A 72,089-nucleotide genomic window follows, 5' to 3' on the forward strand; every position below is an offset into this window, starting at 1 on the left:
GTTATAGGCTTACAACAGAGCCAAGGAGAGATGACAAGTACTATCCCCTAATATTTCCAATTGGCATAGTTACTATTGTGTTTGGTGCAGTCTACATTATCATTGGTCTAGCCATAATTGCAGATTTATCACTATCTCTAACAGTGAAGTTAATGCTGAGACGCAGGAAAGGATCCATAGTTCATGAAGACAACACAACAGAGACAAAAATTTCCGTTTGAAAACTATTATGACCCGTTACATAGGTGTCCGTAGTTATGTTTTTCCTGATTAGTATGAGATCTTAACTCTATCTAAGGCTGTTCTGAGCAAAAAAGAAAATAATAAACCATTTGTACCACTTATTCTAAGATTTCTTCATCCCTTTGTCAGACATCTAAGACTCATACTTCTATTAACGAATTGTTCTCCTTTGAGGAACAAGTACTTATAAGCATAATATGAATCAGAAAATCACTAACATCCTGCAGAATTGGTATAAAATTAATCAAAAGCCGGACAAAGACAGTTATGAACTAGGGTCACTAACTAAAGGGGCTAAACACTACCATAATTAGTTAAATTATGCACACAATAAATGATAAGAGTTTGCAAACCTATAAGGATTTGTTCTTCTACACTTTAAGCCTGAAATTGTACTTAGTACTTATGAAACAATATCATGGTAATATACAGGGCTCTAATGAGCAAAAGCAATGAAAGCTCTCCTATTCTTCATCTACTCAGCTCATCAACATTCCCCCTATTATTACACTAAGTTGTACAAATTTCTTATATGTATCTAACATATAATTAGAAGAAGAAGAAGATCATAACACTATGTACTCATTCAAATTAGAATGCAGCAATGATAACATTATTTACTTCTTCATTTTCTCTTTCAATACTCAAAAATGAAGCTCACAATGTCAATTCAAAATTGTGAATGCCAACATGGGATTTTCACCAATAAATACTTTCTTAAATCTGAATTTCTTATAAGTATTGAGCTTATTCATTAGCTTCTAAGAGCCCCAAATAACATAAAACAGAATTCAAAGACTCCCAATAAAAAGAAAAGAAAGTAGATGAAGTTCAAGTACTCAAAATGTCAAAAAGAAACAATTTTTCTGAGATTATTTGATTGTTTATCCTACATTTCGATTGTAAGCAAACACACAGAGCATCATCATAACATATCCAAATGCTGAACCAAAACCCTAGTTGATACACAAACAAAATCACAGGGCTTTTACTCATAATAATTCAACTTCAAAAATGTACACATTTTCAACCCACAAAAACCCTAGAAACTTCAAGCAAATAAAGTTGAGCTATAACCTAACAAAGAGAAAGAGAAAGAAAGAGGCAAAGAGATTTCTAGATAAGCTTGAAAGGGAGAGGCCAAGGAGTGGACCTGGGGACCTCAACCTTGTCTTTGATGCGCTCGATCTTCTTCTCCTTCTTTGGTCTGGAGTTTCCGTACGATCCCTTGAACCTCTTTCCCTTCTTCGTCTTCTTGTCCCCTCGTCCGCACAAGATCGGAACCCGTATCTCGCCGGCCGGCCCACCTGAGGTTGCCGAGAAAGACATTGATGATGATGATGATGATGACGCCATGAACGGAGGTCGTCGAAGCTCCGTCATCACTATTCGTCTGGCTATGGCGCCGCACCACTGTACCATCGCCATAGTTTTTTTCTTCTCTTTAGTTTGGTTTTTGGACTTTGCTTTGCGGCACTTGAAAATGGGAGAAAGCTACTTAAATGTCAAAAATACCCCCACACTCTTCATTTTTAGAGCTATTTTGCATTAAAATTGTCTCTTCTTTTTACCTTGGGATATTGAATTTTATGAATTTTTTAAAGAAAAAAAATATATATTTCTTGAAGTGAAATGATAAAAAAAAAATTGTGTCTCAATTGAGTGTCTAATTTATTATAAATTGGCATTTGTAACACAAACTTAATGCATTATGATCGAGTTGGTTGAATGTCTAATTTATGGCTCTCAAACTCGATATGAGTAAAGCTTATGATTAAGTTGATTGGATGTTCTTAGAGACTATGCTGATTCGTATGGGATTTAGCCGCCATTTTGTGTCACTTGTTATGAACAGTTGTTATGAACAGTGTAACTACTGTCACTTATAATGTGACTTATGAGGGGAGAGTTATGGGGCCTATTCATCTTGGTAGAGAAATAAGGTAGGGGATCCTCTATCCCCATATTTGTTTTTTGTTTGTGCTGAGGGGCTTTCATCTTTGTTGCGGCATTATGAGAATAAAAAATGGTTGACGGGCTATCAAGTTGCAAGAGGTGCACCTCGAGTATCACACATGTTATTTGCGGACGATAGTTATGTGTACTGCAAGACTAATGAGAATGAAGCTATAAGAGTGCTACAGCTCCTACAAGTGTATCAAAGAGCCTCGGGACAGCAAGTTAACAATGCGAAATCATCAATTTTTTCAGCAAGAATACGAATGATGATACTCAGCATAAGATGTGCGAGTTGTTGGGAATGGAGGAAGCTATGGAGAATAGCTTGTATTTGGGGCTGTCATGTACTATGGGAAGAAACAAGAATGCTATTCTTGGATTCCTTAAGGATAAAATGCAAAAGAAAATCTTTTCTTGGGAAAGCCATTTCTTGTCAAAAGCGGGAAAAGAAATGTTGATAAAGTCAGTTGCCCAAGCGTTTCCTAGCTATGATATGAGTGTTTTCCTCCTTACAAAAGAGATTTATTCGAGTCTTGAAGGAAGGATGTCCAAGTTTTGGTAGAAATCTCAGTCGAATTCATCTTCTAAAGGAGTGAGTTGGATGAGATTTTGTAGACACAAACATGAAGGTGGAATTGGCTTTCAAGATCTTCGGGACTACAACTTGGCTTTCTTTGGTAAACAAGGATGGAGACTCTTAACTAATGAAAACTCTTTGGCAAGCAAGATTTATAAGGCAAGGTATTATCCTACAGGTAGCTTTCTTACAGCTACTTTGGGACAAAACCCCAGCTTTATTTGGAGGAGCATTTTTGAAGCCCAAGATTTGGTGAAGTCTGGTGCAAGGAGATCTATTGGTTGTGGGAATTCGGTCAGTATTTTATTGGATCCTTGGTTGCCTGATCTGTAATACCCGTACGTTAGCTCTAATCATCCGTCATTAGAGGGGCAATCCGTGTCAAGTCTGTTATCGGTGGGGATGAAACAATGGGATGCTGAAGTGGTGAATGACCTTTTTAGTGATAGAGATAAAGAACTCATCTTCTCTATCCAGCTGAGTGATAGTGTGGTTAGGGATTCATGGTATTGGAACAAGTCTTCATCAGGTTTTTATTTGGTTAAGACTGCTTACAAAGCATTGCAACAGTCTAACAGCACCCTGAACCTTGAAGTTGACAGAGAAGGATTTTAGAGGCTATGGCAACTTGATATTCCTCCTAAGGTGCGTCACTTTTTATGGTGTGCTATTTTGGGGTGTCTTCCAACAAAGGTTCAGTTGAACATGAAGCATGTTAATGTTGAGATTATGTGCCCTTTGTGTAACTTAGTTGAGGAAACTATTTTTCATATCCTTCTTGGTTGCGGATTTAGTAGAGCTTGCTGGAATTATCTTGTGTCAACACTACTGCTATAAGTGGTAATGATTTCAGCTTGTGGTTCTTTAGTTTGCTTGATTCGCAGTCCAATGATGTCATCCGAGAAGCTGCAATGGTGAGTTGGAAAATCTGGGCTGTAAGAAATGATATTGTGTGGAATGGTAAAACTTCTTCTACATTAGAAGTGGTGCGATCAGCTAGAATAACTCTTGACCAATAGATTAGTGCTCAATCACAAAAAATGGGGGCATTGTTAGTAGATGATAGTAACAATGCTAGAGAGCACTGGAGGAAACGAATGATACATATGGTTAATGTCAATGTCGATGGCGCTATCTTTCAACCGGAGAACAAGTTGGTTATGGTTGTGTGGCCCGAGATTCACATGGTCATCTTATCGAAGCTATTTCGAGGAGTCGTATCGGTTTGGTGCAACCTGAAGTAGCGAAGATAATTGGTATCAATGAGGCATTAGCCTGGATAAAAAGCAAGCAATGGCTGAATGTGGTGATTGAAACTGATTCCTTGATTGTTGTTCAAGCTATTAAAAGTTCAATTGAAATGCCTTCGCAGTTTGGATTACTTGTTCGTGATTGTCAAGGTTTATTATCTTCATTAAGCAATATTTCTATAATTTTTGTTAAACGATCTACTAACAAGGCTGCTCATTGTGTTGCTAGAGGGTCTTGTTTAAAGTCAGATTGTACTTTCAGTGAGCATGATGCTCCTTATGATTTAAACACTATTATTTTTGCTGAAAGTTATTAAATAAAATCATCTTTGATTCAAAAAAAAAATGTATTTATTTTTTTTCGAGCATTGTTATTGGGTGTGCCTAGCACCTTTTAGAGGTAGTACTCCGTGATTGGTTAGCGATATTTCTTAAAATCTATTATATTAAATTATATAGGACCCGATACTTAATTTTACCTATAGTGATACGACAAGGAAAGAAAGTATTGTTCTCCAATTCATTGAGATGAAACCGAGGAAAAAAAAGTATCTAGGTTCAGAAGCAGTTCAGAAGACCAATGATGTTATTGAAAAGATTAGAGCTCGAATGATTGCTTCTAAAAGCAGGCAAAATAGTTATGCAGATTCAAAGTGCAAAAATATAAAATTTTAGGTAGGAGATCATGTATTTCTACGGGTTTCACATATGAAGGGTGTAAAACACTTCAGTAAGAAAGACAAGTTGAGCCTTAGGCTTACAGGACCATTTGAAATACTCGAAAGGGTTGGTCAAGTAGCATATGAGAAACAGTAAGGTAGAAGAAGCCACTTGGAAGTTAGAGTCCGATATGAGGACACAATATTCAGATTTATTCAGGTTAAATTTTGAGGATGAAACCCTTTTAATGGAGTAATAATTGTAATGATCGCATGATTAGATTTGGAAATTAGTAGATTATTAGTAATAAATTAATTAATTATGTATACATGTGTATTATTAGAAAATAAGTCCTATTATTAGAAACTAGGAATATTTGATATAATTTCTCAATTTTGAAGATTTTATTGAATTCTAGGTGTGTTAAATATGTTATACATGAAATTTGATATTTTTCATGTTTTTATGATCGACAACAGTGAAAATTCGATGGATTGGCCAGTAATATCACAATAGTATGAACTAGTATTTTTAAGGTACCAAGTAGGGATGCACATTTCCCTCATTGAGATGGGGTCCTGTGGGGACCTGCCCCTAATGGGTGAGAATTCCCTGTCTAAATGGGGAACGGAGCGGGGACGTGGATTACCTTTTGTCACAAAATGTTAAATGGGGCGGGGACGGGGATCACACTTTCTGCCCCGACAGGAACTCGTTCAGTATTTTATTTTATATTTTAATAATATTTTATAATTTATAATGTATGTTTGTATTTTTTTTTTAGTATATTAGTATTATTTTTATGAATTTTAAGTTATATTTTAGATAATAATTAGTTTATTAAATAATAGTTAATGTGTAATATTTTAATTTTTATGCAATTTAATATTTTAAAATATTTCAATTTTTCTTGTAAACTTTATTTTTTTATTAGGGGATTCCCCGCCCTCATTAGGAGATTCCTTGCCCTATCCCCAATAGAGAATAAAAGAGGATGAGGATTAAAAAATTTAACGGAGATGGGGACGGGGGAGCACTCCCCGCCAATTTTCCGCCCCGTGTGCATCCTTAGTATTAAGAGTATTCATGGATAGTTTGTAATTATGAGGTTATTTTACCCATAGTTAGACTTTGAAGCTATACAGGTAGTGAGGGAATTTCGGTAATTTTTCCATGATTAGTTTGATAAATATGTTTCATTAGTTTCTTTATAATAAGTAAATGAATCATTTATTTCTAGTTGTGAATTTTATATGTATATGCTAAGTACACAAACCAACAAGTAATAATAGTGGTTAAGAGATCAATATCATCCCACAAAAATTAAAAGTAATTAAAGAAATTAATTATAGTGAATATTAAAGCTTAATTTTATCTAAAAAATTGATTTCAAATGATATTAGAAAATTAAAAGAGAATAGGAAGAACGCGAATAACAAATTAAAGATAAGAATAATCAGATGAAATAATTGTAAGGTTTCGATTTCACCCTAATATAACTATGATTTTTATCATTAATGTGACTAGCTTATTATAATATTTTCAAGAATCTAGAGTAATATTATATCTCTATACCCTCTCTCGAGTGTCGCATAAAGAATGTGTAAGTGAATAATAGCCTATATCTCTATACTACCATTATAACTTACCTTCATTAAGTCTCACTCTAGAAACATTCTTAAATATTCTACCTCCCTATTTCACAACTTAGAACCATTTCGGTTGCCTAGTTGAATGTTTATCTCTTAATCTCACACTATCTAAGTTGATCTACCTAATGCTTTGTAATTTAATAGTTCCCCTCTCGAGTAATAAATCTCCCAATCTAGATAATAGCCTTAACTATAATCACATAAAGTAAAATTATACATAAATCATAATCATGACAACAATTAAACAATTTACTGAATTTAGAATAACATGAAGTATATTGGACTAAACTAAACTTTGCATTAAACTATAAAATCAAAGTCATAATTAGAGATCCATCTAACCCTAACAACTAAGAAAACTAACAACGCATAGTATGATTTATCATCTCAAAATATTGTTTAGAATCTGAATAATAACTGAGAAATTAAGAAGAAAGAAGAAGAACAATAGATGAAAACTCTTGAATGCAGCTTCAGGTTTCTTCCTTGATCTCTTAGACTTGTTTTTCTCTTTAAAGTTGTGTATTCTCTTTCTCCCGTCGTGGAACCGAAGTTATAATGTTCTTTTTATATGCCACAAAAAATGACGTTGAAAAAAGATAAGAATTTGAATTTGTGTACGGACGACACTATGACACCAAGTGAGATTCTCTAAATTAACAAACTTGCAAAAATCATCCTTTTTCTATCTTTGTTTTTTTTTTTTTATTTCCTTTCAGGACGACACTATAGCACCTAACTAATCATGGCACTATGGCGCCACAAGCTATTTTTTGTCACTTTGTTTATTTCTCAATTCGTTCGCTTTCCAATTTCAGTACTTTATCCAAATATGTACAGTTTACTCCCAATTTGTCATGATTTATTGCGCACTGAAGAAAACATTTTAAATTTATACAAGCCTTTAAGAATTAAACAATAATTCATCTAAATAATACCAAAAAATGAGTGTACAAATGTTCACTCATCATTTATTTAAGGCTAATTAGGATTTTTGCCCCCTGAACTTTGACATGTACCAAATCATGCCCCCTGAACTTTTAAGGTCGTTAAAAATGCCCCCTGAACTATTGAGATTGTTGGATTTAAGGACTTTTTTCCAATTTTAGTAAAAATATCTCACATGGATGAAAGTCCAAGGACCATGATTTAGTACATGTCAAAGTTCGATGGGCATGATTTGGTAGATATCAAAGTCCGGGGAACACAGTTTAGTATACAAACAATCACTGAAATAGTAAAATTGAATGAAATTAGACAAAAGTTCTTAAATCCAACAATCTCAATAGTTCAGGGGGCATTTTTGTTGGAATTTATTTTACCAGGATCTTAGATCTACTCACAAGTATGTTGATTAACACCTTAAATATGAACTTTCTAAAACGATGAAATAAACACGTATAAAGTTAAAGAAACCTTACATTGGGTGCAGCGGAATAATATGACTCCTTCCGTTCAGATATCTAGCCCTTGATTCCTTTCTGTAGCAGAGCATTATCAATATCTGAACCTGGATCTCTTTCTCTGAATCTTTGATGCTGAAACCTCCTTCTTGCTGAAAGTCTTTCTTCACGATCTTCCTCACTATGATTGAGGTATCACTTGCTGTGTGTGGGCACTACTCATACACTAAGAATTTCGAAATTGAAGAGGGAAGGAGAAAGAGAAGGGTCGGCCAAAGATAGGGAGAGAGAAGACTCAGTTTTTTCTGAATCAGAAGTGTCAGAAGAAAAGTGTAATTTTCCTGAAGCCTTCACTATCTATTTATAACATTCCACTAGGGTTAGGTTTGAATTATTTGGCATTAAAATAATGAAAATATCAGTTTAAAAATTCAAACCAAGTGGTCGGCCATGTACAGTAATGGGCCTTACTTGGATTTTGCAGTTTTCTCAATTCTGCATCTGATTTTCTCAAAAACGCCAATTTTCAAATTCAACCATTTAAATGTCAATTCTAACTATTTAATAACTATAAATAATTATGAAATAATATTTTCATTTATCATATTTATTAATTGAACCATACAAAGTATCATAATTAACAAATATGCCCCTATAAACTCTTTCTTTACAATTTCGCCCTTACTTAGTGAAAATTTCACAAATAGTCATAGTCTAATTTGAGAATTATAATTGATTAATCAAAACCAATTACATGAGTCTTACAAGCAATATTATCTCAACTAGTGCGGGGACCATGGGTCTATATAACAGAGCTTCCAATAAGTAGATCAAGAATTTATTACTAAAATTCACTAACTTATTAATTCTTCGTTGAATCCACGCATAGAACTTAGAATTGCACTCTCAGTATAATAGAATGCTCTATATGTTCCACCATATAGACGCATCATCAGTTATCCATTGTTATAATCCTAATGTGATCATTGATCCTCTATATGAATGATCTACACTGTAAAGGGATTAAATTACCGTTACACCCTACAATGTATTTATTCCTTAAAACACTTGACCCTGTATAAATGATATTTCAGCTTATGTGAAATGAGTACTCCACCATTTATGTTCGTTTGGTCAAGCTCGAAGGAGATCATCCTTTGCTTACTATTCGCTAGATAGAAGCTATAGATTCCATGTTTATGTTAGCGCTCCCACTCAATTGCACTACCGTGTTCCCAAAATGTATGTATCACCCTGGCCTAAAAATAGGCTTAACTAACAAATCAAAGAACACGAATAGCCTTTCAAGATTGAGCCTAATCATAACAGGATTAAGAACATTTGATCTAGGATCAACTAGGCGATATTGACTTGAATAGATATTACGGTAAGTTTAATAAATCTAAGTCAAAGTACAATATCGGTCCCTTCCGATGCATACTCCATGCATCCAACCTGAGCTTTACTTTAACCAATGCTCTGGAAAGAACATAACACTTCTCCAAATGCAAGTAAACTCTGTTGTAGATTATCATATCAGTAAAACCCTATGTCTGATAAATCTAGGAAACTTTATTCACATAGTCATGTTTACTTTCCAATGTGTTGACGGCACAATAAACAGGATCAAGTATGTGAAAAGGGTTTCAGATGTATTTATACATTATGTACATATAATCATGAAATAAATCATGTGAACCATGCAACATTAAATGTTATTTCTGATCTATATTAATAAGTAAATCTGATTATATTGAAATGAGTTTTATTTAGGGCATAAAACCCAACAATTTTTAACGACCTTAAAAGTTCAGGGAGCATGTTTTGGTACATGTCAAAGTTCAGGGGGCAAAATCCCAATTAGCCTTAAATAAATGATGAGTGAACATTTGTACACTCATTTTTTGGTATTAGTTAGATGAATTATTGTTGCTTACCAGGAGCAACAATCGTGGTTGTCTTTTTTCTTTTTAAAACAAATAATAAACAATAAAAGTGATAATGTGAACTCAAATAGCAGTAAAAAAATTTAAAATTTATCCATTATTAATTTAAAAATAATTCAATTAATAATTAAATAAATTAATTAATTTATCTTCTATAAATATTCAACTCAAAGGAAGTTGAGCACTTTTGTCGGGTCTTTCTTTGGGGTTCCACAGGAAATAGATCTAATTTCTATCTAGCTAGTTGGGATAAGGTGTGCCTTCCTAAAGCTTTTAGAGGTATTGGGTTCAGGAATAAATCTGATTGGAATAAGGCTAATCTTGCTAGATACTTATGGGCTATCACTAGTAAGCAAGATGTGTTGTGGGTTAAATGGGTTAATGTGATCTACTTGAAAGATACAGATTTATGGGACGATCAATTAAAGTAGGACTCGAGCTGGTATTGGAAAAAACTTTACAACTTGAGAAGGGTTTTCGAAAAGGAGACATTATGATTGTAGGTACCCATGGTAAGTTCAATTCCAATAGACTTTATAACAACTTACTAGCTTGTGAGAAAGTCTTGAACTATCAAAATATATGGCACAAGCTCAGCCTTCCTAAGCATAGATTTATTCTATGGTAGTCAGTGAACTCAAATTTGTTAACCCGAGACCTATTAGCTCGGATCAATTTGAATATCTCTTCATTATTTTGTCTTGTGTGTGAGCTGGTCCAAGAGTCACATGAGCATTTGTTTTGTGATTGCTCTCTTTCTCAAATGGTTACTATCAGATGCTTTAATTTGTTAGGTTTCACAGCTTGGCCAACTAAGTTCTCAAGTTGGCTGCATTGGTTAGATGTGAAGAAGACAAGCTAGATTGAGGCCATCTTGGTTGATACTGATGCAACAGTTAGGTGAACAAAAACACTTGTGTTTTTGAAGGAAAATGTCAGCTGACCAGGTGTATAGTTGATAAAATTAAAAATGTTATCCAACTTAGATTGCTGAATGTAACTAAGAAAAAAGAAGTGCTCAAAATGCTCTTTTATTGAAGAGGATCATGGTGAATTAGCTTTTGTTTAGCTGGTTTTGAGTAGCCTGTTGCTCTTGGGTGTTTGTTAATGTATATTTTGTTAGGGGTGTTCATCCGATCCAATCCCCACTTTTTTGGTCAAACAACATCCAATCCGCACTAAGTGCGGATTTCATATTTTGGATCCAATCCGATCCGCATAAGAGTTTAAATCCAATCCAATCCAATCCGCAATAGTGCGGATTGGATCGGTTATTTTAGATCGGTTATTTTTTTAATAATAAATTATTTAATATTTCATAGAAAAAAAAAATTAAAAAAAGACTATTGTTTCTTAATCTCCAATAATAATCTATTTCTATCTCTATTTATATACAAATTAAACCAATATACATATATATATATATATATCAATATATATATATACTTATCGTTAGATTTACACTAAAATATATATGTATCTAATTACTAAAATAAATAAGCTAGTATATATATATTTAAACTTTATGTGTATGTGTCTATGTGAATAAGAATTATTTTTCTTGTATTTTTTATTACAAAATAAATACAATGCACTAACTCAATATATTACTAAAAAAGATTAAGAAATTGAAAGTTTGTGTCTTTTTTTAATTAATATGTATTACATATTATAATTTTTTTAAAATATATATAATTAAGTGCGGATTGGATTGGATCGGTTACTTTTTGAGGTCAAACAACATCCAATCCGCACAAGTGCAGATTTTAGATTTTTCAATCCAATCCAATCCGCACAAGTGCGGATATCCGCATTTTGCGGATTGGATTGGATTGGATCGTGCGGATTGGATTGGATCGGATACTTTGTGAACACCCCTATATTTTGCTTGTGATTGTTGAGAATCATGGGGTTCCATCTCAAAACCAATTAGTTATGAGTGGAGTAGCCCATGTTCTTATATATGACTCAATACTTTTACATTTAATCCATGTGAGACAATATCGTCCAATATTCCCCCTCAAGATGGTGGCTATTTTTGCTCACCAATCTTGAATCATCTTATCATAAGTAGTGTCATTTGCTCACTTATTTTTGTTTGTTTTGCGGCCGGGAGTTCCATTTGCTCGCTTATTCTTGTTCGCGACTGGGAGTACCATTTTGCTCGCTTGCGGCTGGCTAACTCTTTGATAGGTGTGGATCGAAAGCCCGCTAGGGATATGGCTCTGATACCATGTTGAGAATCATGGGGTTCCATCTCAAAACCAATTGGTAATAAGTGGAGTAGCTCATGTTCTTATATATGACTCAATACTTTTACATTTAATCCACGTGGGACAATATCGTCCAATAGTGATTAATGAAGTTATTTTGTTCTTGATAAAAAAAAAATCTATTCATTATTTTTTATTCTTCTTCCATACCATTTCCTACAATTTCTTACAAAATCTATTATCACAAATTTTCTCCTTTTTTTTTTCTTCTCACAAATTTCCTTCATTTTCTAAATTACTTTTTCACATTCTCCTACATTCATTAATGGATTCCAAAATTTTCCACATACTAATTCCTATAATTCAAGCATTCAATCTTCTCAATCTAACCAAATTACCAAAATTCTCCACATACCAACCCTCAAAATTCAAATTTGTAATATTCTCAAATTAACCAAAAAATTTCATATATCAACCTTCAAAATGCAAATTTTTCAATTTTTTCAATTTAACCATAAACCTCCATTTACTAACCCCCAAAATTCTAATTTCTAATATTCTCAATTTAACCAATATTATCCAATCTCTTTTTTCCCTTACTAAAACTTTAGTTCTTTTGAGACTCCTAAAATACTCCATTTTTTACACGAAAAAATTTACTTCCACATTCAAGCATTCATAAGCAAAGTATTAATTTTATTGTTGAATCGTCAACACAATCTGTCTCTAAAACTCATCAACACATGGTATTGAAGAGATAGCAAAAGTAGTTCTACATAGTGAAGAGGAACTAAGCCAAAAAAAATAAAATAAATAACTTAGATGGAGCACGGAAGAAAATATAGTTTTGATAAGTGTATCACTTAATACATCTAAGAATGTTGTTGTGAGAACTTACTAAATTTTTACAAATTTTTAGGCTCAGATCTAGGTTTGTTCATATAATCTGCAATTTGTGAATTCAAACCCTAACTAATTCGAACTAAACCATTTGAGATCGGACCAGGCTCAGATCTAAGTTTGTTCATATAATTTGCAATTTGTGAATTCAAACCCTAACCAATTCGGACTAAACCATTTGAGATCGGACCAAATGAATCTGGTATTAATAGTTTTGTCAATCCAAACTGTTTATAATTCTTTAATTCGGTCACGATTTTAAAATTCTTTGACGTGGTTCTAATCAAACCAAACTGTTTAATTCTTGATATATACTTAATATGATTTTTTTATTGAATATTGATATTTAAGAACAATTTTAGGCATAACATTGATGATTACTTTAATATTGTGCTAAGAATATTTAATTTTATTGTTATTTATGTATTAGAAGCTTTAAATATAAAAATAATTTAGTAAAAAAAATATTAAAATATTAATGAATTACAAATCACAGTTTCAAACCTGATTTGATTTAGTTAGAGCAGTTAATTAGTTTAATTCAATTTTAAATTTTAAAAACCAACATTTAATTTGGTTAAAAAAAAAAAAGAAAATCCAAACCAAACTAAAGTATGAACACATTTGGGATAGCAAAAATAAAAAATGTATTTCACATTTATAATTTTTGTGGCTCAATTAATAATAGGAAAAAGAAAGAGACAAGTAGGCATAAAAGCATTGAAGAGAGTAAAAAAGAGAAAAAGAGAAAGAGAGTGAGAGACAACAGTTGGCACGTGTGACCACCACAACGTGTCGATTAATGATTGGGTAAAATGAGTTAGAGAAGCAGCTGAGAGATTTGCAGATCAAAATACTCAAAATCCATCATCCTCTTCAGATACGAGAGAGTGGCAATAACAAAACCAATACCAATCCGAAATAGTTATTTACGACTTTTAATCGAGTTTAATTTTTGGTTGTTTAATTAAAGGATTTTCTAATTTTTACACTTTAAAATAGTTTTTTTTTTTTTTTTTTAATTTTTACGGAATTCTATATAGAAACTTCTATTACAACTAGAAGTATATTAAATTGTAACAACTAATAGTATATGAAATAGTATATGAAACCACTTTAAAAATCGTACAACTTAAATTGTAACAAAAAATCGTACAGAAATCCTTATTGCAACTAGCGCTGCAACCACTTTAAAAATCCAAACTGTAAATTTGAAAAAAAAGTTAAAAAAAATAGTATATGAAGTAATTCCCTTTAATTAATTATCAAATTTGGGTCACATGTATAATTTTATTTTTAAAAAATTATTAAATTAAAAATTAAGATTAAAAAAGTTACGTTTAATTTTTGTTTACATTAATTATACACATGGCGTTAACATGACATTATATAACAACTAAGTATTTATATCATCATTTTGTTTATCACGTGTGACAAAACTTAACAGAATACCAATCAATCACAATAATATAAAATTGTATTGTATACCTGTTTTATTTTAAAATATGCTCACTTTTATTGATGATGTAAAATATATAATAGACTTAAGTAGAGAGTGAAAGTATATTGAAAAATTTATTAAAAAAAAATAAATATATTTTAATGAAATATAATATAAGAATATTTTTAATTAATGAATAAAAAAGAATTATTTCTCAAATTATCGCATAAACATAATTTTTTTTTGACAAAGTGATTAAAATCACTCATGAATTTACGACTCTCACGTCCGCCACCGGCGCTGGAACCTCCTCGAACCAGGATAGCTCATCGTCTAACCGCAGAGCATGCTTTGCCAACCATAGGCCGCTAAAATCTAAGAGCGAGCCCCATGGGACAAAACTGCCCCCGGAAATTTAGACAATAAAGCTATAACATCTTCTAACAACGCTCCCAACTCAATATAATACTGAAGTTCCACCTGAAAAAAATATCAAAAAACAGAATAAAACTTTAATTAGAAAACTATTCAAACTGAATAGATTCAACCAACCACCAAGACTAAGCAACTAGATCTCCCTATAAAATACTAGAACTAGCCAAAGGGAGTAACAACTAAATTATAGCAATATACTTCATAACATTCATAGGATCCCTATTCCTTACCTTTACCCTTTTAAAAACAAACATAAATAAAATTTTCCTTTTAATACCCATTATTCCTTAAATATTCAAAATATTATATACTAATTATTTCATTTTATCTCTTAAAAGTATTACTTATTTTTAGACTAAAACATGTCAAAATTCTTAATAAGTCAAATTATTTATTATTTTATTTATAGCGTAAAACATGGTATCTATAATCTTTATTCAGCCTAAATTAAATCAAAATTGTATTAATATCCTTAAAATTTAAGATTGCACTCTTCCCATAAACATAATTTGGTGGACAAAAATGCTAAATCGTCCTCCAAAATCCAAACCAAACAAAAAAGGGAGTGCCCCAATCAAAACCCAAAACCAGAAACATAAAGACAAGTGTCGACGTTTTAAAGCGCGTTCACATCAAATCCCAAAGACTCCATTTTTATTTTCTTCTTCTTCCCAAATTCATCTTCATCTTCTCGAGAGAGAGAAAAAAAAAAACAAGACTCTCTGTCTGTATCTGAATTTGTGTCTATCCACGATTCTCTCTCCTCTGTCTCATATATTCAACATCGTCACAAACATTTATTGTTTCGTCGGTCGTTTTCCACTTCTTCATATCTACACAATAATCAATCGGGGCTTCCTTTGTTTTTTGTTATGTGAAAATGGTTGCAGAAGTAGAAGAAGAATGAGAGAGTTAAGATTAGAAACAAAGAAGAATGCGAACCCTTTGTGACGTTTGTGAGAAAGCCGCCGCGATCCTCTTCTGCGCCGCCGACGAGGCTGCTCTATGCAGTTCCTGTGATGACAAGGTCTTTCACTAATTTAAGCTTTTAATAATTTTTAATTTAATTTACTAACTTCAAATCATTGGTGTGAAGTTATTTCAACTCAAATATTATTTATATGAATTGGGTTTTGTATTTTGTTATCTGCTGGAATTTTCATTGTTTAGCATTATTGCTGATTTCTTTTTTGTTTTTAATTCCAATTTGCAATAAAGGTTACTTTTTTTTTTTTAATTTTATTTTTGGGGGTGGAATCTTTGAGAATGTGTAACTCTTATCTCTTTGGATTGCTTTTTGGGTATGGGGATTTTGTTGCTTTACACTATGGATGGTAAAGAATGATGGGCATTATGGCTTGCTTTGTATAAAAATATGATATAGTTAAGTGACTAAATCTGTTGTTGTATTCTTTTTTGTACACTTTGAAATGTTTTTGAAAGCAAGATTGGCCTACTACATAATTGGTGAACTCTGTATGTTGATTTAAGCTGACAGTGACCCCAGATATGACCCATTTTGGTACTGAAAATGTTTGGTGGAAGTGAGATGCAAGTGGGAAAATGTACTTATTTGGAATAAGTGCTTAGAAAGAGTGTATTGGGGTACCAACTTTCTGGATGTTTGTGTATAGAATCACTTATTATCTTGTTGCACAGAGATTCTAAGACCCTTTTTTGCTTGGTATCTTTTCTACTCAATTATGGCAAGAACGTTTATCTTTGTTTCTGGTGCTTGAGTTGCAGGTTCACAAGTGTAACAAACTTGCCAGTAGGCATGTGAGGGTTGGACTAGCTGACCCCAGTGATGTTCCCCGATGTGATATTTGTGAAAGTGGACCTGGTATAGTAGTTTTTGACATTCTTAAAAATGTTTTTTTTTCTGAGGACGTGCGTGTACATTAAAACATGTATTAAGAACTTGCTGTTTTTTTTAAAACATTTTCTGAATCATTTTTGTAAGAATTTGAATCCTTTTCCTTCCCCTTGGACAATGTATGCAGCCTTTTTTTACTGTGAGATAGATGGTAGCTCTCTCTGCCTACAATGTGATATGATTGTTCATGTTGGAGGTAAAAGAACACATAGAAGATATTTGCTTTTGAGGCAGAGAATCAAGGTTTGTTTCCCTGAACTGGAGAGTGTTAATTCTGGTTTTGTTTTCGTTTTGGGGCATTTTGGATTTCAACCTCTCTGCTATGTTGTTATGTGCATTCTTTTGTAGTTTCCAGGTGATAAGTCTGGTAATTTAGAGGAGTTACGGCTACCACCTCCCCTTGATCCCGATGAAGCAAGAAGGGAACAAAGCCAACCACCGAGGCTTAATCAGCAGAATCACAGAGCTACTCCTGTTGCTGATCTGAATAATGATAATAATAATAATGATGGTGGCGCAAAAATGGATAACAAACTGATTGATCTCAACAGCCAACCCCATAGGATACATGGTCAACCTTCAACTAACCGGGTATTTTTTATATTGTCTATGAAGTCTCTCTGGTATTTGAAATCATTTTTATATTTCACTTATACTCTAACATTAAGAACTGTAGATTTTGATGTTCTAGTTATATGAGATTATAGGCATTTCACCATATGAACATATTTGGAACAGGGTATCGATGCCCTTCGTGGCACTAATCATGAATCCACAAGTGTAGTCCCAGTGGTGTCCTTTGAACGAGAGCCTGAAAAATGACTAAGGTACATTCAAAACTTTTTATCATTGTTTGTATTACTATCTTCTCTGATTTTTCTTTTGGAAAAGGTAAAATTCAATGTTTACTGATGAAATCCTTTAGCTATCATTGGATTTAGTCTGTACACAAATGTCCTGTGCAGTTGAGAAATATGAGTACAATTGTAGTTTAATCTTGCTATAAATTTGTGCATCTAGAACATTAAATGAGGAATGCAAAGATGTCCACTATAGTTTTGTTATCATGGCTCAACTAAGATTACTTTAGCCAGTAAAAGGAAGCAAAGAAAAATACCAACTGGGAAATGACAAACGTTACAATCTCGCCTATAGGTTGTGAAAAAAACACTAAAGCTGCCTTAAGTTTCAAAAAAATAGAACCCGAACAAAAGTTGCTTAAACTGAGTTACAATTCTATATGTATTGCTTTGTCTTATGTAATATGTAAGTGTTGTTCAACTTATGTTTTGATTAAACAAGTCATTACCATGTTAAATATCACCTTCATAGGCTCATTGTCTATTAAATTTATGAAATACCCTTGTGACTGCAGATTTTCTGGGCAATTCACTCCTGTGTCTATCCGGATAACAAAACAAAGGGCTCCGTTCTTACTCCTGTTTACACATGTCTTTCCATTTTCGCTGTCTGTTATATTTCTTGTGCAGAGTTGGTTTAGATAAAATCATCCACCAAAATAAGAAAATAGTTAACTAGATGGATAGTCACTACTTCTGTATTGAAAACATTGTTTGTTTCGTATAAATTTGATGCAAGTTGTTATCTTCTGTAAGTCTGGAACCGAAATTGAACAAAAACTATGCTCGATTACCGTTCTGGGTTTTTAATTCGTCTAACCGGAAGAAAGAGGATGTGAAAACTTAGTTGTGCTCCTCTGTTTTTCATGCTATTACTATAGGATAAGATACTATAAGAGATGGTAAAATGTGAAAGTTCCCATTATCTTGGTATTCAATCTTAGAAGATTATATTATAGTTCTTTTCTATTTCTATTATTAGTTTATTAATACCACCTTAGGTGCTGTTATGTTCCTGCAATTTTATGAAAGTCTTAGCATTATTTCATTATGGTGAAATTGAAATAAAGAAAACAAGAGAGGAAAATATTGTATTTTAATGAAGAAAGTGTCAAGATAACTTAAGAACTGAAAGTATTATTTTTATGTTGCTTGTGAGAAAAGTGGTCAAAAGGATTTAAGAAACAAAAGAAGTTATGAAATGATTGATAATGTTTGTTTCATATTACCATCAGAAAAAATTGTATTACACCTAAAAAAGACCTGTTTTTGTGCACAATTATCTGTTTCGATATTTAGGAAAGTGTTTGTCATATTTTTTCTTACAGTGACGGTCATATTTGAATAGTTTACTTTGACAAAATAAAAATTTAAATACTTGCTTACTACCGTGTATAAAAATAATAGGGGAATTACTCTATATACTATTTTTTTAGTTTTTTTTTTTTTTTCAAATTTATGGTTTAGATTTTTAAAGTGGTTGCTGTTAGGCTAAAATTAGTCTAAGATTCGGGTCATATTTCGGTTAGTTTTCACTCGTTGTTTCTAGTTTTAGGGCTATATTACGCTTGATTCTCTTGTTTCAGGTCCTCGGGCATTAAAAGAAAGTATGTACAAGAATTGAGGCGAAATGGCGAAAGAATCGAGAAGAAAATCCAAATTTTGTGTTCTTTGCCCGGTCCGATCGCGACTAGGAATTTGCCAGGCGCGACGGGACTTGGCAGAGACATCTCCAAGAATTCGACCGCACCCCGCCGCGATCGGGCTTTGCCGCCGCGACTGGAACAGGCAGAGAGAATTTTGAGACTAAACTGCTTAACCCAGTCGCGACTGGGGCTTTGCCAGTCGCGACGGGCACCCAGTGACGGGATTTTTGGGCAGTTTCGTAATTTCACGAATTTTAAAGATGAGAATTGGTTTAAATAGCAAGGTTTCGTGAAAATTAGGGATTATTCAGAATTGGAACCCTAGAAACAAAGGAGGCTAGAAGAGCGGCTTGTGGCGACCCGGATCAATTGCTTCAACTAGTTCTTTCTTTTCTCTTTAATTTTTCTATGTTCTTTTCTATTGCAATGTTAATTATGGATTTGATTATGGATGTTTTGAACTAAACTCCTATTTAGGGAGAATGATGAATGTTGTTTAAGTTTTTCCTAGTTAATGATTAATTGCCATTCCTCCATCTTGATTGTGAATACTATTCATATTTGTGTTTAATTTCCATGTGCAAGATTGATCACCTTTTACATGTTTTATGATCTCAATTTGAAATCTGAAAAGTGAGAATTGAGAATGCTAAAATTGGATAGTCTAGGTTTTGATGTGAAACGAAAGTATTTACATAGCCTTTGTGACATTTAGATTATTGCTTAATGCTGATTTCATGTTGGTTTAATTAAGAGATTAATTAGAGAGCATGAGATTTAGAACCTAGAAGATCTGAAAAGAGCTAGGTTAATTCATAATCTGTCATTCACTTCAAGAGAAGGATAGCATTTAAACATTAACATTGGTAACTTAACAACAGGATTCGTCTCCCTATTTTCTTATCTTGATTAATCTTCCTTTTGTTAGTTTTAATTTTCTGCATTGTTTTATTTAATTCATAAAAAGTATTCTTTTACCAGATAGAATTAATAGTATAATTTAGTAGTAATTAGTCCAATTCCCTGTGGTTCGACCTCACCTGTGTGAGTTTACTACTTGATTGCGTATACTTGCGTAGTGATTATAAATTTCGCAACAAGTTTTTGGCGCCGTTGCCGGGGAATTGTATAAAGATTAATATTACCCAAAATTATACTAACTTCTACTTTGGTTTATTTTTCTTGCTAATTACTAATCTTTTTCTTGCAATATTTTCTTAATCTATTTCAGAAATCCTAGTGTATGCGCCGTCAAGGACAAGCAGTCATATTACCAGTTGATCCTGAAATCGAGAAAACTTGTAGGAGAAACCGAAAGAACAAGAGGCAAGAAAGAGTTTCAGCAATTGCTGAAACAACAGAAATCATGGCTGCTAATCAGGCCCGGCCCTGGGCATAGGCGGGCTAGGCCTGTGCCTAGGGCCCACCCAGCCCAGGGGCCCAAAATTTTTTTTTTCCTTTTTTAAAATTATACATTTTTTTTACCGATTTTGAAAAATACCACATTTTTTCTAACATAAGGGCCCAAAAAATTTTTTTTTCCCTATGGCCCACTTTGTTTCAAGGCCGGCCCTGCTGCTAATGTGAATGCGAATGTTGTAAATAACGACAATAATGGTGGTGCCGTGGAAGACCAAGCTAATGGCCGTAGCTTGAGAGATTACATTCTCCCTACTCTGACGGGAGTGCAGTCATGTATCAGGCCACCGGCAGTGGATGCGAATAACTTTGAGATCAAACCTGCCATACTTCAAATGGTGCAGTCTTCAGTTCAGTTTGGTGGCCTCCCTTCTGAAGATCCTAATCTGCATCTCTCGAACTTCATGGAACTTTGTGAGACTTTTAAAGTCAATGGAGTTAGTGATGATGCCATTCATTTGAGACTGTTTCCATTCTCACTTAGAGAAAGAGCCAAGAGTTGGTTAATCTCCTTGCCACCAAATTCCATAGCAACATGGACAGACTTAGCAACTAAATTTCTGTCTAAGTTCTTTCCCCCAAAGAAAGTCTCGCTAAGCTGCGAGGAGAGATCAACAATTTCTGTCAACAAGAGAATGAGTCTCTCTATGAGTCTTGGGAGAGGTTCAAGGACTTAATCAGAAAGTGTCCTCATCATGGTATTGAGAAGTGGATGCTGGTTCATAATTTCTATAACGGGTTGGTTGGTAACACTAGAACTCTAATAGATGCAGCAGCTGGCGGAGCCTTTATGAGAAAGAGTGCTAATGAGGCGTATGATCTATTGGAGGAGATGGCTCTAAACAACCAGCAGTGGCCAACTGAAAGGAGTCAATCTAAGAAGGTAGCTGGTGTGTTAGAGGTTGATGTCATTACAAAGCTGACAGCTCAGGTTGAGGCCCTAACAAAGCTGATCGCAGTGCAAGCCAAACAAGCTCAAGTGGTTTGTGAGATATGTGGAGGTCCCCATCACTTTTCTGAGTGTCAGGCAGATGTGGATGATTTGCCAATGGATCAAGCAAAAGTCATTGGAAACTATTCCCAAAACAATAATTATGGGCACAACCAACAGGGGTTCTACCGGCGGAGAAACCGGCCCCAACAAAACCAACAACAAATTTGCAACAACAAAGTTCTAGTGGAGGCTCCACTATCCAAGCTGATTTATTGCTCCAATTCATGATGGAAACTAGAGCCTCTATTAAAACTCTAGAAACTAAAATGGAACAATTGGCTACTCAAGTGGAAAAACAAGCTCAAGGAAATTCGCCTAGCACTAATGATGCAAAAGGAAGAGAACAATGAAAAGCAATTTCCTTAAGGAGTGGAAAGAAATATGATGGGCCTAAGATGATACAACCAGTGGATGAAGAGATTAAAGATCAAACAGCACCAACTCAAGCATCATCAGATAAGAAGATTACTGATAGTCCAGCACCACCACAACAGTCTCAACCAATCAATATTGATCATCATGTGAAAATACCCTATCCTCAAAGACTCCGAAAGACCAATCTAGACAAGCGAATTCACAAAATTTCTAGAGGTCTTCAAAAGATTACACATCAACATTCCTTTTGCCGAAGCCTTGGAACAAATGCCCCGTTATGTGAAGTTCATGAAGGAGATATTGTCTAAGAAGAGAAAATTGGAGGACTATGAAACAGTGGCATTAACTGAGGAGTGTAGCGCCATTTTGCAAAAGAAACTACCGCCCAAGCTTAAAGATCCGGGTAGTTTCAATATTCCATGCTCTATAGGGGGTTCGGTGGAAACTAAAGCTCTATGTGATCTGGGAGCAAGCATTAATCTAATGCCCTTGTCTGTCTTCAAAAGGCTAGGATTGGGAAAAGCAAAGCCCACAACAGTGACTTTACAACTAGCGGATCGTTCTTTGACTCATCCTCGTGGGATAATTGAAGATGTCATGGTGAAGGTTGGTAAGTTTATCTTCCCTACTGATTTCCTAATTCTTGATATGGAGGAAGATTCAACTATTCCCATTATTCTGGGAAGACCATTCTTAGCCACGGGCCGAGCATTAATAGATGTTCAAAAGGGGGAGTTAAAGTTGAGAGTGCAAGATGAAGAGGTCAATTTTAATGTTTTTGCCCCAACCGACATTCCTACCTGTTGCAAGATTGAGATGGTGAAGGGTTATTCTGTCAAAGATGATCAGAAGAGAGCAAAGCCTAAAGAGCGACTTCGAACGATTCGGCGTCATTGGAAAAGATTGATGTGTGGTAGTTCTGAAGGTGAGCTTACTCTTGTGCGAAACTCTGAAATCAACACGATTGGTGGTAAATTTTCTTCATTTAGTACGAGGGCTCTTTTGGATGAAAAGGGTCCGCCCAACCCCTTCTGATGGGGGTTCAGGTAAGTCCTTCTCACCTTGAGTATAATAGCACATTGGGGACAATGTCATATTTAGTTTGGGGGGAGAGACTTAAAATTTTTAAATTCTGCACTTTAATTTCTGCATTTTAATTATCTATTTTAGTTTTTTTTATTTTAGTTAAGGAATGGCAATAAGCTTGACGATAGTTGTATACTGCTGATTAGTGTGATGTGATCTGAAATTATAAAATAACTGTGTGCTTGATTATGCTAACTCTTTGGATTAGTTTGGATGCTTAGGAACCTGTGTTTATCTGTAAATACTCAATTTGTGAAAATTGTTATAATTGTTTTACGATGGGTTGTGGTAAGATTGACAGGATAGCTTAGAACTTGCATGTTTATTCTTTTGAGACGAAATCCTTGATAGTGTTCAATTGGAATATGACTTAGGCATTTGTTGGATAGTTTGAGCCTTTCAAGCCTACCGTAATAAGATGTATCCCTAGTTAACCTTTTGAGCCTAAACCTGCTATGTTTTTCACCCATCGATTTAAAAAAAAAAAATTGCAACCACACTATTAATTTTTCTTCACCATTTTATCCATGATATCATAAGCTACATAATTAGTTTGGGGGAGGATAAACATTTAGTGTGAGGAAATAGTGAGAGGGAGAAAAACTTGTAAGATTGAGAAGAAAAAAAAATTGTGTAATTCAATGTCACTGAAAAAAAAATGGAATATGATGAAAAAAAAACACAATAAAAAGTAAAAATATGTGTGAAAAAAAAAAAGAGAAATTTTTTTTCAGTGATGTTGAAAAATAATAGAGATGTCTTCTATCAATCTTGGTAAATTTGGGAATATTATGGGATCTTAGAAAAAAGAAAAGTAAGAAGCTTGTGGGTTCTGTTTGTGTGCTTATGATATCTTGAGCCAAAATTGTCTTTTGCCTATCCCTGAATATCTGAGCCATATTACCCAAAGCCTTGAAAAGACCTAATGATTCCAAAGAATACTGTCAACATTAGTGGAGAAAGGTAAGCATGCAAGCTTATGAATTATCGGGCTGTGGAACTGTTGGAAAGAGTAAAACTTTTATAGCAATGTTTCACATTTGAATAAATTTTTGCAGTTGTACATAGTGTTATAAATTGAGCATCTGAGTTAATTGTTAGAGTTAGTAGGATCGAAATTCTAGTTTATGCAAGGAAGAAAACAGAGCATGAGTCAGCAGCGTAGTGATTATCTGACAGCGTAGTTAGTTTTTTTTTTTACCTTACTCGGGGGCGAGTAAGAGTCTAGTTTGGGGGAATTTGTTAGGCTAAAATTAGTCTAAGATTCGGGTCATATTTCGGTTAGTTTTCACTCGTTGTTTCTAGTTTTAGGGCTATATTACGCTTGATTCTCTTGTTTCAGGTCCTCGGGCATTAAAAGAAAGTATGTACAAGAATTGAGGCGAAATGGCGAAAGAATCGAGAAGAAAATCCAAATTTTGTGTTGCTGCCAGTCCCAGTCGCGACTAGGAATTTGCCAGTCGCGACGGGACTTGGCAGAGACATCTCCAAGAATTCGAACTGCACCCCAGTCGCGACTGGGGCTTTGCCCGATCGCGGCGGAACGAGCGAGAGAGAATTTTGAGACTAAACTGCTTAACCCAGTCGCGACTGGGGCTTTGCCAGTCGCGACGGGCACCCAGTGACGGGATTTTTGGGCAGTTTCGTAATTTCACGAATTTTAAAGATGAGAATTGGTTTAAATAGCAAGGTTTCGTGAAAATTAGGGATTATTCAGAATTGGAACCCTAGAAACAAAGGAGGAGGCTAGAAGAGCGGCTTGTGGCGACCCGGATCAATTGCTTCAACTAGTTCTTTCTTTTCTCTTTAATTTTTCTATGTTCTTTTCTATTGCAATGTTAATTATGGATTTGATTATGGATGTTTTGAACTAAACTCCTATTTAGGGAGAATGATGAATGTTGTTTAAGTTTTTCCTAGTTAATGATTAATTGCCATTCCTCCATCTTGATTGTGAATACTATTCATATTTGTGTTTAATTTCCATGTGCAAGATTGATCACCTTTTACATGTTTTATGATCTCAATTCGAAATCTGAAAAGTGAGAATTGAGAATGCTAAAATTGGATAGTCTAGGTTTTGATGTGAAACGAAAGTATTTACATAGCCTTTGTGACATTTAGATTATTGCTTAATGCTGATTTCATGTTGGTTTAATTAAGAGATTAATTAGAGAGCATGAGATTTAGAACCTAGAAGATCTGAAAAGAGCTAGGTTAATTCATAATCTGTCATTCACTTCAAGAGAAGGATAGCATTTAAACATTAACATTGGTAACTTAACAACAGGATTCGTCTCCCTATTTTCTTATCTTGATTAATCTTCCTTTTGTTAGTTTTAATTTTCTGCATTGTTTTATTTAATTCATAAAAAGTATTCTTTTACCAGATAGAATTAATAGTATAATTTAGTAGTAATTAGTCCAATTCCCTGTGGTTCGACCTCACCTGTGTGAGTTTACTACTTGATTGCGTATACTTGCGTAGTGATTATAAATTTCGCAACAGTTGCACCACTAGTTGCAATAGGAGTATTTATACGATTTTTTTATTATAATTTAGGTTGCAGCGCTAGTTGCAATAAGAGTTTCTATGCAGAATTTTATAAAAATGCAAAAAAAATTATTTTGAAATGTAAAAATAAAAAAGCCAAAAAAAAAAAATAATCATTGTATATTATTTAGAATTTTTTGAAATTTTTTTAGTAGTTTTAGAGTTAGTGAAGTAAATAACTAGACTAATTTTTTTTTTTTTTTATCGATTATGAAGAAAATAATTGATTGAAGAACTTTTTATCGATCATGAAGAGCATATAATATACATAACATAAGCGATTATGAAAAAGATTAGATTAAAAATTTTCCGAAAAAAAAGTTGACGAAAAAAAAACTCTCCGACCGAAATTCTTTGGAGTATACTATAGAATTACCCAAGAATTTTCATTCTTGTCATTACTATTATGCAGATAAAAACAACTTTGTTAAAGATAGCCTCAGCAGTCCTTTACTTCTTAAATTTCCAAATTGTGTGCTCTTTTCAAAATCTTTTGGCACTATCTCACTTGCTCCATTCCATTACCCCTTTTATCTTTTCTCTCTCTGATGTATTAGAATGGAGCCTTCTGTTTCTTCTTGTTACAAAAGCATGGACTGTTTCACTGTTTAGAAGACAAAACAACAAGAAAAAGTGCGAAAAGGCGGCTCGATTTCAAGTTGTTTGGAGTTAGTTGCATTTGAGTTTCTTCACTCTATTATGTTGGGGATAGTAGTTTTAAATTCCTGACATTTAGTCAATAATGGAAAGATCCTTAATCAAAAACAATTAGAAGAATTGTATTGTGCTTAAACATGTGATTTTAAAGGTTTTTGTATGATTCTTTAGTGGATTTCTGATAAATTTTAGGATCAGAAAATGGTAAAAATTCAAGCAACAAGGAATTGGGATTTATAAATACACACTAACTAAACTCACCAGGAACAAGTTTATTAAGCTGCTAAAAAGGACATTGTCATCATTTAACAAAAATAGTCTTTTCCTCCATGGAGCTATATAGAGCAATACAATTCATTTCATTTTTCATTTTTCAATTTTGACCAAACTCTTGTTTCATCATCTACAAAGCTTTTTCAACATATTGTTGCTTAGTAAACGTAGCCCTTGACAAACATTCCTTTCTTGGCCTCTTCTGACTCTCCCTCGCCGGTGTATTTGCCTAGCTGAGCAAGCGAGTTGGCATTGGCTCGGATAAGGAGTGCCTCCTGAGCAGCCTTCACATTCTCTGGTCTGCCTCCCCATGTCTTCAAGCAAGTGTTCTGAAGAGCTCTAGCATAAGAGAAGGACACATGCCACGGGTTTGGTGATTGGTTCATGGCGTTCAAGTTCAAAGTTGCCTCAACTTCAGATTGTCCACCTGATAAAAACTGCTCGAAAATCACACAACATTTTCAAAAACATCATTAGTAACAAGTGACTTAGCAAGTGAACAAAGAAACACTAATGTCATTTGTTTATGGTACTTGCCATAATTCCTGGAACAGCTGGGGGGATTCTTCTGTGGAGGAGCTTGAGGGTGTAGTCTGCGACTTGCTCGGGTGTGGCTCTGTCCTTGCACTCAGCACCAGGAGTAACCATGCTTGGCTTGAGAAGGATACCCTCAAAGAAGACATTGTTTTCAGCAAGGTAGTAAAAAACTTCAGCCCAAACCTTTTGAGCAACCTCAAAAGTCCTATCAATACCATGCTCACCATCAAGTAAGATCTCTGGCTCAACAATTGGGACCAAACCATTGTCCTAAACATAACAAAACATAATCAATTTTCACAAACACAAGTACAAAAATCAAGATTAGCTTAGTCTTGTCTAATTAGTTATCTTACTTGGGAGATAGCAGCATAGCGGGCTAGACCCCAAGCGGCTTCCTTCACAGCCAGAGCTGATGGGCCATTGGGAATGCTCACAACAGTACGCCTGTTTAAATAATGTAATTTTGTGTCAAATACCGATTAAAGAGCATTGCTATAAGGCATTATAGTGTCCAACATCACTATTAGGCACTACGGGTGCTTTTTAGCATTTCTTAACCAGACAAAAGTATAATTTAATCGAGTTTTTGGTATTAGATTTCATACCATTTGGCGAAACGAGCTCCTTGTTGGTAGTAAGCAGCAGTGCGAGAAGCAAGGCCATCAAGACCTTGGCACCATGATTCATCATTGGAACCAGCCAAAGGCACCAAACCCTGTTGTACTCATAAAGAATCAATACAACATAATATAGTACTATGACATGTTTGTGATAACAAACATAGTTTACAATGGATGATCATTTACCTTGTCAACTTTGATACCAGGAACAATGTCTTGTTCCTTAAGAACATCAACCATCTTTTTACCATCAACAGTGGATTGGTAAAGAGTCTCCTCGAAAAGGATGGCACCAGAGATGTACTTTCCAAGTCCAGTGGCTGAGACAAGGAGAGTACGGTAAGCCTGGCGATTGGCCTCAGTGTTTTCTAGGCCAATCGAGGCCAGACGCTTCCCACAGGTAGCATTTGACTCATCCATGGCCAAGATTCCACGCCCTGGTGAGGCAACAGTTTTCTATATCCAACAAAAAATATGCATACTTTCATCAGTTGAAGCAGAACATCTATAAAAGTATAGTAACATATTACATGAAAAACATCAAATTTAGATTCTAAAACCAAAAGGGTATCTAGAAAAAGTATGCATACTTATGTTATTTTACTTTTGCATGAAAAATCTAGTCACACTCACTTTTTTTTGCATGAAAATATGGCTATACTTTTAGTGAATTTTGCATAAAATTCTTAGTTTAAGTAATATTACATACCGCGGTCTTGACAAGCTCATCAGCATAGGAGCTAGCGCGCACGGTGAGAGCAGATGAGGCGGTAGGGAGGCACCGAACAACCGAGACTGAAGGCTGGCGAAGGTTCTGTCCCTTAACCCACTCAGACTTGTCAAGAACTGGAGCTGACTTGAGGAGAGAAGCTGAGGTTGCAGCCATTTTTTTCTTTCTTTCTTTCTTTTACTTTACTTGAGAGAAAGAAGAATTTTTCTTGTTATCTTATCTTCTCTCCTTTGGCAAAGCCACAAATGCATTCACTCTCATATCACTAGTCTGTTTTTTTTATAGTTGCCTAGGTGATGCTGCTCTAAAGAGGATGGCCAATATGAGGCTGCTGTGAGCTAACCAGTCCCGTTTCGCCAAGTGGATGATAACTTGCTGACTTGGCAGCCTCAAAGTAAGTGTGGTTCATACATGGGGTTTCTTGCTCACCTCTTAAAATGACTTTAATATATTGATTTTGGGAAAAAAATGAAAAAAAAATTGTGATATTATTTTTGAGTCAGTTAGAGTAGAAGACAAATGTATCATGCTCAACCTATATAATAATCCAAACAAACAATAGTTTTTGGGAGATTCCTCTGGAAAAGTAAATATGAGGCTGTAATCCTTCTTTACTTGTTGTATCTTTGCTTCTTAGTAACAAATGGCTATGGTTTAATCATAAGATTTGAGATGTAATTTTGTTATGTAAACGGTTCTTATGTAGCCATGTCATAGTGTTTATGATTTTTTGTGCCACATAACCATTGAATATATGACATGTCATGAATTGGGACCCTTTAATAAATATTTAGTCTTAGACTAATGCAAGGTAGATTCTTTGTCAACTAGAAGTGGTTGAAAATTGAAATCTATGTGTGTGTTGTTTTAATAATAGAACCTTAGAAGCTCTTATTAGGTGGTTGCAGCCACTCTTGGCTAGTTGTTAACCAACATGAGGCTGAAAAGAACTTATAAAAGAATTAGACATGGACGAGAAGAATAAATTTCAAACATTAAAAATAGTGGTGGGGGTAAAAAATGAAGTTGTTTTCCCAAAAGAAAAAAAAAAAAGAGATTTTACAAAAATGTTGAATTTTGAACAAAAATTTATAATTTTACTGCCACTCGAAAATTTTTACAAAAATACTGTATTTTTATAAAATAACTGTAAAACAATAAAACAGAACAATTAAAATTTACAGTAAAACAACTAAAAGACAACAGTGAAAACTTAACACAATACAGAATGTTTTTTTTTTAAATCTTATCCCACAATAAAAAAGAAAAAAAAAAATAGAAAACTTCAGTATGTGGTATGAAAATTCCAAAAAAAAACACAAAAAAGTTATTTCACAAGAAAATTCAAAAACAAAGTGTAGAGGTAAGTAGTAACCTCCTAGTAACCGGTTACCCTAAATTGTTTTTCTCATATTTTTAATTCTCTTTTTGAATTTGACCCACAAAATAATTTTTCAAAAAAACAAATCATATTTTTATAAATTTTACTTTAAAAAATTCATAAAAATAAAAATTGCCCAGAAAAGTATCCAAACCATAGATACAATAAAGAAGCATCAACACACATTTTAGGGCTGTAGTTATGTGGTAAAGGCAATTTGGCAAGATGATTATTTTGAGGTTCAAACCTAATAATCATTAATAATTTTTTTACCACCTACTCTCAAATACTTCTGTTTTCACCATAAATACAGAGAATTACACTCTGAAATGAGGACACTATTCTAATCTCTATGAAACCAAATGCCCTTGTTAGTGTCACTATATGTGACAAGAAGAAAAATGAGCAACATGGATTTCTTTTTCTCTTTGTTTTACCTAACTAGAGTTTTCATTTTTTATTTATAGAGATACCCGCGATTGCAGCAATTACATCCTCAAGTGAGACTTCTTTCAAATCTTTCTGGATATCGGAATCATTAAGAGTTGATGGTTTGAACTGAGGGTCACTTTCCTCAAGGATCTTGTTCAACTGCTTGTCAAGCACATTTTCTTCTGATGGAATACTCAAATCCCATACCTTGAAGATATCATCAGCTAACGGTTCTATCTCGTCCACTGAATAACTCGGATCAGTTTCTAACTCGATAGTTTTAGTTGCGCTTGAGCCTTCTATGTAGGTTGGCAAAAATGGATTTCCTACAAAAGAGAGTGACTGCAAATCATTAGGGTCCCTTATTGGAGAAATGTCACTGCTACTTCCAGCTTCTTCGGTAATGGACAGAAGACTGTTAACATGTTTTGGAGACTCATCCTCATTTTCTGCCCTTGTTCCCGAAAGCTGACCATCTTCTGCAGTTTCGGTGGAATTAACCATCTCAACATCTTTTTCTTGAGGACATTCATCACTAACAGATGCAGAATTATACAAACCAGGATTAGAGCTCAGAATTTCTAGCAAAGCATCAGTCACAGAATTCCAGTTACCATCAGAAACTTCAGATTCTTTGATCAAACAAGAATCGACCCAAGCGATATCTTCTAGTGAAAGAGCTTCATTTTTCTCATCAGACTCTTGAGGAGAAGATGAACCTTCTGCCACATCATCTCTTAGAACCATGGCTGCAAAATATGAAGCAACATGTCAGTACAAAGGAAAATCAAGATTATTGGTTGGAGTTATCTTTTTCTATACCAATTGCCCGGCACATATCTTCAAAAACATTCATATTCCATTTTACATGAAAGTGCTGTAAGTAGAAAACAATTTAAAGTCGGTGCACTGACAAACAGCGATCAATGGCAAGCTAGAAGCTCTCTTTCAATCACCAAAATGTTTGGTTTTTCGAAAACTCTAATAAGCATAGAATGATTTCTTTCATGCAATTTGTGTAGTCATGTAAAATTAACAAGGGAAGTGTTCTGATCAACATACAATTGAATAAATGAGACTATAAAAGGTCAGAATGGATTCTAATCATACTGATTAGCAGTAAAACATTGTTTCAGAGAATGAAGAAACAAATATAAAAGAACCAAACAATGATGGCTCACAAAAGAACTATATTTCTTTCATTAGAATGTAATAATTTGACATGCAAAAGAAACATATTTGTAACTACTTGTAACACTAAAATCAACATTCAAATTGTTAAATGTGAATAAAGGAAAATCTCAAAAATCAAATAACGTTTGGCCATTCAAAACGAAATAGCTTCCAAGAATCCAATTTCTTGGTAGACACTTGTTATAAAGACCTGGAACAAAGAACAAAGTCATAACCTCTTCTATTATTATCTTTAGAATAAAAATTATGTTTTATTTTTGGGTCAATTCACAAGTAATTTTCTCAGAAAACCATTTGACATTAGAAGCCAAATTTGACTACAGTTTAAAAAATTCTTAGTTCTAATGCTGCTACCAAGATTAAGCAAAGAAACAAACTAAACAAGACTGAATTACAGAAACACAGTGTTGAATCTAGTAGAATAAAAAGCTTGTTTTATTATTTCAATTCACTAGTGAATTTCCCAGAAAACAATTTGAAATGAAAAGCCAAATTTGACTACAGTTTCTAAATAATATTAGTTCTAACGCCTTTACCAAGATTAAGCCAATAAACAAAGCTAAAACACGATTGAAGTACAGAGATACATTCAAATACAGATATGTTTCTTGTAGCTTCAAAATAATATCAAGAACTTCAACTTTCAGAAGATGACCAAATTCATCGGCAATTGCATAATACAATCTCTCACAAACAACCCAGTACCTCAAAAATGGACTTGGAAAAAATTACAAAGTACCCAAATGACAATTGACATGATTTAAGGAGAATAAGAGTAAATACCTGCTAGCGGTGAAGGGTGGAAAGCTGACGAAGTGGGTTGGGTGAGAGACCCAATTGGAGGGAGAGAATTTAGGGTTTAAGGAGAGTTTGTACGAATTTGAGAAAATGAGAGGAGTAAGCACATTCTTTTGGAGTTTATCAAATAATTTTGTTGAAGAACAGAAACGAGTTTGAGACGAACCTGAATGGAGACTAACTATTGCAATTAGGCCCCCAATTTCTAAATCAAGACATTTAAATCCTCACAAGTTTATTAATATTGCTTATGTTAGTCCCTGTACTATTCATTCTTTCTCATACTCATTATAGCCTTAAATCTTCGAGCGACTAAAAGAAACTGTTATTAATTTGAAAGCAAATATAGAGTTTTTATATCATATATTGAAATTTTTAATTTTTTTTTATTGTGGAGCGAATTTTTTTTTTTTAAAATATTGTGTAAGTTTTATACAGTGTACTGTGTTAAGTTTTCACTGTTATTTCACGGTTATTTTTTAGTTGTTCCACTGTTGTTTTAATTAGGGGTGTTCGCAGTGGGTACGGGTGGTGCGATTTTTGATTATTTTTTAAAACCAATTTATAGAGTTTGAAAGCAAATATAGAGTTTTTATATCATATATTGAAATTTTTAATTTTTTTTTATTGTGGAGCGAATTTTTTTTAAAAAAATACTGTGTAAGTTTTATACAGTGTACTGTGTTATATATACAGTTTTTTTAAATTTCCAAATCGCACCCGCACAGCAAAACTAAAAAATCGCAGAAACCGCACCGTAAAAATGGTGTGGTGCGGTGCAGTACAGTTTTGACTATCACCAAATATTTAAACTATCACAAATACAATGAGCAACACTTGTCAAAAATACCATAAGTCTTGCAAACAAATATGAAAAAAAAAAGTCTAAAGTTTCAATAATACAAGACCTTCACATATTGGACTTAAATAAATATAAAAATTAGTATTTTTATAATATGCGGTGTTGTACGGTTTGAATCGCGTATTAACAATTCAAAACTGCAAACTGCACTGCGTGGTTTAGGAAAAATTCAAACTGCGGCCGCACCGTTAAAAATTTCAAACCACATTTTTTTGCGGTGCGGGCGGTTTGAGCGGTTTGATGAACACCTCTACTTTTAATTGTTCTGTTTTTTTATTTTATAGTTATTTTATAAAAAGACAGTATTTTTGTAAACAAATCCCATGTGACAGTAAAATTGTAAAGTTTTACCCAAAATCTAGTACTTTTGTAAAAATTTCTTTATTAATTTGTCAAATCAGTCAAAAATAAGATTGTACATCAACAGGAACATAAACCCTATTAAACACTCGATCTAGAAAAGAACAAGATGCTCTAACAAACTATGAGCAACTATGTTAGTAGATTGTTTAATAAAAAATAAGGAAACATTGTTTAAAGATGTAAGAAGTTTACGACAATCTTCTATAATAACTCCAAAAGAAGAAATCATAGGTAATGAATTTCGAATATTATGGATTGTTACAAAGCAATCTGACTCCAGCTCCACTTTCCGCCATGTTTGAGTTTTAATCAAGCTTAATGCTTTCTTTATCCTATTTGCTTCAGTCAAATTTAGATTGCCTATACCAGTAAAACTGTCCGACTTAGCCATCACTAATTCCCCTTGAGAGTCTCGATCGACTATTCCATAACTAGGACTGAGCATAAAATACAGAATACTGAAAAAACCGTTCAAACCGACCTACCGAACACCATTGGAACCGAAACCGACAGAACCGAAAACCGAAAAAACCACCAATAGTCGATCGGTTTTTTTTTTGGACCGTAAACCGACCAATAAAACCGAAACTAACCAAACTAACTTATACATATATATATATTTTTTAATTTTTTATATGTATTATTATATTGTCTAATAATAATATATAATATATTATTATTTTATTAATATTAAAATTTAAAAGAATTAACTTTATTAATGAATGTTTGACTTGAATCTCTCTCTCCAATTCCAAACTCACTCTTTCTTTCTTTATCTCTCGTGACCCAGAGTCACATTCTCTTTCTCTATCTCTTCTCTTCTTCTCATTTTCTTTCTGTTACTGGGAGTAGAGTATAGGGCTTCAAACAGTCAAAGCCTCATAATATTGCTCCGACCCCAAACTCAAAATCCCCAATCTCAAATAAAAATCTAAACAGAAATTCACAAATCAAATATATATATAAATAGATTTAAAATATAAATGAAAATCACATGAAATTATTTTACCGTTTGATTAATTATTATTTATTTATATATATGTACTTACAGAGAGCATGAGAAATTTGTTTTTGTTGCTATATATTTCTTTTCCTCTTGTTCATGATTGTTTGTTAATTTGTTCTCAATCATTTTTCGATTATATTTTACAAAAAAAAAAATCGGTTTTGGCGGTTTGAACCGACCAAACCGCGGTTCACTTTGGTCGGTTTTAAGAATGTTTCTCGATTGGTCGGTCAGTTTTCGGATTGAACCAATCCAAACCGAAAACCGAAATTCGGATTTTTATTTGTAAAAAAACCGACTAAACCGACCGATGCTCACCCCTAATGATTAGGGGTGTTCATCCGATACAATCCGCACTTTTTTGGTCAAACAACATCCAATCCGCACTAAGTGCGGATTTCATATTTTGGATCCAATCCGATCCGCATAAAAGTTTAAATCCAATCCAATCCGATCCGCAATAGTGCGGATTGGATCGGTTATTTTAGATCGGTTATTTTTTTAATAATAAATTATTTAATATTTCATAGAAAAAAAATTAAAAAAAAGACTATTGTTTCTTAAACTCTAATAATAATCTATTTCCATCTCTATTTATATACAAATCAAACCAATATATATATATATCAATATATATGTACTTATCTTTAGATTTATACTAAAATATATATAAAATATATATGTATCTATTACTAAAATAAATAAGTTAGTATATATATTTAAATTTATATATATGTGTCTATGTGAATAAAAATTATTTTTCTTGTGTTTTTTATTATGAAATAAATAAAATGTACCAATTCAATATACAGTAGAACCTCTATTCAAGAATACACTTGGGACCAAGAAAATAATATTCTAATTGAGAGGTTATAACTAAATAGAGTTACACTTAAAAAAAAATCAAAATATCAAAAAAATATCAATGTAACAAAAATACCAATAAACAATTCTTAATACTATATTATATTAAAATTATTTTCGAGTACATATAATATTTATACATGTACTATAATTTGAAATAAAATCATTAATTTTACATAAGTAAATTTATAAAATATTTGTATATATTTATTTAAGATCTAATTATTCTTATATAGAGGTATATTTTATTAATACGGGACTTAAAAAATGTATAACTAATTACAATATAGAGGTTATTCTTATTTATAACTGGCCCAAATTGGGACTTCATTTTTTTATAACAAATTAGAGGTTATTCTTGAATAGAGTATTCTTGAATAGAGGTTCTACTGTATTACTAAAAAAGATTAAGAAATTAGAATGTATTACTAAAAAAAGATTAAGAAATTAGAAGTTTGTGTCTTTTTTTAAATTATTATATATTATATATTATAATTTTTTAAAAATATATATAATTAAGTGCGGATTGAATTGGATCAGTTACTTTTTGAGGTCAAACAACATCCAATCCGCGCAAGTGCGGATTTTAGTTTTTTCAATCCAATCCAATCCGCACAAGTGCGGATATCCGCATTTTGCGGATTGGATTGGATTGGATCGGATAATTTGTGAACACCCCTACTAATGATAACTAAATGCAGCTCGATCACGAAAAATAACAGCATCAACAGTTACCTTGATTGTATTTTCCTGCGGCTAAACCCAAAATTCAGCTCCATCACAAGCTTCAAAAACTAAAAATCATTATTTAGACACTAAGACTAAAATTAAGGTTCTTAAGCTCAGGTAAGAACATTATCCTTGTATAATACATCAAAGCCTTTCAAACTTATAATATTGACTGATAAACTAAGACTCATTAACACTCCAACTACGTAAAAATTTTAAGTTTTTTCTTTTTTTTAATTTTGTCTATTTCTTAAACTCTATTTATTTTATAATCGATTTTCGAAAAACTCAATAAATACCTTATCCTCAAGTCAAAGTAGTGATTGTGTGGTTTTGGGTTTGAGAGAAGTCATGCCATTTTCTAGTTAAGAGTACGTATAGACATATGCAAGAGAGTAAAGAGGTAGAGATGGAAATTGATAGTTCTGATTTTCAGAACAAAGTTTGAAAAATATGTTCCCTTAAAGACTCAATTGAGATCAAGGCATGTTAGTGTTAATTCTATTTTTCCATTGTGCAAGACAGGTAGACCAACCATTTATCATTATTTGGTTGATTATTCCTTTGGTTGATAATCTATTGCATTTGTTAGATGGGGAGAAGAGGAAGTTACTTGCAATGACTTGTAAGGGAATTTAGAAGACTAGGAATGAACTGGTTTGGCCTAAAAAGTGTTGTTGGGGTCTCTATCTTGGCTCAGTGTACACTTGATCAATGGTCTCGAGCTCAAGATCAAAATCTAGTTCCAATTGCAGTGTTCTTGACTGTTGTTGATGGCCACACACAGTGGACTAAACCAGTGAGAATGGCTTGAAAAACAATTATTTCTAGTGCTGCAATTTATAACTTTGTTTGTGTTGCTAGAAATGCTGATGGTGCAATGGTGGAGGCGATTTCTTGTTTTCGTTCAGGTCAGGTGGCTCCCGAAATTGCAGAGGCTTTGGTCATACGAGAAGCCTTGAGCTGGATAAAAAAAAATTCTTGGTAGGAGTGGTTGTTGAAACTGATAGCTTTACAGTTGTGTCATCGATCCAAAGTCCACTCTCTATGTTGTCTTAATTGATGTGTTATATTTGATTGTAAGATGTTAATAGATGATTGCATGATGTCTTTGTTTATTTTTATTTTCTAACACGAGCATCTTATTTTGTTGCTGATCGTGTTATTAAGAGTCGAGATATGTTTTTTTTTAAATTTTTTAATATAATCTTGAATAATTTTCTTGTTAATAAAGTTGATAAATGATTTTTTAAGAAAGAAGAATATTATGATTATTCTCTCTTTAATATGTCTACACTTTATTATAGTTAATTAAGAAACAAACAAACCATATATGAAAAAAAATACCTTAAAAATTAATTTTATTATAATTAATAATCAAGAAAGATTAAAATCATACATGAAACAAAATTCTTAAGCTCAAAACAATTTATTTATTTATTTTTTTGAAAGAAAAAGAAAACAATTTATTTGTCTCTATCACTCTACTGAGACCTAAACTGTTATTCTCTTAATTTATTACAAAACAAAAAAACAAAACCCGTGATTTCACGAGAGTCAGAACAAAAGAGAATTGATTTGCCAAGTTATGTAAAATAAAATATAGATCAATTAAATTCATTTGAAACCAAATATTCTCATCACTATATTATTTATAAAAATCTATGTCTAAATAAATAAAATGAAAAGAAAAAATTAATGTTGGTAGAATAAGTACTCTAAATAAGCGTCCTGCCATAAATATAGGACGTTACTACAACATTTTTACTCAGTACCGGCGGAAGTAATAGCGGCAGAACCAAACCGCCAGTATTAATGGGGTTATTACCGGCGAAAAAGACATTCCGCCGGTATTACTTTTGAATAATTAAAAATTAATTAAATATTTATTTAAATTTAGTATTCCCGGCGGAACTTTAGTATTATTGGCGGAAAATCTGCCTCTAATAGTTTGGGCGAGATTTTTACCGCCCAAATTTTGAAAAGACTAATACCGGCAGATTATTGTTGGCGGGTTCCGCCGGTATTAGTCAGGGGATTCTGACCGTTTTATTAATACCGGCGGAACCCCTATTAATACCGGCGGGTCCCGCCGGTAATAAATGTCTATATAATCCCCCCCATAACTCAGAAAACATTTTCCATTTCCCCACTCCATTTCACACCACCCCACTCCAACCCTTCTCCTCCTCCTCCTCCTCCTCCTCCTCCTCCTCTTCCCTAAGCCCGACCCTCCTCTGCCATAGTCCCCTTCTCCGAGTCGTCCTCCTCCGCCATAGTCCGCACGTTTACCACCGTGAAGCGCCATTGCACCATCATTTTTTTTGACAGGTAATGTGTTTTTCACTATGGTTTTTTTATTTTTTTCATTTTTTTCATTTTATTTTTCTTTGATAGTTATTAGTTTTTTCTCCAAACTTGAAGTTTTGGGGGAGATATTTTGCTCGAAGCAGTAACTTAAAGTGAAAACGCGGGAGGAGTAAAAGCTTGGCAGAAAAATTTACAGGTTTATTTATTTTTTTTTTTCAATCTTTGAATGTTTAGTAATTGGTATATTACATTTATATATCTGTGTATGTGTAAAGTTTTATACAAATGTATGTGTAAATATATAATTTTGTGTTTAGTAGTTTTTATGCAACTGTTTAGTAATTTTTTTGTGTATGTGTAAATATATAATTTTGTGTATGTATGATATATGTGTTATATGAATGCATAATTCTTAAACAATATATTATATTATATATATTATATGCATATATGTATATACATATATAATTTTTAAACAGTGTATATATTATATTATATGTATATATAATATATTGTTAAAAATTATGAATATGTAAATTTATAAAAGTTTAGATTTTAGTGTGTATATATAGTAATATATATAATGTATTGTTTAAAAATTTTAAATATGTAAATTTTTATATAATAATAAATATAATATATATATTATATATATTGTTTAAAAGTTTTAAATGTGTAAATTTGTAAAATTTTAGATTTTAAGTTTATATAATAATAAATGTATTTTATAATAATAAATGTGTATTTTTGTTTAATATTTAGAATTTTGAATAGTTAAAAAATTATAAGCTTGTTAAATAATTAATTATGTAATGTTTTTTATTTTTTTTTAAAAAAATTAGAATAAGAATATATTAATTACTTAAAAAGTTTATTATAATAAAATAATATTTTAAAATAATTATGTAATATTGTAGTATATAAATAATAAAGATTTAACATGAAGAAAATTATAAATTAAAAGTGTTTTGAAAAATAAATATACAAAAATATAATTAAGTATAGTAATATAAAAAATCATAAATAATAAATATAAAAAATTTGAAATAATAAATTTTTAAAAATAAAATAAAAAATAAATTAAATTAGTTATAAATTTTTTAAATAAAAAAAATGTAATATATATATAAAGTAATACTTACTTAGAAGTATAAATATGAAAAATTAATTTAATTAATTAATAGTAAAATAATTTTTAAATTATTAAATAAGTATTATTAAATATAATAATTTATTTTTTTAAAAAAAATCCTGAAAATTTAATATGTCATAAATTTGAAAATTTAATGGGAGGATCTCCACAAGAGCCTATGTATGGTCAGATTTTGAGTGCGCAGAGCTAGCAACAACAGCAACAACCTACACCGCATCCACGACAGTTTATGGAGATCTTACCTACACCGCAGACTGGATAACCTTATTATCCTGCCCCGCCAGCTCAATCACGTGATAATCTTGATGGTTCAAGACTTAGCTCGAATGCAGATGAATTTTTAGAATATACTGATTTGAACAATGATAGTTAGGTGTTTTTAATTATGTCAATTTTTATGTTTTAAACTTTATCTAAAGACAATATTCTAATTTTATTTAAGATAATAAAGTTTATTTTGTAATGGACAAATTAATATTAATGCTTAATTTTTTAATATTAATGTTTTATATTTAATTAATAATATATTTATGAAATAATTATTATATATAATTATAATTAATTTAATTATAAAATATGTTAATTTAATTATAATTAATTTTATTATATATATTATATTTAAGATAATATATTGTTTTTTTTTAATTTATAAATATTAATACCGGCGGAAATTGATTGTGGTCCGCCGGTATTAATGCATCTTCGTGGAAAAATGCAGATATTAATACCGGCGGACCCCACCGCTATTAATCCGCCGATATTAATATTATTACCGGCGGAATACCATTTTCGTCGCTAATAGTAACTTATAGCGACCAATTAATACCGGCGGATAATTACCGGCGGAATCCGCCGGTATTAATTAATGCCGGCGGTCTCCTCTATTATTACCGGCGGGTGGCTCCGCCGGTAATACCAAAATTTGTTGTAGTGGGTGTTATGTATTAAATAAAATAATATGAGACGTATTTTGTCATAAAAAATATGTGTTGTGTTGTGCTATAAAAAAAATATGGATATCGTATCGTGCCATAAAAAAATACGAGTATTGTTGTGCCATACTTAAATTTGTGCTGTGCTTTATTTGGGCCACTCCATTTTCTTATACTAGCTTAAATTCATATTTTATTTTTTTCGTATTTTATTTTTACAATTAATGAGATAATTATTAAAGTTATATAATTTTTATAATTTCAATTATTTTTATATAATTTTTCAACAATTTTTCACATAAAAATTATATAAAAAATTCATTAAAATTTAAATATTTACTAATAAATATTCAAATTATTATTAATGTTTACTAAGATTTTCGGAAACCAATATAAAATATAATAAAACTAAAGAAATAGATCAGAAAGAAGAATGAGACAAGAGTTTTTACATGGTTCAAGGATTAATGACCTCTAATCTATGAATCAATATTATTATGCGGCTGGAAAAACCTATTTGATTGACTTAAGTGTTTTGCCAAGATTATGAACCTTAGAATTTGCTTGAGCACTCAAGGAATGAGATTCTAACCCTTTACATGAATGAGTTTTCTTATATTTATAGAGTTAGGGTTCTAGTATATAAACCTTGCCCACTGATGGGGTAAATACAAATAACATATTGACTTAAGGTCCATCTGGTGGAGTCTGAGGCCTTAATCTTCTACTGATGTGGATGCCACGTAATGTTGATAGTTGTCAAAACGTAACCTACCTTTGTAGGTAATAAAGACACATAAATATTTGAGTAATAATTACTTCATTTTCTTATTTAGAATATCCTGATTCTCAGACATGATCCTAGAAATAAAATTTTGATATTATGGGATTCGATAATTAATGAATGTGATACGAAGCGGATATCCAAATGTCCCTTAACCACTCTCTCTGAAGCACTACTTGATGCTATCCGGAGAGCTGCTATGTTGGATGCTTATCTCGTTTAGACGAGACACCTGTTCATCATTCGGATGACTTGACTTTGCTAATGGAACTGGTCCATTATTTTAATTAGGTCTTCATATAGGTTTGTTGTAACTAAACCGAATCATCTTGAAATTATACGTGTCCTCTAATTAGAAACACAGATAACAATTACTACAATCCAATATAAAGTATTTAATATATTGTGTTTTCAAATAAATTATTCATACTTACATGCTATATCTTTCGAGCTTGTCGTGCTTAAGCTTGTATTTTTTGTGCTTGGTCGTCCTCGTGTTTCTAAAACTTATGCTAGTTTTGTGTCGTATCAAAAACAACCTGTATTTACACTACTACTAAGAATACATTAATATATTATATTATATCTTTTTCTTATTTTTTTCTTCAAATTTTGCTAATATATCTCTTTTGTAAGTTATTTAAGAAAAAAATCCCACATAGTTAGAAAGTGTATGTTATGTTATAAATTAGGAAAATTATCTCATATATTAATTTTTAACTTTTTTTTTTTTTCAAATTTACGGTTTGAATTTTTAAGATAGTTTCTTTGATGGTTTCTATGTGAGTTGTTATACAAATTTTGGTTGCGATTTAGGTTACAATAGGAGTTTTTATGTGGAATTCTGTAAAAATACAGAAAAAAAAAATTGTTTTGAAGTGTAAAAATGAAAGGGTCTCTATAAATTATATATAAATTACTATTTTCTCTATTTTAGTTTATTTTAAAATTTGTATTATGTGGGTGATTATTATATTTAGTCTTACCTAATTAGTTACAATCTTCTTTTTAATAGAATGCAATATATTTATTAAATACTTAAAAAAATGCAAAATAAAAATGTTTGACACAATTAGACTCATTGTATAATTATGTTAACAAAGTAAAAAAGATGACTAATAATTTTTGTAAAATACAAAATTTAAAATTATCTATTTTATAGGTTAAATATAATACAACTAATCTAAAATTTCAAATTATGTCACATTCTAAATAGTTGTTTTTATTTTTTAGTATTTAGGATATGCACAAGTGCGTGCTTTTTCTATCTTGTACTTATTTTTTTTATCAAGACAAATAATTTGTCATTAAAAGTTTGTTTAATGGCTTGTATTAAGTCGTATTATATTAAGTTAAGTTATATATTATATTTTTATATAATACTATATTATATTTTAATTTATACTAAAATATTATAAGGAAATTACCTTATTTATTATTTTTAACTTTTTTTTTTTCAAATTTACAGTTTGGATTTCTAAGTTAGTTTTTCTGGTAGTTTCTATGTGGGTTGCTATACAGATTTTGGTTACAATTTAGGTTGCTCCGTCAGTTGCAATAGGGGTTTCTATATAAAATTCCGTAAAAATACAAAATAAAACTATTTTGAAGTGTAAAAATAAAAAAGTCTCAATATTATATATATATTTATGTATACTCATAAAAATTAATACCACATATAGTTTATATAAAAATATTATATAAAATATACTTTAATATAATACTATATGGGTTCGTTTGGTATTTCGTATTGTATTGTGTTGAATTGTGTTATATTATATTGTATTGTATTAGTATTATTTAATACAATACTATGTTTGGTATTGACTTGTATTAATATATTGTATTATATTGTATTAGTATTATTTTTTTCGAGTCCCAGTCCCGGTCTCGGGTCCGGGTCTGGGTCTTGGGTCGGGGTTCGGGTCTGGGTCCAGGTCTAGGTCTGGGTCTGAGTTCAGGTCCGGGTCTGGGTCTGGGGTCCGAGTCCGGGGTCCGGGTCCGGGTCCGGGTTTGGGTCCGGGTTGAGGTCCAGGTCCGGGTCCGGGTTTGGGTCCAGGGTCGGGTTCGGGTCCGGGGTCTGGGATCGGGTCCGGGGTTTGGGGTCCGGGTACGGATCTAGGTCCGGGTCTGGGTCCCAAGTTTGGATTGGAGATTGGTGTTGACCCTGAAGCCTTTGTAAATATTATAATACAAGCTAATACGGACCATTTGTTATGTATTAAATAATACAACATACATTGTATTAAAAAATTTAGCCGTAATAATTAATACAATACATTATTTTATCCAAATATAGTGTTATTTATTATTTAATACAATACGATCCTTATACGGCGTACTAAACGAGTCCTATAATACAATACGACGTACTAAACGAAGTCTGAAAAAAAAAATTCAAAACTTATGCTTTAATTTTAATCTATTATTATTAAAAAAATATATTGGCAAATGAATAATGTAAAATATCATAATTCTCCTAATTTGTCACAATTTAAAATGGTAACAACAAAAGTTGATAATTCTTATATATATTCCATTTATATAATTACAAAACCAACAAACTGACCACATCATGCTCTTGGATTTCTCATTAGAAAGCTCTTCATTATTCGTCTTATAATATATAGACCAAAATAAAATTAAAATAATTAAAAAAAAAAACTCAGTGCCACTGAGTTGTCCCTAATGGGGATTTTTTTTTTCATCAATATGAAAATGTCACAAGTTTTTATGACAAGAAAAACCTATAAATATATAAATATTTATATATGGGTGTAATTTCAACAATTAAAGCCTCTTCTCTCTTGCCTCCAACCAAGATGAGAGACATTTATCTTTTCCCTATCTTCATGTGTATGAAGTTATTGGTACTATACACAAAAATTAGTTGTATACTTAATTTTGGCCACACCAACCATAATATATCTTGGTGCCCAAAAAAGAAAATTAGGGGTTTGGATTAGCCACAAAATATGCAAGGGCCCCAACAAATGGGGCATTGATATAAGTTGTAGGCTCGGACTTCCTAAAATCAGCGCGATCGTCCTCATACACATCATCCTTCCCCGGACCCCCTACTATAGCTCCAACCAACACATTAGGATTAGCATCAGACGAATTGAAGTAAGTTGAGCCTTCCTTACAGGCAATAGCCTGAGGATGTTCCTTCACCGAGGGCAAAGATGAGCCTCGGTGATGGATCCTTTTAGGGTATCGGTCGCTGTACCCTACCATGTAGGACATACTCATAGGGTTGTCGCCTAAAATGTAATCGACTTGTTTTTTGGCTTGTTGGCGAAGCCAAGTCGGGCTAACGTTTATGTTACCACAATTTAGGGTTTGGGATGTTTTGGCCAAGTAGTTGGCATAGACAAGCATGAGAAATGTGATTGTGGTTGAGTGTTGCAAATTGCTGCCACCGGGCTTGTATATGAGGCCACCGGGTGTGTACTCAATGTGTGAGGATGATGACTCCGGAACTAAGGTGCACATGAAGCTGTCTGCCGAGGCTTTGTACGATTCAAGATTGTACATGTTGCCTTCTAGTACTTCCTAAAAAAAGAAAGAAAAAAAAAATAGATCAAAATTTGAACAATTCTTTAAGTTATTTAATTATGTCTTAATTATATATATGGAAAAATTTGGTGTATTTTTGTATAATTTCTTTTAAGTAAATATTAATGTATTTCTTTTCAAAAAAAAATATTAATGTATTTTTTTCTCCTAAAATGTAAATATGGACAAAAAACAAATTACTAATGTACTTAGAGTTGTGAATCATATAATTTATGGTTCTTGTGGTATTAAAAATAATAGGGATTATTTCACAAATACATAAAAAAAAATAACAAAAAAATTACAAAAGTATAATTTTACGGAATTTTAAATATTTTTACGATTTTTTTATTATATTTACAGAAAATACGGACTTTTTATGTTGTATTTTTGTTAATTTATTGTTGATTTTTTGTTATTATTTTGATGTTATTTTCGTGTAGTTTTCTTGTTATTTTTCGTATTGTTTTTTATAAAAAATCGTAAAAATGGAAAAAAAAAATCTTTCTCATCTAATTATCCCAAAATTATATTAGACACACATTCACATTATATAATTTTACACACAATGAGTGGTGACTCATATATATCACTTTTTCTTAAATTTATGGTGACATTAACTAAATATTATTGTTAGTAAAAAAATACAAGTGTGTTACAATTAGTATATTATTTGGAAAAATTTATAGGTTTTGTTTGAAAATTGGTTACAAAATAACAAAGAGAAATAAAAAGGACGCAATTTTCTAAAATCACTATAAAAAAATTATTTTAGTAATTGTAACTTTTATTCAAAACAAAAAATTACTTGTGACTAAAACATAGTATTTAAATATAAGTTATCACTAATTTAGTTTTAGTCACAACAAATATGTGAATAAAATCACATTTAATCACAACAAATAATAAAAATTTTGGTGACTTTTAATAACAAACTTTTTAATCACAACATAAAAGTGATAATTTATAATTAGTCACAATTTTTTACTTTTAGTCACAAATTTTATTATTGTAACTGAAAATAAAATTTGTTATAATAAATTATTATAATAGTTCAACTTTCAATTTTTTTTTAATAAAAATATTTTTCATATTTTCATTTGAATAATTATATATATGAAATATAATATATAGAATAATAATACAAAAATAATAAGTGGTGGGTGTACCTTTGAGACTAGAACATTTAGACCAGCATGTTTATTGTCCCATCCAAACTCATTGATATTATCTTCAGCACCAAGTGTTTTTCCATTGTTTTGTATGTAATCTAAGAACGAACCCTCCTCAGTCGCCCTCCTCAGCCATGCTGCCCCCCACAATAATTCATCCTGATAAAAATAATAATAATTATTATTATTATAAATAAATATAGAATATAGTTTCCAACAATTTATATCTATACATTTAATTCAATTCTATAAAAACCTATTGGTAGTTATCACTACTACTACATATGAACCAAAACAGCCAACACTATTTATTATAACATAACCAAAATGTTAAAATCAAAAGTGGTGACTACTAAATACCATTAATTAATTTATTTCTAACCGGTTAGAATTTATTAATTGTGTTGGAAAAATTAACCTATAAATTTTGTAACCATATTATTTCATTAATTATTATTACTCAAATTAATAACTTATTAACTTGCCTGATAACCACTAAAGTCACAATAAAAAGGGCACACACCATCCCTAATATCAGAATTATCACTATAAGCTCCTCTATAAGTATCAGCATACTCAAAGGCCTTCACAGCATTTCTTATGAGTGTTTCCGAGTAACCCGGGTCATAAGCCCTAAACGCCATCGAACACGCTGCCAGAGCCGCCGCGGTCTCGCCAGCAACGTCTGATGCGGGCTTCGGGGCGTCCACGGCGTAGACCGTTCGGGCTGTGTCCATATCTTCTGGTCTCTCCCAGCAATTGTGGTCATTTATGGGGTCACCAACCTACATATTGTTATTTGTCACATAATGTTAAATTTTATTATATACCATTTATACCCTTGGGAGTTTATTACTATAATTTATGTCACTATATAAGGAGATTAAGGTCTTTTTATATATATGGTATGTGTAATATATAGTTATGTCTCTTGACATTTTATATACACAAATGATATGGTCCATGCAAATTGATCACGGATTTTAGACATGGGAAGATATATATATGGTCCACCACATACACATGATTAATTAAACTTGTACACAAAAAGGAGACAATAATATTAAGTACTCACTCATTAAAAAACTATATTATATAAGTGAGTTGTTACTGATATAATAATGGAGAAATGTTAAAAGGTACCAGTAATGCTTATTATTTTTTTTTACGTATTAATATTACTATTAGTATCATTAATTATCGAATCACATATAATTTAATATAATAATATTTAAAAATATCACTAACTAATAATTTTAAGATAATACTAATGTCCAATAACACTGTAACACAGGTGGAGTTGAAAACCATAAAAGGCAGCAATAATAATCAAAATTTACTTGTTTTTTGTGAAAGTATATATATAGGACGGCTGACCCTAATCATCTACTACTACCACTTCTTAATATGGCTCAAAATTTTACAAATCTGACCTAATTAACTATATGTATATATAGGTCTAGTGACATGCATGTTAGTTACATTCTTACTAAAATATGTTATTAGTGTTTAACACTTTTCTCAATATTATATTATTATTGGTATTAAATCTCATAAACTTAAAAAAATAATTTTTAAAAAATATCAATTCTACCAATAAAAAAATGTTGACCATTTATGATACTCAATACCACACATATTTTTATCATGAAACAATGGGTATCAAAGTGTCATATTAATAAAGAAGAGATTATCGAAATAGCATATTGCTTTGGAACTTTGTTATGTATAAAACGACACAAACTTATATTGGGATTCTAACAAAGGGAGTTTCACAGAAAAATGTGTAGATATTTTTCCCCTTTTCTCAAATCACTTTTTACCAATTATAATTATTAGCTCTAAATAAAATGCATGAATTATAATAAATTATATTTCCTACAAATTAATTACTTAAATCAATTATCAGTTACTTATTCACTACTCACCAAAAAAGAAAAAAAAACAGTTGAAAAATGAATACATTAATGATGATCATGTTCAATAATCTTAAGAAGTGGGGTCCAAAAGAGGTCAATTATCAAACAACAAACAACCCAAATAGACTACACTCCCAAAACCCACTCACGGGTTTATTACAAAAATAAAAATAAATAAATAAATAAATTATTTTTCACCTCAACAAAATTAAAGTAAAAATATTTATTTTTTATTTAATTTTGTCATTATTATTATTATTAATATTTACCTGCACAAAAATTCGGTTAGGGAGCTGTGAAACGGTTTTGAGCAAGTAATCCGAAGCCCATCGAATAGCCACCATAGAATTCCTCAACTCAGCTGGCGGCATTGAGTCCCCAAACTCAATCACACTCCAAGCCAACATTGTTGTTGTGAAAGACATTGGGAATCCAAACTTGATGTTGTCACCGGCATCGTAGTAACCGCCCGTCAAATCGACGTTGTAAGTCCAACCGTCGCTCAGACCCGAGTTGTCCCGCCACTTCATTCGTTGGTATTGGGGCAGAACGCCCGACCGCTGCCCCTCGAAAAACAAGACCGCTTTGGATAGCGCGTCTTGGTAGTCGTGGGCATTGGCTGCAGGTGGCTCGAAACTCGAGAATGATATGATGAGAATGAAAAGTATTTGAGTGATCATATTGTGTTTCTGTCTGCGCAGTGCAGTGAAGTTTGCGGTTTGTGTGGGAGGATTGGAAATGGGGGTGTGGGTTTTTTTAATTTGGTTTTGTTGGGTTTATATATTGGGTGGAATTGGAGAGAGAGAGAGAGGCTTCACGGGGAATAGAAGTGAAGGATTGGATTTGGAGGGAAGTTTTTTGGGTTTGCTATTGCTGTTTTTTTAGGTATATAGATATATAGATATAGAGAGAGAGACTCTCAGAGAGTAGAAAGTGTCAGTGAGAATCACATGGGTTTTGCTAAGTTAAAGTGTAGAGAGTGCAAAAGGAACTATAAGAGAGAGAGAGAGAGAGAGAGGCTTGGGTGGGTTGAAGTTGAATACCCTTTTTGTGGGGTCCTTTTATGGGCTTTATATTTATATAAGTTAGGTGAGTTGAAATGGGTGTTTGATTGAGGTAAACAGAAAGAAAGAAAAACATTGAAAATAAAGTATTATATAGACATTAAATTGAGGTTAAAAGTTTAAGGATGATACGTTTTTTGTGGGTGAAAAAATTGGTGTTATGTGGTAAAAGGATGAAAATGAAAATGCAGTAATGCAAATTGAGTTTTAAGTTTAAGGATGTGGTGTGATTATTTTACTACCATGTATAATGTTGGTGATTTTTGTGTTATTTAATTTCCAACTATTTTCTTTTAGGTTGTATATGGAAAAATTAATGTTGTTTTTATTGCTCTTTTGAGTTTTATTATTATATTTTTATGGATATAGATGACAATGTATTGTGCCAGATAATTTTGAACAAGTATTTGGCTAAGCTAGCTTGCACCTTGAATATAGTAAGCTAGCTTTTTGTACAAGTGTATTCAAATTTTACCAACTCCTTTGAATTGTGTCAATTTATATATTATATATCTTTATATATAAAATGTTTTTATTTAAAGATTTTTTTTAGTTTAACAAAATATTTCATTATATTTAATGGAGTTAGTAAAGTTAATTTTATAAATATATAAATTTAAATATTTTATTTATTTTATTTTTATATATAAAATGTGTTTATCTAACAATTTTTGTTAATTTAACAGAATATTTTAAAAATATAAAAACATTTCATTAAATTTAACAATGATAGTAAAATTAGTTTTATAAATATATAAATATTGATATTATTTATTTTACATTAATTTAAATATACATAAAAATTAATATTATATGTTTTAACTTGATTGAACTTATACCAATTTTACATTAATTTAACTATATAAATGTTAATATATTATTTGTAATTTTATTATTTTTTATTGTTATTTTTAATATTAGGAGTATGTTCAATTTTAATATCCTTAAATTTTATATATTTATTTTCCTCAAATATTTATAACTTTAAATATTATTTTTTTAAAAAAAAAATTAATAAGTTGTTTCTTTTAATTTATAAAATTTTAAAAATACACATAACAAAAATAAAAACTAAAAATACGTGCAATGTGTACGTAACAACAATCTAGTATAACTAAGTATATGTACAATACACGTAACAATAACCTAATATATCTATGTGAATATTTTATTTTATTTTTTATTTTTGTTTGTATTCTTTAAACTAGAGTTTTATTGTTTGAAGAAGGGAAATAATAATGCCGAAATGGGGAGAGACTTTATAACTTGCTAAAATTATGTGTTGTTATTGTGTTATAAATGGGGTATTTACTATAGCTATTTAGTCCATTTCGTTTTGTGTTTAAAGTACAATGATAAAGACACCAATGTGATAGTATGTGACTCATTATTGGATAATGAAAGATAATGCATCACACATACTATATATAATTATAAATATTTTATCACTATCTTTCTTTTACATAAATCTTTACCACATTCTGGATTCATCCAAATGAGATTGTTTTTCAAGACCCATTACATAAATTGCAAAGAAAAAAATAAAGAAGATTACATAATTTTTTTTTTTTTTTGGTAAGAGAAGATTATGTAATTTTTATTTACATGGGTTTGCTTTTTTTTTTTTTAATTTATTATATATATATATATATAATATAAGAGAAGGTGAGAAAAAATTGACAGCACTGCAAACTATAATGTATTATTAAAATATTATCAATTATATTCATTTTCATCAAGTTATTTAAAGGCTCATATTTTATAATATTTTTGATTAAAAGAAGGAGTAGCAAACAAATATAAATACCCTAAACTTAGTTGGCCTATTCCGAAATTCAACATTTTATGTTTCTAATTTTACATTTACAATTAAATAATTAATATTTTTGCTCTTTAAATAATTTGAACATTTTGCCCTTTAAACTTTTTGATTGAATAATTAGTATACGGTTTGTTAATAATACTCCTCGAAATATTACTTTTATAGTAACATAGTCTTTCTATCACATTTTATTCAATTTTATTGTGAAATAAATGAAGTGATTAATAGTAATTAATAAATAGATGCAAATTAATTATATTCACCATTTTTACGTTATTGAATAATAAAATAAAAGACTTTTACTTGTTTATAATAATTTATATTTTTTAGTTTTAGTTTTTTAATCATTAAAGTAAAAAATAGTAAAAGTTATTTAATTTGCATCAATTTTTCAACTACTATTTACCGCATCTTTCGTTTTACAATAAAATTAAATATAATATAATAGAATGACCATGTTAATTGTAAAAATTATATTTCGATGAGTATTATTAACGAGCTCTTATACTATAGGAGCACAAATTGTTAGTGTAAAAGTTTATGAGAAAAAAATACTACAAATTATTCTTTATAATTTGATACACACAACTAATGCATAAATTTATACATATTTTAAAAAAAAAATATTCAATAGTAAATTACATTAATTTCATGTTAAAGTGAAGATAATTACACAATTCTAGTACAAATAATATGAGGTAAATTTTAATCATCATTGTTCAAAATTCATGGAACAATATACACATACATATTATGTATTGACTCAACACATATTTTAGGGTTATAATTTGTGACTTGAAAGAAATAAAAAAGTTTAATGAAGATTGTAAAGTATAGTTGGAACAATATTAGTAATAGTAGAAGTAGTGAGATTCCAAGTATGAAGAAAGTTGGTGATGAAGACAAATAAGCTATAAACATATAATATATAATAGAATTATATATATTAATAGAGAGATTCTTATCTCTTTAACCAAGCCATTTCATGCCAACAAAAGGCGGTGCTTCCACTCAGTTTTGTCTCTTTTACAACAATATTAACATATGTATTCATTTTGCTCTTTTACACTATAAAAGAATAATATGTATTTTTTTTGCTAAAAGAGGTACTCTCGAATAATTTAATTTACACAAAATTCAGCAAAGAATTATTAATAGTGATTGTACTATACATAGATAAAAAGTGATTGTGCATGGGGATTTGATTCTCTAAATGGCTTTTTTGATTTTGTGTAGTGAATTTTACTTGGTTACAAAGTTTTGCATAAACATATATAAAAGAATAATTTTGCTCCCTATACTATAATCTCTACCCTACCCTATTGTACTTCTATATTTTTTACATTGTTTTGAATTTATCCAAACTATTATAACTAGGGTTGAACATCGGGCGGGTTTACCGGGTTTCAGGTTGGCGGGTTTCGGGTTCACGGGTTTCGGGTTCAAAAAATTGAAACTGAACCTGGACCCAAATAGGGCACGGGTTGGCAGGTTGGCGGGTTGGCGGGTCACGGGTTGGCGGGTTTCGGTTGGTCGGGTTTAGCTGGTTGGCGAGTTGACCCGGTCAACTCAGTCAACTCGGTCAACTCTTTAAAAAAATTAATTTTTTATTGAAATGATTATTTTTTTTATTTTTTATTTATTAAATTAAGCATATATAATATAACAATTTGTTCATAGTATCTACTATTGAAGAAAAAATGCATTAATCAATCCAACCAACAAACAAACAACCTATTTATCAAAGATTTAAATCAAACTTCATATTCATGTTCATGAATCATGATAAAAGTGAAAACTAAAATAAATCAAAATACATTCATATCCAATATCCATAGTCTCTAAAAATCTAAAATCCATATTATATATATATATAAAAATAGTAATAAAAAAATATATATATAATATATTTATAAACCGGGTTGGCGGGCGGGTTCGCGGGTTCAACCCGAAACCCGGTACCCCTAAAATCTCAACCCGCCAACCCACCCGAAGGGTACCGGGTTGAACCCAACCCGCCCGAAACTTTTTAAAATTCTTTTTTTTTCGGGTTCACCAGTTCGGGTTCGGGCGGATTGCTCGGGTTCGGGTCTAACCCGCTCAAAATGTTCAGCCCTAATTATAACTACACAAAAATTTTGCCTTCTATTTAAAATTTGTAGGATACGATTATTTAGTAGTAGTAATTAGGGCTACACATAAATGGTGCCCTACCCACTTGCCCAACCTAAAAAAATGGGTTGAACAACCCAACCCAACCAAGTTATGACTTAAATGGCTTAGAATGTTCATGGGACAACCTTATTAGATCAAAATGAGTTAAGCCTAAATTAATCCAACCCAACTAGGCCAAACAACATAATGTATGTTTTTTATGGTTATTTTCTTGGGAATTTTTCTATAATATGCAATTAAGGGGATCAATTTATATTTTACTCTTGAAAAGAAAAATAAACAAAAATAGAAAAGAAAACTTTTTATTTTTAAAAATACGATGTCAACAAAAATCATGGGAGCAACTCCTCATTCTTCGTGACCCAGTCAAACCACATCCATCTCAAATCTCTACGATTTTCATTCAAAACCTAGAAAATTCAGCTCCAACAAAATGTAGATCTCAAACAAAAAATAATAATTTTAAAAAATCCAAATACAAAAGGTAAAACACGAAGAAAAAAAATAAGAACACAGAGATTTCTACCTTCATTGATAAGAAAAAAAATACAAAAACAACCTAAAATCAAAAATTCAAATCGTATTGGTTAGAGAATTTGAATACAAGGAGATTGGATAAACTTCAAAGTTAACTCAAAAACGAATGAGAGATCAAATACAAGGTACAAAAATTTATAATAATTTTCTTCCTAATTAAGTTATTTTAAAAAAAAATTCTTCATGGTTATATATATTTTTTAAATTGTAAAAATCAGATAAATAATTAATGATATAGAAAATTGGTTACTCTTAACAAATAAATAAGATTAGATTACAACTGAAAAAATACTAATGCATATAAATATAATCAACTGTTTTTTTATCTGAAAACAGTTGTATATATGTTGTTTTCGATGGTTATAATGGTTGTTTGTTTACAAATGAACAACTACTATTGAATTAAATATCATTTACTTTTGATTGTCAAAAAACAGTCGTTTTGATACATTAAAATAGTTGTTTAGAACTATGAACACAATCTGAAAAAACATAAGAATTAGTTTTTTAAGAAAATACAAATATAGTTGAATTAGATGTTGTTTAATGTTTATTGAAAAAAAAAAATAGTTGTTTATAAGTTTTTTTATTAGATTAAAATAGTTATTTGCAACTATTAATACTAAAAAATTATAACGAATACACAAATTTCAAGACATGGAACCTCTGCAAATTTTAATACAGGGCAATGGCCATTGGGATAACAACAAATACTATGTTGATTACGAATCAAGTGGAGAATTATTATCAAGAGATTGCACTTTTGATTAACTAGTGAACATAATGATGAACGAACTACAATACAATCCTGAGACAGCACAAATACAACTGAAATACCAACTAAAAGAAGGATGTCAACTACTACAAATCAAGGATGACAAAAGTTTGCTATAGGGGTGAGCAACGGTCGGTTTGGTCAGTTTTCTACACACAAAAATCCAACATTCGATTTTCGGTTTTATGGTTATAATCCAAAAACCGATCGACCATTATATAAATGTAAAAAAAAACCGACTGTTTTAATTCACGGTTTGGTCGGTTCCGACCAAATCGAACTTTATTTTTTTTAAAAAAAAAACAAGTCTTTAAATTTTCTATAATTATTTTAAAACTAAAAAAAATACAGTATTGTATCAAATATCATATAATTTAAGAATAAAACTTTCTTAATTAAATAAATCATGTGAAGTAAACTTTTTTAAATTTGTTCAAATTGTTTGTGCTGCTAATATGGTAATGAGTTATATTAAAAAACTCATATTATTTTATAAATGTGTGTATATAATACGTAAATACATCAAATTATAATAAAATAAAGTAATGAATAATTAACTTTAAATAAAAAAGATAAGAAGTAAAACTAGTTTAATAAAATTGTATATTAAATATGTGTAAAAATAATTATATTATATATGTATAGTGTATAATATATATGTTTGGTCAATTCTCAGTTTAATCGGTCGGTTTGTCATTGACACTAAAACCGACCGTGTTAAGGCAGTTTTAACCGAAGGCGATTTTTTCAGTTTTTGGTTTTTCGGTGTTGGTTTTTTTGGTGTTCGAACGGTTGGTGCACTCGATTTGGTCGGTTTCTTGGATTTTTTACTCAACCCTAGTTTGTTGTTCTACATATAGCTATTAAGCAACTAAACTGATTTCACACGCTACCCATTGTCTGTGAACAAAATTAGCAACACATAGACACAAATCTTTTTGGCACATAACCAATCAATGATGTGCAACAATATGATGATGACAGCATATCACAACCAATCAGCACAGGCAGATGTGCAACATTTTTGTAACAACCCAACAACAAACAAACAAACAACTATCTGCATCAACAATTGGATCAGTTCAAGATGATGTTATTTTGGTCAACACTATAACTTTAACATTAGAGTCAACCATACAACAACTAGAAAACAACAACAAAAAACTCTTGCAGAAGATGAATATTTTGACTTCACCGACTATGCAAAACTTGTTGCTGCAAAAATGGTACAACAACTTGAAAACAACCAGAAAGAATAAGAAGAAGTCGATAACACAGAATGATTATCACTGATAAACGACACAAAACAATAGAAAAGGGATATCTTTACAAGGACAAAGATACATTGATAAGTGTTCTATGCTTACAATCAAGAAAACATTTTAATACAAAGTAGTGAACTCTTGCTCTAAAGAATACAATATTGTTTGTTTGGACTCAAATTACAAATAGAGTTTAAAGGCTTCAAAAAATAGAAATACGAAAAACATTTATGATAAGGAGTTATCAAGAAGAACACACATGTGCAGTTAGAAATCAACGACAAGCAACTACAAAGTTGATAGTAAATTTCATAAAATCAAAGATTTTGAACCTGAAGTTAAAGTGCAGTCCTACAAATATAAAGGGAGAAATAAAAAACAAATATGGAACAAAGATAAATTACATGAAGGCATGTCGTAGTAAAGAACGAGCATAAAGTCAGCTACATAGAAATGTTAAAGAATCATACAATTTCTTGCCAAGATACATGTACATGCTACAAAAGACAAACCCAAGTACCATAAAATTAATTTTTTGAAATATATTTAATTAAACTGGAAAAGTTGTTTTTGGGTTGCTCAATGGTTGAATAACAGTTGCTAAATATTAGTGTTACTGATAAATAACTGCTCAAAATATAAGAATAATAATTGACATAGAGAAGCAAAAAAAATGATAGTTTCTAATATGCATTTGTTGCATTGAATGCTACTCTGAAAGGTTGGCCAAACTACAAGCCAATCATGATTGTTGACGGCACATTCCTAAAGGCCGCGTATGGAGGCACATTGCTCATTGCTAACACACAAGATGCAGAATCAAAAATATTTTCCCTTGCATACTGTATTATTGATTTTGAGAATGACAAAGCCTGAGAGTGGTTCTTCATAAAAATCAAAGAAGCATTCGGGGTTCAAGAAGATCAATGCCTAATCTCTGGCCGACATGAAAGCATCATCAAAGCAACAAGAAAAGTGTTCTCAAATATAACACATGGCTACTGCATCTTCCACCTCTTGTCAAACTTGAAAAAAAAATTCAAAGCATTTCAAAGGTCCATTCTTTGCAGAAAAAAAAAGAAGCTTACATAGAAATAGAGTTTGAATTTCATATGAGGGAGCTAGACAACTTGGATAAGCGCATAAGACCAAAGGGTCGCCCAACCCGACAACAATCAGAATTACTTAATGCCTCTACATGTGGATGGGCATTTACAAGTGATTATCGAGGGCCATCATATTGTTGGAGATTCAAACAAAGCTAGAGAAAGTTATGTCCGGACTCTGCAGTATGAGTAATAAGATAAAATATTAGATGTAGAGGAAAGAAAGCCAAAGCAGCTACCCACAGAAAAGTCTGTCATTTCATTCAGTGAAGAGAATTCCAACCATGTCATATATCTAGACAATGATCCCCTCGTCGTTGAAGTACGAATTGCAAATAAGACAGTGGCTCAAATAATGATTTATAATGGAGCCTCTTCTAACATTCTTTTTAAGACAACATATGAGAAAATGGGGCTTCAACTAAAAGACTTGATTTCTTGCACGCAACTGGTGTACAGTTTCTCTGGGCAAAGTATCACTCCTCTTGGGCACACTCGTCTTTTGCTCATGGTAGGAAAGGCTCCAATAACCAATATAATTATGGCATAATTTCTAGTGATTGATGTGCCCTCTGCATTTAATGTCATGTTAGGCCGACCGACTCTCTATGATTTGAAGGCGGTAACCTCAATTTACCACATATGCGTCAAATTTCTAAACAGGAATGGAGTGGGTTATTTGAAAGGCAATAAAAGAATTGCACATGAATGCTACAACCTCACTTTAACTAAAGCCAAAAAAGGAACAATCGCACAAAGATCAAAGGCGGACAAAATCATTGCCAAATAGGGATTTGCCCAAGATAGGGATGAAGACATGGATCCTCGCTTTAGGGAACTAAGTACAATATTGGGCATGTAAAAGTATTAGAAGAAGTTGAAATCGATCTTGCTATGCTGACTAGGAAGCTTAAAATAGGAAATAGTTTATTGCTCAAAATAAAATTTGTTTTGATAAAAATTTCTAAGAGAAAACCTTGAAATTTTTTCCTAATCACACAAAGACAAGGTTGGGATTGATCCAGCTATAATTTCCCATGCCCTCAACATTGATCCCAATTTTTATCCCATACAATAAAAAAGAAGATTGTTGGAAAAAGAACGCGCACATGCACTAAAGGAAGAAGTAGAAGAGCTCAGTGTAAACAATTTTATAATAGAAGCTTTCTACCCAGCCTGGGTAGCCAATCTCGTACTGGTGCCTAAGCCAAACAAGAAATTGAGGGTTTGCATTGATTTTACCAACCTCAATAAGGCTTGTCTAAAGGAATGTTTCTCACTTCCAAGGATCGACCAAGTTATAGATGCTACAGCAAGTCATGAGATCCTAAGCTTTATGAACACCTATTTAGGGTATAATTAGATAAGAATGCATCCACCCAACCAAGAACACACAACCTTTAGGACTGATGTTAGTTTATATTGTTATAAAGTTATGTCGTTCGAGTTAAAGAATGTTGGGGCTACCTATCAAAGGCTAGTCAACGAAATGTTTAAAGATAAGATCAGACGTACTATGGAGGTGTACATGGATGACATGCTCGTCAAATCCAGAAAGGCTGGGGCATATAGAGGACTTGGATGAATGCTTCAAAATCCTCAAAAAGTACAACATGAAACTCAATCCCCTTAAATGTTCTCTTATAGTCAAATTGGGCAAGTTTCTTAGATTTATTGTAAACTCTTAAGGAATCGAAGCTAACCCTGAGAAGATTCAAGCTCTTCTGGATATGAAATCACCAACAAAAGTCAAGGAAGTTTAGAGGTCAAATAACCGCACTAAGTAGATTCGTGTTAAATTCAACATACAAGTGTGTTCCCCTTGGGGCAGTAAAATTTGGATTCACAACATCTAACAATGTAGTAGAGTATGAAGCACTCATCACCAAATTAAAACTTTCTCGGAAGGTACGTCCTGAATACCTGGACATTTGGAGTGATTCTCAACTAATCGTCAATCATATCTTGGGGGAACACATGGCTTGGGGAGAAAATATGATGGCGTGTCTAAGAAAAATTCAAGACCTCTTAGCTCACTTCAAATGAGACACCATTAGGTAAATTCTAAGAGAGGAAAATGCAACTGCTGATGCATTGGCGCGGTTTGGCGAGCAAGACCGTGGTTGACAAGGAAAACTTGGTCCCAATACAATTTATGAAAGAGCCTAGCATAACGGAAGAAATTGAAATGTTGGATGATACTCCTACCTGTTGGAATTTATTTTACCAGGATCTTAGATCTACTCACAAGTATGTTGTTTAACACCCTAAATATGAACTTTCTAAAACGATAAATAAACACATATAAAGTTAAGAAAACCTTACATTGGTTGCAGCGGAATAATGTCTCCTTCCACTCAGATCTCTAACCCTTGTATCCTTTCTGTCGCAGAGTATTATCAAGATCTGAGCCCGAATGTCCTTCTCTTTGTGTGTGATCCTTCACAGTCTTCCAATCTATGATTGAGGTACCACTTGCTGTGTGTGGGCACTACTTTATCACTAGGGTTCGAAATTATGAAGAGGAAAAGAGAGAGGTATAGGGTCGGCTATAGAGAGAGAACTGGAAGGCTCAGTTTTTCTGGAAAAGGCAATTTCTGATTTTCTGACCAAAAGCTAGAAAAACTTGTTGAAAACTTGTTATTTGACTGCGCCATCACTTTCTATTTATAAGCAACTACTAGGTTTATGTTAGTAATTATTTGGCATTAAAATAATGAAAATATCAATTGGAAAAAGCTGCTTAAGTGGCCGGCCATAGGTGTTAATGGGCCTCACTTGGATTTTGCAGTTTTCACAATTTTTATTTCTATTTTCTCAAAAACGCCAATTTTCTAATTCTAACTATTTAAATGCCAAAACTAATTATTTAATAACTACAATAGATTATTAAATAATATTATTATTTAATATAATTATTAATTAGACATATAGAGTCTCTTAATTAATAAATAAACCTAGAATCTCTTTTCTTTACAATTTCACCCCTACTTAGTGAAAATTCACAAATTACACATAGTCTAACTTTAGAATTATAGTTGATTTATCATAAATTAATTATTGAGTCTTACAAGCAGTATGGTCTCAACTAGAATGGGGACCATGGATCTATATGCTGAGCTTCCAATAAGTGAACCGAATTTACTAAGTAAATCCCTACTTATTAATTCCTCGTTGAATCCACTCTTAGAACTTAGAATTGCACTCTCAGACTTATATAGAGCATATTATATGTTCCACGATATAGATATGCTATCTCATTTAACCATTGTTATAATCTTATTGTGATCAAAGATCCTCTATATAGATGATTTACATCGAGATGGGTTAAATTTACCGTTCTCACCCCTCAACGTATTTTGCCCCTTAAAATACTTAGCTACCTGTAAATGATGTTTAGTGATCTAAGAATTAGTCACTTAAATAAGAGCTCATCCATTTACTTCTATTTAGCTAAGCTTGAAGGGAATCATCACTTGACTTCTATACATCAGTAGAAGCTATAGATTCCATATTTATATTCAGCACTCCCACTCAATCATACTATCATGTTCCCAAAATATACGTATCACCCTGACCCAAAAGTAGGCTTAACTAATAAATCACAGAACATGAATAGCACTCCTGAGTTGAGCCTAAGCATATCAGGATTTAGATTCTTTTAATCTTAAGATCAACTACTGATATTGACTTAGAAAGATATAACGGTAAGTTTATAATATCTTAACTAAGTTCAATATCGGTCCAGTCCAATGTATACTCCATACATTCGAAACTAATATACTTTACCAATGTCCTAGAAAGAACATAACACTTACTCTAAGTGTAAGTACACATCATCGTTGATTATCACATCAGTGTAAATCCAAAACACTGATGAAACATGGACTTAGTCTTTTGATTCATATAATCACAATCACATTTCACTGTGTTGACAATACTGTAATTGTGAATAAATATATGATCTGGACTTAACTGATTTTGTGTATAAATATAATAAACATATTAAATCATAAGCATGTAAAATTCATGCAAACATAAATCACTTCAAATTTCTTATATTGATAACTAATCAGATTGTAAAGGGTTTTATTTAGGGCACAAAACCCAACACTACCTGGATTACCCCAATTGTAACTTATCTAGAAAGTGAAAAGCTTCCAAGTGACAGAAATGAGGCTCAAAAGATAATGAGAAAGGTTGCACAGTATCTGATCTTAGACGGAGTAATGTAAAGGTGAGGTTTCTCTCTACCTTTGTTAGGGTGTGTTACATAAGAGGAAGTTGCACGTCTCCTTACTGAAGTTCATGAGGGGCTTTGCAACAACCACGTTGGGGGCAAAGTTTATCTAAGAAAAATCTTCGGTAAGAGTATTTTTGGCCAACCATGATTGAAGTTTCAAAGACCTATGTGAAGAAATGTGACAAGTTCCAAATTTTTTTTAAAGTTCCTAGGGCCTCGCTTAAAAAATTGATCTACATGTAAAATCCATGACCATTTGCTATATGGGGAATAAATCTAATCAAACAACTTCCTAAGGGAAAAGGTGGAGCACAGTATGCAGTTGTAGATGTTGAGTCACTTGCCACCATAACTTCCAAGAAAGTTTTAGATTTCATGGTGAAGAAAATCATATGTCGGTACATACTTCCTCATAAAATTGTCTCAAATAATGGAAAACAGTTTGACAGTTAGATGTTCAGTGATTTTTGCATAACACATGGAATTGTAAAAAGTTTCTTAGTAGTCACACATCCTCAAGAAAATGGAAGCAGTTGACAAAACACTCAAGGACACTTTGAAAAAACATCTTGAAGAAGCTAAGGGTAATTTGCCTAAAGAATTACCCAAAGTGCTTTGGTCGTATAGGACCACTAAATGGACGACTACCAAACAAACTCCTTTTGCTTTAACTTATAGTTATGAGGCAATGCTACCAGTAGAACTGGAGCCTCCATCCCACAGAAGATTATCCTATGATCAGCAGACCAACCATAGTCTTTTGATAGAATCGCTAAACAGACTTGAAAAACGAAGAGATGTAGCAAACTTAAAGCTAAAAGCTCATCAACAAAAAATAGCTAGATACTTTAATAAGCAAGTAAGAGAAAGGAAATTCTTTGTGGGCTGTATGACGAAAATATGAAACTAATTCTAGTACTACGGTATTGGAATGGTGAATAAATGAGAAAATACTACCAATAAATACAAAAGTTCGAAGACCACATAATTGCATAATGCTCAAACAAAAATTTTTAGTGCTAAGATCTGAATGACCACTTATTGCAATTAGCTAAGATCCTAACTGATCATCTAATAGCTTTTTATTGTCAAATATATGTAAGTTACTTCAGTAACAACACATTCCAACCAATAAATGAATAAAGTGATTAATTATCGTTCAAATTGTGTCAATTTTATATATGATTTCTTGCAAAATTCTAGTAATTTATTTTTAAAGTCACAAAACTATATAACATGTGTACAAACAGATTCGTCCAAGTATAAAGTCTGAACATGTAAATATAAAATACTTTGGCTATTTGTAAGTGACCAAGAGTCTAAAGCTTGTTCGGTCACTCAGGGGACACCTGCACCCATACAATATTGGTATGTTAGCATGGAAATACTTAAGCAAAATTTTGAATTTTAAATTTGAAAAAGCTAAGTATATATGCTCTGATTAAGACACAAAAAGTCTAGATTAAAGTTCGGCATTAAAGGTTGCCTAGTCAGCCATGTGTCTAAACAAAAAAAAAAAAAGCTAAATTTAAAAGCTTATTAGTCGGTCATGATGTCTTAAAATAAAGGCCCAAAGGCCGAATAGAAATACATAAGGATAAAAAAGGCTTTTCATCAAGAAAATAGATTAATCCATCACAGTGATCTTGCTCAGGCCTTCGATGGTTGCAAAACCACAGCAGATTGATCGACCTGCTTTGTCTTTTCAACAGCCTTGGCATCTTCTTCAGATTTCATCTGGTGGCATCTTCCAAACAACATATCAGGAGCCTCCGGCTTCATATAATCATAGTTACCTTAAGGATTAGCCTTTCAAAACTCGTAAGAGATCTTTATGTTGATCTCTGAATAAGCTGTAAAATCTTCAGCACGAGCCTCGATCTTTTTGTTTAAGGCTTCTTTCTTGGCATCTATGACATTTTTCTCCATGGCCACATCGACAGTTAAATATTTCACTTGCTGATCTAAGTTTTGAAGAAGTTTTCGAAGAGTGTGCCTTTCTCCAAGCTGTCCATTAGCTTGCTCAAAATCTGCTTCCAGATCAGCCTCCATCTTGTCAACTCAAGGCATATCAGTTATCTGCTTTTACAACTTCTCGATATTTTGAGCTTCTTGCTAACTTCACCCAAGGCAATCTCTTTATCTTTGACTTGCCCTTCGACCTTTTGCAATTCAATTTTGTCTGCAATAGATTGGATGGCTATGGCCTTAGTGCGGAAGTACAAATATCCGAGCTGAAGATTCATCTAAAGCATAACAGACAAGTTAGAAAACAAGCACAACATAATCCAAACTAAAAATAAGAATGGACAAAAAATTACCTTAGTGTGATCCTTCAGAAGGTCAGCAGCTAAGAACTCAATGTGCATTGTGTCTGACCCTTTCAACTTCTCGTTCAACTTGGGCTGAACACGGCCCTAGTAATAATAAGTGATCGCCTCCTTTGCCTTTTTCATCTTAGAGGAAACTGGAGCAAGCGCCTTGTCTTTTGATTTCTTGCTCGGAGGGGCAGGAGGAGGTCGAGTGTTCTTCTTGGCTTGGACCAGAGTAGTTATTGCGAGATGAGTGACATCAATTATCACCATGTTATTTTCACTGGCTGGAGGAGGTGGAGGTAGAATTTGGGGAAGATTCTTATTAGAAGAAGTTTTCTCCTCCTTCCTCTACACTTTGGGTGGACTTTCTTGGCTAGAAGAAGAGCTTCTAGCCTTTCTCTTTAGCATGACTTCGAGCTTAAAAGACATGGTTGTACAAATAAAAAGACTTGGTTAATATTTATAAAAATAAATACATAATAAGAAGCGAAAAAAATACTATTAAAATTCTACCCTAGATCTCTAGAGGAGCACCTTCCCGGACTAAGAATGAAGGGGCATCATCATCTGAAGAATCTTCGTTTAGTTCTTCTTTGATAACCCCTTTCCCTTTCCCAGCAACAACCTGCACGGTAGGACGTGCAACCTCCTAAACAACTTCCCTTATCAATATAGGCCGCTCAATCAGACCTTATTCCTCCTGGCTCTTCTTTTCCTTCTCCGACAACTTATCACATGTCTAATAAACTTGGTGGTCGAGTAAGTCCACGTTGGAGCAGATGGTTCTCATGCAGATTTGAGGGGCAAATGTTATCCCAATTTATGCATAGGATAATGTGGCATTTAATAAGAGTGACACGTGGGGAGCATTTCCAAAGCCTGGATGGATTGTTGTCCTCTAACAGTCTGTCCATAGAGTTTTACATGAAACCGATTAAGTTTAAACCTTCAGCAAGTAAGATTCGAACAGAGTATGTATGCGATTGTCCAAGCAGGTTCTCACCATTCAGTGAAGCCAAATTCTTCGAGTAGGATAACACGACTGAGCGAAATCTTCATTGATATTTTTTATAAATGTATTCACATTTATAGTTCAATCAATCCTTAATATAATGGGATTGACACACATCAGGAAGAAGATTATAGGAAACTAGCTTAAGGTAAAAGGGAGTAAGTTATTACCTTAATCATGGGGTCGAATCTCTATTTATTCTAGTATTCTTATTGCTTAATTTTATTTAGTTATTATTCATAATTTTATCACTTTATAGACTCAGTGTCGTTGGTTAAAAGTAAGGTCAACAAATATAAAAATAAACTTTAATTTTTTTTTCTTCATATTTATGAAAAATCTCCTTGCAAATTTTACCCTTACAACTATTATCTCAATAAAAAATGATAAAGAGTTTGACTAAATAGGATAAATAGGATTTTTTTTTTCCTTGAACTATGATCCAACACCCCCTAAATTTTTTTGTTGTAAAAATTTTTCCTGAATTATACAAATCGTTCTAAATATCTCCATAGTTATATTTTGCTCATGTTCTTTTTTTTTTTTTTTGTAAAAAAAAAATAATTTACTTATGTGATTAGGAATTACAAATATAGTTACAGTACGAGAATTTGAATGACAATTTTAAAGTACTTGAAATACAATTTATTAACAATAAATATATAAATATTAACTCTAGAAATGTATATACTTATTCTTATAATTCATAGTTAGACAATTATTTATGTATTCATTTTTTACCTAGGCTCTTGAACGGACGTAGATTAAAATTATGTTAGAGAAATAAGCATAATGCAATTGCACGGAGATATTTGTAAAGATTTTTATAACTAAGTGTTAGGTAGTTAAAAATGTATATTTATTAGTGTAAAAATATAAAATAAAATGAATTCTATATAATATTTTCATAAAATTATTGTAATATATTTTATTGGAAAATATTTATTTGAATTCAATTTTATCTTTGTTTGGAGTTGAAAAGCATCATTTTGTGGCGTAAAAGTAAAGGAACAAAAAAAGGAGTAAGATGGTGTCCCAAAACATAAAAAATGGTATTTTTGAATAGTATGGAGAAACAAGAGCAGCCCAATAGGCCCATTTGACACCAACCAGCGCCACATGGCGCTTTCCGAGGCCCACGCGGACAGCTTTCTTCCCCTACTCTCCACCAGGCGCAAGTGAACATGTCCTCTAGCTCTCCTCCATGTGTGTCTCACACGCTCTAGCTGCGAGAGTGGGCTTTGTTTCACACGGTGTCAAGCATTTCAGCCAACTTTTTGTGTGCCAAACTCTCCTTGCGCCACATGTCAATGACTCAGCACATATGCCCAATTCGAGTCTTCCACGTGGCACAGTTGAGCCCAATTCGACCAATTCGAGCATGACACGTGGCACTCTGGAATTAAAGTGTTTTTTAATTACAAAATTATCTCATAATAAGTTTAGAGGAAATTACACTCTACACCCACTTTTTATTTCTTATTTTAATTTTTACTTTTATTTTATTATTCTTTAATTTATACCTAGTTTTATAAGTCATATTCTCATTATGTAAACTCTAATTTTGATAAGTTATGTGAGGTTATATTTGGTACTTTGATTAAAAGAAAGTATTTATCAATTAAAATTATTTTAGAGTTATATTTGGTTAATGTGTAGTAAAAAGAGGTAGTTTTCAACTTATCCCATAAGTTTATTCACACATTAGTCATTTTACCACCCTATAAATATTAAGGGTAAATAGCGGCAAAACCCCTAATACTTTCGTTTTGGTTTCATTAAATTCCCACAACCCAAATTTCTGCGGGTAAACTCCCAAAACCACTATTCTGTTAGCAATTTACCCTTTCCGTCCAAATTTAGCTGTTAAATGCCAGGTTGACTTGTCCACGTGGACACAATATACACGTGGCGCAATTTTATTGGTCCACGTAAATAATTATATTAAAAAAATTTAAAAAATAAAATAAAATTAATTTAAAATTAAAAGATTTTAAATAAATTTTTTTTCTTTTTCTTTTTCTTTTCTGTCTTTTTTTTTCTTTTTTTTCTTTCCTTTTTTTTTCTTTCTTTTTTGTTTTCTTTTCTGTTCGAGACATAGTCTCTCTCTCTCTCTCTCTCTCTCTCTCTCTCTCTCTCTCTCTCTCTCTCTCTCTCATTTAGGGTTTTTCATAATTTTTCTTTGCAATAGATCTGTGTATAAATTTTTTGGGTATTATTGTGATTTTTATTTTTCAGATCTGTAGAAAAATAATGGTTGTGGAGAAATAAATTTAGGGTTTTAAGGTTTGTGTTTTTGGACTAAAATTTTGTGTATATATGTGTGTTTGTTTATTTGTTGGATTTAGATTTATTTAAATTGGTTTGTTTTGTGTATATATGTGTATATCGGGGTGGTGTTTTGTTTTGATTTTTTTTTTTTGTGATTTGGATTTGAAAATAGGCGGTGGTGGTGGTGGTTTTGGCACTAGTAGGTTGTGGTGATTTTAGAGATGGTGGGTGGTGGTTTCGGTGGCTGTGAATGGTAGTGGTGGTGGTGGGCATCTGTGGTGGATGATGGTGGTGGTGGTGATGATATTTTTGAAGAGGAGTAATGGTGGTGGTGAGATAGAGAAAGAGATGAAGGAGTTAGAGAGAGAGAGAGACAAAAAAAGAAAGAAAAGAAAAATAAAAAAAAGAAAGAACTTTTTTTTTAAAAAAAAAAAATTAATTTTATTTTATTTTTTTAATTTTTTTAATATAATTATTTTACGTGGACGAATAAAATTGTGCCACGTGTATATTGTGTCCACGTGGACAAGCCAACCTGGCATTTAACAACTAAATTTGGACGGGAAGGGTAAATTGCTAACAGAATAGTGGTTTTGGGGGTTTACCCGCAGAAATTTGGGTTGTGGGGGTTTAATGAAACTAAAACGAAAGTATTGGGGGTTTTGCCGCCATTTACCCAAATATTAAATAGAAGTTTATGTAGTTAGAATTTTAGGAAAATAAAAAAATAGAAAAATCCAGAAAAAAAAATCTAACACGCTTACCGTTTTTCTTTTACTATTAAATTAGATGATGAAATCGGTATTTTTATTTTAAGTATTTATTTCTATATTAATTCTCTAAAAATAATTTTGGTTTCTTTAATTAATTTCTTTCATATTTAATATTACATATTTTTGATATTTAGAAATTATTACAGTTCGGTTTTTAATTTATTAAAAAATAATATTATTTGATTATCTGTATTTACATTGAATATTTTCACATTTAATACTTACAAGTTATAATTTTAAAGTGAAATATAACAACAATAACTTATATTATTATCGTGAAAAATTAAACTTAACTATTTATTTGTAACTAAAAGTTAAATTTAAATATTTATAACCCAAATCATTTAAGAGTAAATACCATTTTGGACCATGTGTTTTGCAAAAGTTACAGATTGGACCCTGTGTTTTGTTAAATAACAAAATAGAACCTGTATTTTCTAAAATAGTAAAAATAGGACCCTGAGCTTAATTTTTGACAACTTTTTTTTTAATACAACAAACTTGAAGACAATGCTTAATACGAATAGATACAAAAAATGTAAACAGTTTTGTCATAGCACTTTTAGATCGGATTATAATTAAACTTTATTTTGACAAAAAATCAATTCAAGGTCCTATTTGTATTATTTTAGAAAATACAAGGTCCATTTTATCATTTAACAAAACATAGAGTCCAATTGATAACTTTTGTAAAAAAGAAAGTCCAAAATAATATTTACTCATTGTTTAATAATAAGTCGTGCACAACTTGATACTTGCAAAAATATTAATTATTTTTTTAGAAGAAAATAAAAATTATATTTTGAAACTCTCTAATCTCTATAATCCTAGTCTCCCGTATTCTCTCTCCATCTGCTCCATTCCTTCTGTGGCACTTCCTCATTTCCTCATCTCACTCGTACAATACGAGATTTTTTCTAGGGCAGGGCCTTCTATTCCAGGTTCGTATTTCCCTTCTTCTCCTTAATTTTTACTTTCTTCCCTGTATTCGATTTCTAGGGTTAGGGTTTGTTTTTCCTGTGAATTAAGTTTTGTTTGGATTTTTTTTTTATTAACCTCAATTTGTTGTAATCTAGGGATTACAAGATTTAAACTGGTATATCTATATGCTGTAAATGATTTTAATTTCGGGTTACAGAGCTTTGATTTGGGTGGTGGTTACTTTTTGAATTATTCTAAAAGGGGTCAAAATAGCCCTGAATTTATCAAAGCCTTTATGGATTTGAAGTTTGAAATTTTCTGTTTTGGTATGTATTATTTGTTTTCATGAGTTATTACGTTGATTGGAATTGTCTTGTTTGGTAATTGAACAATTTATATTGTTGTTAAGAACGATTTCCTTAGTTTAACATGGGAACGTGTTTTTCCTGTAAGCGATCGATTTAACTGGACAAAGTATAGAAGAGATAAGATTGCGTAAAATGGAAGGGGCCGGTTTAATGCGTAATGGATGAAATGGTAAGGAGTAGTTTGACAGAGGGGTTGTTGATAATGTGGGAAGATCCAGGCAGAGGGGGGAAGTAATAAGATGCTCAATCATGTCATGACTCATGTCCATTTTTATCATAGTTAATATGCTTTTTTATGTTTGCTATTGCGGTAACCCTTCATATTAAACTAAGCCAATGCTCCTGCTCATTGAAAGACCATTCAAATTTAGGGATTTTTACTTGGAAGTGTCATTTTTGGCATAATTTTAACATTTGTATGGTCGAAATAACTTCTTTTACATTTTTACAATTTTACGGTTTAATTACAACATGAAAACAACGAAACAATGTGAAACAATAGTCCATATCGGTAAAAATGTTTAAAATTTTGTGTAACCGTATTTCTGTCTTTTTGGTTAATTATGAAAATAACCCTAAAATTTAATGTGCTCTCAGTACTGAATTATAACATTTACCTTATTTATACATTAAATTTATATCTATGCTTATTATTCTTAAAGTTATACAAGCTCCATATTATTGTTGGCTATGGCCTTACCTTACATATTACAGTAGAATTATACTATGGTATTATGAAAACAATATGGAGGTTTTGATGGCTACAGTTTTTTACAAGAATATAGACTAGCCTTCCTTATATTTTCTCTCCCGAACCCACAGTTTTTTCAAACCCTACCTTTAAGTTCCATGAATTTTCTTTTAAATTTTCCTATATTTGTGAGAAGCGTTTACTCCTCATGGGTCTGCACCAACTCACGGCTTCAAAATCTCCCATGTGAAATTGAGATTTAGATCAAGTTCGCTCCGTTTTACCACCTTTTTATTACCAGCTTACGTAACATATTAAGAATTGGGAGTTTGACTGGTGTCGCTGTCTAATAGTATATACTCATGTAAGCTTGAGTTTTATGTGACATGGTGATTGTTTGTGGGAGATGCTTGATGTTCTAATGAAGGATGTGGTTTGAAGAATTGATAATATCTGGGTGCTGAGCACAGTGGGTATTCTTTGTTATCAGATGGATTACATGCTAATTTTTTTTTTATTTGCTGGATTTGGTGTTTTATGTTATGAAGGTGTTTCCTGTTGGGAAGGGAAAGTAAGGGGTTTGGTTTACTCATGGATGTGATCTTGGGTGTGCTGTTGTAATGTGGATGTAGTTGTAATTTGGGCAGGGAGGAGACTGCTGCAGTGCGGTGTTGGTGTTGGTGGTGGTGGTGGTGGTGTTTTTGCATATCAGTGGTGGTAGGTATTGATAAGGGTAAATTTGACCATGAGTTCAGACAGCAGAAGCCGAAGCAGGAGCAGGAGCAGGAGCCCTATGGATCGTAAAATCCGTTCTGATCGCTTTTCATATCGTAATTCCCCTTACAGAAGAGATTCACGTCGGGGTTTCAGGTTTTCTGACTTTTGATTATTCATTTCTATCATTTATTTATTTATGTTCCATTTGGTTTTTAAAGAGGACTAACATACTTTGATATTACTCATTTATGCTAATTTGGGTTATCAAAATGGAAGTATACATACTTTGATTTTCCAAAGTTTGACATTTTCTAAACTTGGAACATTCACAGTGTGGATTGTGCTATGTTTGAATATATTATTTGAGGATCCTTTCAAGCCCCTTTTTCATTTTTGTTGTGCTCTGTAGTAAAAAAGGATGTTACATAAACCTTTAAAAGTCAATTTCAATCTCCTCTGGAGTGTTTAGTTACTCAGTTCAATAGTATTTATTTGGCAGTATCATTTCTGAAAGGAAATTCATTGTATTTTTGAGCCTCCTTTTAATTGTGCTCTTACCCATAGATGCTTAGCATTGACAACAAAATTACCAGCTTCACACTGAATGTAAAATCAATTCACTCACTATTTATGTAGTATAAATTAACATTTCCTTACCTTTCTTTTTGGTCAGCCGAGACAATCTGTGCAAGAACTGCAAGCGACCAGGCCATTTTGCCAGGGAATGCCCAAATGTTGCTGTTTGTCACAACTGTGATCTTCCTGGGTAAGGTTACAACACACGATACATATATGTGTGTGTTTTAACTCGTTTAAGTATCCGTACTCATACATACTACTTATTTGTTCATTGGATTTCTACATGGCTGTTGTTATACCGAGGTTCAAAGCTCTTAATGCTATTTTTTGCTAGGAAATTATTGAACAGTTTTATGTTAAACATCATATGCTTTAGTGATTGTTTCCAAAGTGTATTTTGATTTATCAACAGGTTTTCGTGCTCTGTACTTTTATGGTATATTTATGAAAAAAATCCCAGTTTTGGCTGTTTGCATTGTTGCTTTCATGAGAAACAGTTATACCTCGAGATTCACTAGCTGCATAAAGATATTTTTTGTTTTCCATATTTTTGTAGATGTGACTGATGCTATTGCTCTTGTTTAATTATGTATTTATGTTTCTTCTAGTTGTGGTTTTTGTTACTTTCTCAGACAAACAAATGGGGTTTTAAACTGCTGCACTAATGGGTACTAATTGTGATGCTAAAATGTTTTGTCAGGCACATTGCCACAGAATGCACCACAAAGTCACTGTGTTGGAACTGCCGAGAACCCGGCCACATGGCTAACAACTGCCCCAATGAGGGTATTTGCCACACCTGTGGGAAGGCAGGACATCGTGCTAGAGAGTGTACAGCTCCAGCTCTGCCCCCTGGTGACTTAAGGCTGTGTAACAATTGCTATAAGCAGGGTCACATTGCAGTTGACTGTACAAACGATAAGGCATGTAACAATTGTAGGAAGACCGGTCACCTGGCACGTGATTGTCCAAATGATCCCATCTGCAATTTGTGCAATGTATCTGGGCACGTCGCCAGACAGTGCCCCAAAGCCAACATTCTCGGAGAGCGTGGAGGAGGAGGAGGTGGTGGTGGTGGTGGTGGTGGAGGTGGTGGTGGTCGTAGCAGTGGCTACAGAGATATTGTGTGCAGGAACTGCCAACAACTGGGTCATATGAGCAGGGACTGCATGGGGCCCTTGACGATTTGCCACAATTGCGGGGGACGGGGTCACCTCGCATACGAGTGCCCATCGGGCAGGTTTATGGATCATCGGTACTCAAGGAGGTACTGATGAAATGTCTCATTGTGTGGTGCAGGAGAATTTGTTGAATATTCATTTTCTAGATCAATCAAGTTGACAAAACATAAGGAACCATACTTTGGACCTGTTTTTGGCGTGAATTGGCCCGTATGTTTATTTGGAATAGGATATTAGAATTTGTTATTTGCTGTGTTTATGCTTGGATTGAAATCTTAGTTACCCCAAATAAAGAACTGTGTTAGTTAGTTATAGTCAACTTTTTCTTTTGCTTTTTGTCTCTTTGATGTTTATCTTTTCAGTTCTGTTTTAGTTATATACATATTTAAAATGTTATTTTATTTTATCACAAAGTGACTGTGTTGCTTGATGTCTTGTTATGTCGAACTAATATTTTGTTATATTTGGTGAATGTATGGTTTTGAATGGGAAATTTGATTTTCTATCCTTA

The 72,089-nt window shown here is 32.1% G+C and overlaps 6 protein-coding genes and 1 non-coding gene across 10 annotated transcripts in view; 3 read left to right on the top strand and 4 right to left on the bottom strand.

The window, feature by feature from the left end:
• The window catches only part of LOC115695470 (uncharacterized), a 4,069-nt gene extending 2,375 nt beyond the window's left edge, over positions 1–1,694 (top strand). For both annotated transcript variants that reach the window (XM_061117778.1, XM_030622533.2), the window contains exon 2: positions 1–1,694. This exon is cut by the window's left edge. In XM_061117778.1, coding sequence (XP_060973761.1) covers positions 1–221 — 221 coding nt within the window. In that variant the 3' untranslated portion in view covers positions 222–1,694.
• LOC115724441 (small ribosomal subunit protein bTHXm) lies at positions 1,089–1,738 on the bottom strand. The gene has a single exon (XM_030653728.2). The coding sequence runs from the start codon at positions 1,669–1,671 to the stop codon at positions 1,360–1,362; it is 312 nt and encodes a 103-aa protein (XP_030509588.2). The 5' UTR covers positions 1,672–1,738; the 3' UTR covers positions 1,089–1,359.
• Positions 1,739–15,267: 13,529 nt separating this feature from the next.
• Positions 15,268–18,377, top strand: LOC115725553 (B-box zinc finger protein 19). Its single transcript, XM_030655113.2, has 6 exons — positions 15,268–15,706; positions 16,426–16,522; positions 16,683–16,798; positions 16,904–17,146; positions 17,294–17,382; positions 17,931–18,377. Exons 1-5 carry the CDS (start codon positions 15,614–15,616, stop codon positions 17,375–17,377), a joined length of 633 nt encoding a protein of 210 aa, XP_030510973.2. The 5' UTR covers positions 15,268–15,613; the 3' UTR covers positions 17,378–17,382; positions 17,931–18,377.
• Positions 18,378–21,075: 2,698 nt separating this feature from the next.
• LOC133039548 (small nucleolar RNA R71) lies at positions 21,076–21,182 on the bottom strand. Its single transcript, XR_009688688.1, has one exon. It is a non-coding gene; the product is annotated as a small nucleolar RNA R71 (small nucleolar RNA).
• A 5,216-nt stretch (positions 21,183–26,398) lies between these two features.
• Positions 26,399–32,201, bottom strand: LOC115724972 (fructose-bisphosphate aldolase 1, chloroplastic). The gene is made up of 7 exons (XM_030654359.2): positions 32,100–32,201; positions 28,289–30,871; positions 27,766–28,035; positions 27,565–27,674; positions 27,313–27,403; positions 26,957–27,226; positions 26,399–26,856 (listed from the first exon to the last, which is right to left on the bottom strand). The coding sequence occupies exons 2-7, from the start codon at positions 28,463–28,465 to the stop codon at positions 26,578–26,580; spliced, it is 1,197 nt and encodes a 398-aa protein (XP_030510219.1). The 5' UTR covers positions 28,466–30,871; positions 32,100–32,201; the 3' UTR covers positions 26,399–26,577.
• An 11,423-nt stretch (positions 32,202–43,624) lies between these two features.
• Positions 43,625–48,806, bottom strand: LOC115694781 (endoglucanase 24). Its single transcript, XM_030621873.2, has 4 exons — positions 48,036–48,806; positions 46,333–46,632; positions 45,845–46,006; positions 43,625–44,672 (listed from the first exon to the last, which is right to left on the bottom strand). The coding sequence occupies exons 1-4, from the start codon at positions 48,444–48,446 to the stop codon at positions 44,067–44,069; spliced, it is 1,479 nt and encodes a 492-aa protein (XP_030477733.2). The 5' UTR covers positions 48,447–48,806; the 3' UTR covers positions 43,625–44,066.
• A 19,073-nt stretch (positions 48,807–67,879) lies between these two features.
• Positions 67,880–71,890, top strand: LOC115725324 (zinc finger protein GIS2). Of its 3 annotated transcripts, none has more exons than XM_030654805.2 (4): positions 67,880–68,062; positions 69,650–69,971; positions 70,492–70,584; positions 71,098–71,890. In XM_030654805.2, exons 2-4 carry the CDS (start codon positions 69,847–69,849, stop codon positions 71,669–71,671), a joined length of 792 nt encoding a protein of 263 aa, XP_030510665.2. In that variant the 5' UTR covers positions 67,880–68,062; positions 69,650–69,846; the 3' UTR covers positions 71,672–71,890. The 3 variants fall into 3 exon arrangements, with proteins under 3 accessions (XP_030510665.2, XP_060973762.1, XP_030510666.2); XM_061117779.1 differs by having other exon boundaries at positions 69,734–69,971; XM_030654806.2 differs by having other exon boundaries at positions 69,749–69,971.
• The last annotated feature ends 199 nt before the right edge of the window (positions 71,891–72,089 follow it).

The sequence above is a fragment of the Cannabis sativa genome, chromosome 6, assembly GCF_029168945.1.
Source record: "Cannabis sativa cultivar Pink pepper isolate KNU-18-1 chromosome 6, ASM2916894v1, whole genome shotgun sequence".
Classification (NCBI taxonomy): Eukaryota; Viridiplantae; Streptophyta; class Magnoliopsida; order Rosales; family Cannabaceae; genus Cannabis; species Cannabis sativa.

Coding starts and splice junctions, on each gene's coding strand:
- LOC115725553 (XM_030655113.2), top strand. CDS start 15,614: ATGCGAACCCTTTGTGACGTTTGTGAGAAAGCCGCCGCGATCCTCTTC. Junction 16,523..16,682: donor TATTTGTGAAAGTGGACCTG/GTATAGTAGTTT, acceptor CAATGTATGCAG/CCTTTTTTTACTGTGAGATA. Junction 16,799..16,903: donor TTTTGAGGCAGAGAATCAAG/GTTTGTTTCCCT, acceptor ATTCTTTTGTAG/TTTCCAGGTGATAAGTCTGG.
- LOC115725324 (XM_030654805.2), top strand. CDS start 69,847: ATGAGTTCAGACAGCAGAAGCCGAAGCAGGAGCAGGAGCAGGAGCCCT. Junction 69,972..70,491: donor GATTCACGTCGGGGTTTCAG/GTTTTCTGACTT, acceptor CTTTTTGGTCAG/CCGAGACAATCTGTGCAAGA. Junction 70,585..71,097: donor CACAACTGTGATCTTCCTGG/GTAAGGTTACAA, acceptor ATGTTTTGTCAG/GCACATTGCCACAGAATGCA.
- LOC115724441 (XM_030653728.2), bottom strand. CDS start 1,671: ATGGCGATGGTACAGTGGTGCGGCGCCATAGCCAGACGAATAGTGATG.
- LOC115694781 (XM_030621873.2), bottom strand. CDS start 48,446: ATGATCACTCAAATACTTTTCATTCTCATCATATCATTCTCGAGTTTC. Junction 46,633..48,035: donor CTAACCGAATTTTTGTGCAG/GTAAATATTAAT, acceptor AACAATATGTAG/GTTGGTGACCCCATAAATGA. Junction 44,673..45,844: donor TAAATGTTCTAGTCTCAAAG/GTACACCCACCA, acceptor TTCTTTTTTTAG/GAAGTACTAGAAGGCAACAT.
- LOC115724972 (XM_030654359.2), bottom strand. CDS start 28,465: ATGGCTGCAACCTCAGCTTCTCTCCTCAAGTCAGCTCCAGTTCTTGAC. Junction 27,404..27,564: donor GGAGCTCGTTTCGCCAAATG/GTATGAAATCTA, acceptor TTATTTAAACAG/GCGTACTGTTGTGAGCATTC. Junction 26,857..26,956: donor CAGCTGTTCCAGGAATTATG/GCAAGTACCATA, acceptor ATTTTCGAGCAG/TTTTTATCAGGTGGACAATC.